This window comes from Rhinopithecus roxellana, chromosome 12 (assembly GCF_007565055.1).
Source record: "Rhinopithecus roxellana isolate Shanxi Qingling chromosome 12, ASM756505v1, whole genome shotgun sequence".
Taxonomy (NCBI): Eukaryota; Metazoa; Chordata; class Mammalia; order Primates; family Cercopithecidae; genus Rhinopithecus; species Rhinopithecus roxellana.
In genome coordinates this window covers 31995434-32057114 of record NC_044560.1, presented here as the reverse complement: position 1 = coordinate 32057114, position 61681 = coordinate 31995434, and the positions used below count along the sequence as shown (strand labels likewise).

Genomic DNA, 61681 nt, shown 5'->3' with positions numbered 1-61681 from the left:
AGCAGAAGTGTGTTCTGATTGACAGCAATTGGGTCAATACTATCCACACTTGCAGACATCCACTGAGGGTCTTAGAACACATCTCCTGCAGGTAAGCGAGGGCTACTATGTAATGTTTCTTTTTTTATTATAAAGCATTTTCCTTTTTTAATATAACAATTTGCCTCAGATACCACTTCAGGTACAAAGATATTAGGATATCTTTATAGCAGATAAGGAGCTAACTCATTCTTCCTAAGAGTTACAGTATCTTCCAGTATGTTCCATTATATGAGCATTTAAGATGTTAAAGTACTTTTGCACCAAAAATAATGCGTTTGTTTTTTTTTGTTTTTGTTTTTGTTTTTTGTTTTTTTTGAGATGGAGTTTTGCTCTTGTACCCCAGGCTGGCGTGCAATGGTGTGATCTTGGTTCACTGCAAACTCTGCCTCCCCGGTTCAAGCAATTCTCTTGCCTTAGCCTCCCAAGTAGCTGGGCTTACAAGTGTGTGCCACCACGCCCTGCTAATTTTTGTATTTTTAGTAGAGATGGGGTTTCACCATGTTGGCCAGGCTGGTCTCAAACTTCTGACCTCAAGTGATCCACCCACCTCAGCATCCCAAAGTGCTGGAATTACAGACGTGAACCACCACGCCTGGCCTATAAATATTATTTTACTTATATGAGTTTTTACTTCTGCTGGGACAAATTGCATGAGTAAACAAATATATGTGTATATAATTATATATGTGAATATACAACTTAATATATACACGTACATAAAATAACATACACAATTTAACATATACACAAATATAGGCTGTGTGCAGTGGCTCACTCCTGTAATCCTAGCACTTTGGGAGGCCAGGGCAGGGGACTGCTTGAACCCAGGAGTTTGAGAACAGTCTAGGCAACATAGTGAAACCCCATCTGTACAAAAAATACAAAAATTAGCTGGGTATGGTGGCATGAACCTGTAATCCCAGCTACTTGGGACGTCAAAGTGGGAGAATCGTTTGAGCCCAACAGGCGGACTTTGCAGTTAGCCAAGATCATGCCACTGTACTCCAGCCTGGGTGACACAGCGAGACTCCATCTCAAACAAAAAGTCAAAAAACAAGTGATGCTGGTGAGGCTGTGGAGAAAAGAGAATGCTTATACACTGTTGGTGAGAGCATAAAATAGTCCAGCCAGTGTGAAAAGCAGCCTGGAGATTTCTCAAAGAACTTAAAACAGAGCTACCATTTGACCCAGCAATCCCACTACTGTGATCTACCCAAAAGAAAAGAAATCATTCTACCAAAAAGACAAATGCACTTGTGTGTTTATCGCAGCACTCTTCACCATAGCAATGATATGGAATCAACCCAGGTGCCCATCAATGGTAGACTGGATAAAGAAAACGTGGTACATCAAGCTCATCCAATCCAGGCCCCATAGGCTGCACGTGGCCCAGGACAGCTTTGAATGCAGCCCCGCAATCCACCCTCATCCAAAATGCACAGCAATGATTGGACATGTTGGCTATGTTTTAAAGACCCTTCAAGTAGGAAGTTAAGGGTATAAATGAATGAACAGTGATACTGCAGCAGATAGGATAATAGTCCAAGTTTATTTATAAAATATATCCCATTCTGTCAAATGCTGCTAAAAAAAAGAAGGGTTCATCTAGAAGATGTTGAGGTTAGTTCATACATTTTCACTGACAGAACTTCAGTTATTTGAACTTTAGCAATCCCATGTGAATTATATTGTATTGTATTCCAAAAATCCCATGCTATCCACATCAATTTGGCTCCTGAGTTCAGATACTAAGAAATATTATGTTATCTAAATCTGATTTTTAAGTTTCAGAAAGTATAAAGTTTGATTTATCAGAATTGTTTTTTCCTAAATTCGTAATGTGACAAATATTTATTTTCAATGGGTTACTAGATTTGATTTGCGATTTATAATGCTGTATTTTCATAACTGTTTCTGGACAAATTGTTTTGGGTTCTTCTATAGGTTTTAACATCAGGATTACGACAAATTCATAAAAATAGATAATTTGCTATCTCAGTCTATGTCCTAGAAGAGTTTCCCAAGACATTTCATAGATTTCACTTATAAAAATCACTACCTTGGTGTCTTTTTTAGTGTAGCAATTTGACATTTAAAATATATTTTAAGAAAAACTGTATTTTGTTTATTTATTTTTGAGACAGAATTTCACTCTTGTTGCCCAGGATGGAGTGCAGTGGCGCAATCCCTGCTCACAGCAATCTCCGCCTCCCGGGTTCAAGCCTTTCTCCTGCCTCAGCCTCCCGAGTAGCCAGGATTACAGGCATGAGCCACCACACCTGGCTAATTTTTTTATTTTTGTAGAGATGGGGTTTCTCCATGTTGGTCAAGCTGGTCTCAAATCCCCGACCTCAGGTGATCCGCCCGCCTAGGCTTCACAAAATGCTGGGATTACATGTGTGAGCCTCCGTGCCTGGCCGGTCTCATTTTTTAAGTAAGTTTATTATGGAGAGAGGTCTATTAAGATTTTACACCTCTAGTTAATTCTGATGTTATCAACTTTTTAAAAACCACAGACATTTTCCAGATTTTCAGATATATTATAAAAATGTCTATAATACCAACTTTTAAGTTTGTTGTTTTTAAATTTTTTTTTTTTTTGGTAGAGATGAGGGGAGGGGGGGTCTCACTATGTTACCTAGACTGGTCTTGAACTCCTGGCCTCAAGCCATTCTCCTACCTCAGCCTCCCAAAGTGGTGGAATTACAGGCATGAGCCACTGCACCCAGACTTAAGTTTTTAAATTGAGATCAAATTCACACAGCATAATATTCACCCTTTTAAAGTGTATAGTTGAGTGACCTGTAGTATATAAACAAAATTGTACAATCTTTACCCATTCCACATTTTCATTACCCCAAATGATACAGCTCTTTTAAGTTTAAATATATAGTCATTTCAATTTCTCATATACAATATTGTTTGTCATCCTTATTTCACCTCTGGAATCACTAAAGTTTGTCTCCTTTTTATTCTCTTCCATCAAATATCAAATTTTGGATTTAGATCCAGTTTTTTTCTTTCAATTATTTCTGCCTTTTAAAATAATACTACCTCCTTCCTCCCACAATTCATTTCAGCTTGTTTTAGTTCCTTGGGTTCTATATTTTATTTATTCTTCCTAGAATACAATATATGCATGAACATTAGGTTATAAAACTTCCAATACAACTTTTACTGCCACTCGCAGGTTTTTCAATTGTTTTAATTTTCGCGTACATTTAAATAATGTATATATTAGGGATTTATTCCTTAATCCATGTTAATTAAGAGGGAATATTGAATTAATAATCAGATATTTGATGGCTATCCTATTGTACTGCTTCTTCTGGTCAAATAATGTGGCCAGTATGTTTTCTGCGTTTTGGGGGGAAATATTAGAAAAAATGTTATAATCTCTTCCTGCTTTTGACAGCTGTGCTTTCTACTACTCATCATATTTACAGGGTTTCAGATTGGTATGCTTTTATTTATGTATTCTGAGACACAGTCTCGCTTGGTCACCCAGTCTGGAGTGTGCAGTGGCACAATCTCAGCTCACTGTAACCTCTAACTACCAGGTTTGAGCAATCCTCCCACCTCAGCCTGCTGAGTAGCTAGGATTACAGGTGTGCAACACCATGCCTGGCTAATTTTTTTTGTATTTTTAGTAGAGACGGGGTTTCACCATGTTGGCCAGGCTGGTCTCGAACTCCTGACCTCAAGTGATCCACCCACCTTGGCCTCCCAAAGTGCTAGGATTACAGGTGTGAGCCACCGTGCCCGGCCTCAGACTGGTATTCTTTATGTAGCATAAAAGATGAACTCTGAGCAAAGACTATGTACACATACTTTTTCTCTTCCGTTTAAAATTCCATGCTAGGCCGGGCGCGGTGGCTCAAGCCTGTAATCCCAGCACTTTGGGAGGCCGAGACGGGCGGATCACGAGGTCAGGAGATCAAGACCATCCTGGCTAACATGGTGAAACCCCGTCTCTACTAAAAACACACACACAAAAAACTAGCCGGGCGACCTGGCGGGCGCCTGTAGTCCCAGCTACTCGGGAGGCTGAGGCAGGAGAATGGCGTGAACCCGGGAGGCGGAGCTTGCAGTGAGCTGAGATCCGGCCACTGCACTCCAGCCTGGGCGACAGAGCCAGACCCCGTCTCAAAAAAAAAAAAAAAAAAAAAAATTCCATGCTAAATAATAATGATGGCAAAAGTCTTCATTATACTCATTACAAGTGTTTCTCTTTTTCCACCATGAATTATAAATTTCCCAAAGGTAAACAACATGGTTAAAATCCTTTCCATAAATCCTAATGAACATACTTATGATAATGAATATATCACTGATAATAGTGGAAAACTTTTACTAAACCTATATTATGTGATAACAGTTTGAGGTACTTTACATTTATTAATCCATTGACTCTTCACAGCAATCCAATACATACAGCCTGATTATATATACCTAGACATAATTTTTTAAAACACCACTAACGGCCAGGTGCAGTGGCTCACACCTGTAATCCCAGCACTTTGGGAAGCCAAGGCGGGAGGATCATGAGGTCAGGAGTTCCAGAGCAGCCTGGTCAATATGGTGAAACCCTGTCTCTACTAATTGTACAAAAATTAGCTGGGCATGGTGGCGCATGCCTGTAATCCCAGCTACTCGGGAGGCTGAGGCAGAAGACTCACTTGAACTCGGGAGGCGGAGCCTGAGCAACAGAGTGAGACTCGGTCTCAAAAAAACAAAAAAAAAGAGAAGAAAAAAAACAAAAAAAATTAATACCTGGATTGATAAACAACACTTTCATAACAGTGTTACTTTCTAGTATGGCATTGGGATTAGGATTGATGTAAAGGAACAAAACAAGCTCACAAGGAGAAAATGTGGATAATTTTAGCAATTAAAATAAATGTTTTAAAAGTAAAAATGAGGCCGGGCGCGGTGGCTCAAGCCTGTAATCCCAGCACTTTGGGAGGCCGAGACGGGCGGATCATTAGGTCAGGAGATCGAGACCATCCTGGCTAACACAGTGAAACCCCATCTCTACTAAAAATACAAAAAAAATTAGCCGGGCGAGGTGGCAGGCGCCTATAGTCGCAGCTACTCGGGAGGCTGAGGCAGGAGAATGGTGTGAACCTGGCAGGCGGAGCTTCCAGTGAGCTGAGATCCGGCCACTGCACTCCAGCCTGGGCGACAGAGCTAGACTCTGTCTCAAAAAAAAAAAAAAAAGTAAAAATGAGCATCCAATGAGGTCAGCTTTTTTTTTTTTTTTTTTTTTTTTGAGGCAGAATCTCACTCTGTCCTCCAGGCTGGAGTGCAGAGGCACCATCTCAGCTCACTGCAACCTCCGCCTCCCAGGTTCGAGCGATTCTCCTGTCTCAGCCTCCCAGGTAGCTGGGATTACAGGCGCGTGCCACCAAGCCCAGCTAATTTTTTGTATTTTTAGTAGAGACGGGGTTTCACTGTGTTAGCCAGGATGGCCTCAATCTTCAGACCTTGTGATCTGCCCACCTCGGCCTTCCAAAGTGCTGGGATTACAGGCATGAGCCACTGCGCCCAGCCGAGGTCAGCTTTTATAGCTGCAAAAATTCAGAGGCAACCATAATGGGAATAGTCATTTTAAAGTCATTAAATATGTCATGAAAATAATAAAAATCTATATTTACAGAAATGGCACTTATGAAATCTTTGGCATGATAAAAGCAGTGAAAGGTACGGCATGCATATCATAATTACACCTCCTTAAAAAAGCACAGTATAGCATGATTTTCTCTACCAAACTGAGAGTAGCCATCTATAAGTATGATTACAATTAAGTTTGGCTTTTTAGCAAGGTTTTGTTTTGTGATTTTGGCTTGACAATTAAACATGTAAATTTGTAAAATAAAAAGGCTGGCCGCAGTGGCTCACGCCTGTAATCCCAGCACTTTTGGAGGCCGAGGCGGGTGGATCACCTGAGGTCGGGAGAGGGAGACCATCCCGGCTAACATGGTGAAACCCTGTCTCTACTAAAAATACAAAAAATTAGCTGGGTGTTGTGACACATGCCTGTAATCCCAACTACTTGAAAGGCTGAGGCAGAAGAATCGCTTGAACGTAGGAGGCAAAGGTTGTGATGAGCCGAGATTGCACCATTGCACTCCAGCCTAGGCAACAAGAGCGAAACTCCGTCTCAATAAAAAAGGAATAAAGCTGGGTGCAATTGCTTACGCCTATAATCCCAGCACTTTGGGAAGCCAAGGCAGGTGGATCACCTGAGGTCAGGAGTTCGAGACTATCCTGACCAACATGGAGAAACCCCATCTCTACTAAAAATACAAAATTAGCAGGACATGGTGGCACACGCCTGTGAGCCCAGCTACTCAGGAGGTTGAGGCAGGAGAACTCCTTGAAGCCGGGAGGCGGAGGTTGTAGCGAGCCAAGATTGCGCCACTGTACTCCAGCCTGGGCAACAGAGTGAAACTCCGTCTCAAAAAATATACATAATAATAATAAAATAAAACAAAAAGATTAACACCGACTTCAAAAAGTTAAACCTCCATAAGGAATTAAAAAATACTAAAGGTCACACAATTCAAATGGTGTGATACTGGTGCAAACACAAATACACAGATCAGAAAAGATTGCCCTAAAAACACAAGCAAATATAAACAAGAGTATAATGTGTCACCAAGAAAGTAGAACAAAACAATGAACCAAAGAATTACAGAACAGTTGGCATTGGTATGTGACTGGAGGAGAGAGGGAATGTCAATTTAGACTCCGAATTTATAACCTGGAGTGAAATACATTTGGATACAAAATTTAAATACAAAGTTTAAAAAAAACTGTGGAAGAGGGTAACTATCAGACATAATTTTTGGTTTAAAAAATGAGGAAGGTGACAGGGACTTTCATTTTTATTATTCATTAGTATGAATTCCCTGATGACGAATGAGATCCGAGCCACTACTAAATGCTTTCCCACATTCCTTACAGTTATAGGGCTTTTCACCAGTGTGAATTCTCAGATGTCGAGTAAGGTTTGAGCATTTATTAAAGGCCTTTCCGCATTCATTACATTCATATGGTTTTTCATCCGTATGAATTCTCTGATGCTGGAAAAGTTGTGAGTTCTGAGTAAAGGCCTTCCCACATTCAAGACATTCAAAGGGTTTCTCACCAGCGTGAATTCTCTGATGTTGACGAAGCTGTGAGCTCTGAGTAAAAGCCTTTCCGCATTCTTTACAGTCATAGGGTTTCTCACCAGTGTGAATTCTCTGATGATTAGTAAGTGCTGAGCCACTACTAAAGGCTTTGCCACATTCCTTGCACTCATAGGGTTTCTCACCAGTATGAATTCTCTGATGTTGAACAAGCTTTGAGCTCTGGGTAAAGGCTTTGCCACATTCCTTACATTCATAGGGTTTCTCACCTGTATGAATTCGCACATGCTGAAAAAGTTGTGAGCTCTTAGTAAAGGCTTTCCCACATACCTTACATGCATAAGGCTTTTCACCGGTGTGAATTCGCTGATGGTCAATAAGATTTGAGCAATAACTAAAGGCCTTCCCACATTCCTTACATTCATAGGGTTTCTTACCGGTATGGATTCTCTGATGTTGAGAAAGATATGAGCTACAACTGAAGGCCTTTCCACACTCCTTACATTCAAAGGGTTTTTCGCCAGTATGAATTTTCAGATGCCGAGTAACATGTGAACCACAACTAAAGAATTTCCCACACTCTTTGCATTCATAAGATTTTTCACCAATATGAATTCTCTGATGTTGAATAAATTGTGAGTTCTGACTAAAGGCCTTTCCACATTTCTTACATTCAAAGGGTCTGTCTTCATTATTCATTATTTGCTGGAGAGTAAGGAATGTCTGTTGAATAAATGTGGGCATGTATTCAGGAGTGAATATTTCTTGACTGAAATGCCCATTTGGATATCCCAGTTGTTTTGCAAGGCGGCTTCTATATTCCAAAACATCTCCAAAACTGGAGTACTCAAGGCCATGCTTTGTAAGTCCCATTATCTCCCTCTGGCATAATTCTATTTCATAAACTTCCTTCTTTAGAGATAATAACTTGGTTTCACACATTGATTCCAGATCTGAAAGAAAATAAAATGGTAAATGTTTTTTCCTATTTGTGAAAAGTTAAACTTTTATAATAGAAATGGAAAAATTAAAGAATAGTATCTACTAGGAAATGACACAGGGTTCACAAGGATATCTGTGTTATCTGGAAAAATGGACAAGAAAGACAAAGAAATTAGTAAGATAATGCAGGAAGCAGGGGAAGGTAACTATGCAAGTTACTATAATGATACTCAAATACGGATGTGGATCAGAATCACCTGGAAAGGCTGGTAAATATACAACGGTTGGGCTATTTTCCATATTAAAACATGACTAGCCATATATATGATATACAGATATCCATATAAGTATGCATGTGTGTATATAAGTGTATCATACAATATGTGTAACATGAAGTGGGTCATTTTCTAGCCTCCATTAAAGGTCTCCTGAGAGAAATAAATGTGTATGGGGAAGATTCCTTGGCTCTCAGGTATAATAAAGCCCCACACTGAGCTTCAAAAACACCTGGAATTTCCTGACAGGAGGTCTTTGTTATGCTAATAAGGTAGTTCATGGTGGGACCTTAGAAAGCTTCAGGGTGGGGTCTGATTACCAGAAACACTAGCTTGTGATTAGTTGGGATTTTCAGCTGCCTAATCTCTGAGGAGAGAGAGGCTAGACATTGAGTGGCCAGGGATTTATTCAATTGTGCCTGTGTAATAAAACCTCAAAAAAAATGCTGAGTAGTAAACTCAGTGGAGCTTTCTGGTTGGCAAACGCACTGATGTGATAGGAGCACGACAAACTGACTCCAAAGGGAGAAGGCATGGAATTTCTGTCCAGTTCCAGATCTTGCTCAAATATGTATCCTCTATAATAAAATTGTAGCTTTAAATACAGAGCTTTCCTGATTTCTATGAGTCACTCTAACAAATTATTGAACCTGAGACCTTGGAAACCCCTTAATTTATTGCTGTTAGCTGGCTGACCTGCAGATGGCCCGGGGACTCCCAAGACTTGCAGCTGGCATCTGAAGTGAGGACAGTACTATGGAAGACTATGAGGGCTGTACATTCTGAATAGTGTCAGAGGTGAACTGCAGCATACCCAGTTGGGGTGGAAACAGAATAAGCTCTTTAATAAAGGATACAGTGGATACAATTTGAATGTGGTGGCCGGGCATGGTGGCTCACGCCTGTAATCCCAGCACTTTGGGAGGCTGATGCAGGCAGATCACCTGAGGTCAGGAGCTCCAGACTAGCCTGGCCAGCATGGTGAAACCCCGTCTCTACTAAAAACACAAAAATTAGCCGGACATGGTAGCATGTGCCTGTAATCCCAGCTACTCGGGAGGCTGAGGCAGGAGAACCGCTTGAATCCAGGAGGCAGAGGCTGCAGTGAGCTGAGATCGCGCCACTGCACTACAGCTGGGTGACAGAGTGAGACTCCATTTCAAAATAAAAAAGAAACTGGTAACAGTGGGTTATTCACATGAGGGAAGAGCTAGATGTAAGTCTAATGTATTGAACTAATTTGATGTAAGTGTGTAAGTAGCAGATAGGGAAACTCAGAGTATTTTATGTGCTGGGGATTTAATGGAAATATTGTTTGCCTTGGAATTTTGAGATGCTGATCTTATGGGAGAGGAGACTTGCTCATGTACCACCACAGTGAATGAGAGAGAAGGCAGCTAAAGTTTAAGGAAGATGGAAAGAAATTAAGACACAGTACAACATACTGCCATAGAAAGATAACAGGAACCAGAAGCAGATTGATGAGAGCTGGCTGCCAATTCTGATACTTAATTGTTGTGTGCCACAAGCAATTATTTAACCTCTAAGCTACCATTTCTTCACCTGTAAAAGGACTCTTAACTCATGATTACTGGGGGGGTTACAGGAAAATGTATATACATGTTTTGGAGTAGTGTTCAGGTATTATTATGAAACAATTTCTTACTAAAAATGGGGATATTAGGCAAATTAAATGGTTTGAAGATATCAAAATGAAGCCTATTGGAGTATCTTAAAACAGGAAGAGGGAATTAATTCCAACACAATCTTTTTCCTCCTATCTCTATATGATCTTGCAATAACTTTTTTTTTTGAAACGGAGTCTCACTCTGTCACCAGGCTGGAGTGCAGTTGTGCGATCTCAGCTCACTGCAACCTCCAACTCCAGGGTTCAAGCAATTCCCGCCTCAACCTTCAAAGTAGCGGAGACTACAAGCGTGCACCACCACGCCCGTCTAATTTTTTGTATTTTAGGAGAGATGGGATTTCACCATGTTGGCCAGGATGGTCTTGATCTCCTGACCTTGTGATCCACACACCTCGGCCTGTGGTGGTGGTGTAATCCCAAAGTGCTGGGATTACAGGTGTGAGCCACCGTGCCCAGCAGATCTTGCAGTAACTTTTATCTAGTTAAGCTCCCAAGTAAAGTTTTGAAACTGCCCTCTTCTGTCTTCCACTGCCAATGTCATCTTCCAAAGCAGAATCAACTCTTTATCCAGACCAGTGAAGTAGCCTCCTCAACCAGTCTTCCCACCAAGCTCTCTCACCCTTTAATCTATTCAGGGAATAATATCATTCGGCTTAGGCTTCCACAGCTCAAAGTCCAAACTCCTTACAATCTCCTGCAAAGGCTGAATGCTGTGGTTCCTGCCTGTCTGTCCAAACCCTGACTCACACTCCACTCCTACTTGATCCTGGGGCCCACCAATGCAGGCTTTTAGTCTTTCAAACACACCAAGCTTTTCCCCATCAGAGCCTTCACAGGGGTTCTTCTCTCTGCCTGGAGTTTTCTTCTTTAGTAAAACATTAAACAAGACCTAGTGGCAAGCCTAGTACTACATTAACTCTGAAGCAGTAATGAGCATAAATATTTCAATATCCTACAATAACAGTAAAATAATATGAACGTATCTGTGATTTCTATTAATGTCAAAGTCACAGGAACGACGACTACTACTACTACTATGGTTTGTCCCATGCACCATGATAGGAAGAAATGTTGTATCTCAATTAGAGGTTATTAAATATAAAGATGGGCCAGGCGCGGTGGCTCAAGCCTGTAATCCCAGCACTTTGGGAGGCCGAGACGGGCGGATCACGAGGTCAGGAGATTGAGACCATCCTGGCTAACACGGTGAAACCCCGTCTCTACAAAAAAATACAAAAAACTAGCCGGGCGAGGTGGCAGGCGCCTGTAGTCCCAGCTACTTGGGAGGCTGAGGCAGGAGAATGGCGTGAACCCGGGAGGCGGAGCTTGCAGTGAGCTGAGATCCGGCCACTGCACTCCAGCCTGGGCAACAGAGCGAGACTCCGTCTCAAAAAATAAATAAATAAATAAATAAATAAATAAATATAAAGATGTATTTTTGGGCTGGGCGCAGTGGCTCATGCCTGTAATCCCAGAACTTCAGGAGGCCAAGGCAGGTGGATCACAAGGTCATGAGTTCAAGACCAGCCTGGCCAAGATGGTGAAACCCCCATCTCTACTAAAAATACAAAAAGTAGCCGGGTTCGGTGGCAGGCACCTGTAATCCCAGCTACTCAGAAGGCTGAGGCAGAAGAATCGCTTGAACCTGGGGCGTGGAGGTTGCAGTGAGCCGAGATCGCACCACTGCACTCAAGCCTGGGTGACAGAGTGAGACTCTGTCTCAAGATTAAAAAAAAAAAAAAAAAAAAGATGTATTTTTTTCTTCTCATCCAAATTCATGGACTCCCTGAATTCTACTTAAAGGAATCCAAAGTTAGGAACCCCTAGAGCAAGAATGATCCTTTACAAACATGATCATGTCACTCTGCTAAATCATTCAATGGATTTACACCTCATTTGGAATAAAATTCAAGCTCCACAGACCCAAAATCATCTACAGGTACATCCAATTCTCACCCTGACCTGCACTCAGCATGCAAATACTCATAAGCCTGCTACTTTGCTGATCTCCTCTTCCACAATTCCCACTTTGCTCATTCAATTTCAGCCACAATGGTGGCTGCCAAAAAGCTCTGAACTCGAGTACTTGGTTCTTCCTGTTCCCTTTGCCTGAATCTCTCCTAGCAGATATTTATATTACCTGTTCCCTCACTTCATTCAGTCTTTACTAAAAGAACACCTCATCAGAGGCCTTCTCTAGCCTCTCTTCATAGCACTTATATATCACCCACCACCTGACTTTTCATATACACACGGACATATGATAATATAGAAATATAATGTATTAATATATAATATGTATTGTTTATACTATACCAATATATTAGTTACATATAGATAAATACACATGATATATAATTCTAAAAGTATATTTATATATTATATAATATTAATGTCATGCTAATATTGTTTTCTACATATATACTTGACATTCATTTTATTTTCTGCTATGGTTTGAATGGCTCTCCTTCAAAATTCAGCTGTTGCCAATGTGACAGTATTAAGAGGTGGAGGCCGGACACAGTGGCTCAAGCCTTTAATCCTAGTACGTTGGTAGGCCCAGGTGGGTGGATCACTTGAACCCAGGAGTTAGAGACCAGGCTGGGCAACATGGCGAAACCCTGTCTCTACAAAAAATAAAAAAATTAGCCAGCCAGGCATGGTGATGTCTGCCTGTGATCCCAGCTACTCGGGAGGCTGAGGTGGGAGATCACCCGAGCCCGGGAGGTTGAGGCTGTGGTGAGCCATGATTGTGCTGTTGCACTCCAGCCTGGGTGACAGAGTGAGACCCTGTCTCAAAAAAAAAAAAAAAAAAAAAAATCCAAAAACAAAGAGGTGGGGCCTTTAACAGATGATCGGGCTTTGAGGACCCATCCCTCAAGAATGGGTTTGGGTGCTCTTATGAAGGGGCTTGACGGAAGGAGTTGGTTCTGTTGCCCCTACTGCCTTCTGCCACATGAAGATGCAAGAAGGCCCTCATCAGATGGCAGTGCCTTGATCTTAGAATTCTTAGCCTCCAGATCTACGAGAAAATAAATTTCTGTTCTTTATAAATTACTCAATTGTGGGGAAAAGAAAGAGAGATCAGCCTGTTACTGTGTCTATATAGAAGGAAGTAGACATAAGAGACTCTATTTAGTTCTGTATTTGAAATGCTGTTAATCTGTGACCCTAATCCCAACCTTGTCCTTGCAAGAAATATGCGCTGTGGTAACTCAAGGTTTAATGGATATTGGGCTGTGCAGGATGTGTCTTTGTTAAACAAGTACCTGAAGGCAGCTTGCTGGTTAAAAATCCTGCCCGTCCCTGGGCAATGGAACATCTCCGGGTAAAACCCATTGTGTGCTTTGTTTACTGAGCAAGGAGAAAACCGCCTTTAGGAATAAGGTGGGGCTTGCTGGAACAATGCTGCTTAAAGGCTTATGGAGATGTTCGCATATGCATCTCAAGGCACAGCATTTTCCTTTAAACTTATTCATGTTACAAGGATTTTTGTTCATATGTCTTACTGCTGATTTCCTCCCTACAATGATCCTATTGTCCAGCCACTCCCTTATCTTTTTGATGGTAAAGATAATTATCAATAAATACTAAGGAAACTCAGAGGTGCCGGTGTGGGTCCTCTGTAAGCTGCACGCCGGTCCCCTGGGCCCCGCTTTTCCTTCTCTATACTTTGTCTCTGTGTCTTATTCCTTTTCTCAAGTCTCTCGTTCCACCTAACGAGAAACACCCACAAGTGTGGAGGGGCAGGCCACCCCTTCATCTGGCGTCCAACGTGGAAGCTTTTCTCTAAGGTGAAGGTACGCTGGAGCGTGGTCATTGAGGACAAGTCGACGAGAGACTCCTGAGTACCTCTACAGTCAGCCTTGCGGTAAGCTTGTGCGCTCGGAAGAACCTAGGGTAACAATGGGGCAAACTAAAAGTAAATATGCCTCTTATCGCAGCTTTATAAAAATTCTCTTAAAAAGAGGGGGAGTTAAAGTGTCTACCAAAAATCTAATTACGCTCTTTCAAACAATAGAACAGTTTTGTCCATGGTTTCCAGAACAGGGAACTTTAGATCTAAAAGATTGGGAAAAAATTGGCAAAGAATGAAAACAAGCAAGTAGGGAAGGTAAAATCATCCCACTTACAGTATGGAATGACTGGGTCATTATTAAAGTAGCTTTAGAACCGTTGCAAACAGAAGAAGATAGCATTCCAGTTTCTGATGTCCCTAAAAGCTGTGCAGTAGATTGTGAAAAAGAGGCAGGGATAGAATCCTGGAAAGGAAAAGAAAGTTCACACTGTAAATGTGTAGCAGAGCCGGTAATGGCTCGGTCAACGCAAAATGTTGACGATAATCAATTACAGGAGGTAATATATCCTGAAACGTTAAAATTAGAGGAAAAAGATCCAGAATTAGCAGAGCCATCAGAGTCTAAACCACGATGGCCAACTCCTCTTACAACAGCTCAGATGCCTGCAACCTTACAACCTCAAATGCAGGTTAAACAAGTACAAACTCCAAAAGAAGATCAAATAGAAAAAGATAGAGTCTCTGCCATGGCAATGCCAATCCAAATACAGTGTCCACAATATCAGCAGGTAGAAAATAAGACCCAGCCACCAGTAGCCTATCAATACTGGCCGCCAGCCGAACTGCAGTATCGGCAGCCCCCAGAAAATCCTTTTGGACAGTTAGGAACATTTCCAGTGCCACAGGGCAGGGCGCCATATCCTCAGCCGCCCACCATGAGACTTAATCCTACAGCACCGCCTAGTACACAGGGTAGTGCAATACATAAAATTATTGATGAGGCAAGAAAACAGGGAGATATTGAGGCCTGGCAATTCCCAGTAATATTAGAAGCAAGACCACCTGGAGAAGGGGCCCAAGAGGGAGAGCCTCCCGTAGCTGAAGCCAGATATCAGTCCTTTTCTATAAAAATGCTAAAAGAGATGAAAGAGGGAGTAAAACAGTATGGACCCAACTCTCCTTACATGAGAACATTATTAGATTCCATTGCTCATGGACATACACTCATTCCTTATGATTGGGAGATTCTGGCAAAATCCTCACTTTCACCCTCTCAAGTTTTACAATTTAAGACTTGGTGGATTGATGGGGCACAAGTACAGGTCCGAAGAATTAGGACTGCCAATCCTCCAATTAACATAGATGCAGATCAACTATTAGGAATAGGTCAAAATTGGAGCACTGTTGACCAACAGGCAATAATGCCAAATGAGGCCATTGAGCAAATCAGGGCTATCTGCCTTAGGGCCTGGGAGAAAATCCAAGACCCAGGAACCGCCTGCCCCTCCTTTAATACAATAAGACAAGGCTCTAAAGAGCCCTACCCTGATTTTGTAGCAAGACTTCAAGATGCTGCTCAAAAGTCAATTACCGATGAGAATGCCCGCAAAGTCATAGTGGAGTTGATGGCATATGAAAATGCCAATCCGGATTGTCAATCAGACATTAAGCCATTAAAAGGAAGGGTTCCCACAGGATTAGATGTAATCTCAGAGTATGTTAAAGCCTGCGATGGAATTGGAGGAGCTATGCATAAAGCTATGCTTATGGCTCACGCAATCACAGGAGTTGCTTTAGGAGGACAAGTAAAAACATTTGGGGGAAAATGTTATAATTGTGGTCAAATTGGTCATCTAAAAAAGAATTGCGTAGTCACAAATAAACAAAATGTAACTACTCAAGCTACTACAACAACAGATAAAGAGCCACCTGGCCTATGTCCAAGATGTAAAAAGGGAAAACATTGGCGTATTCAATGTCGCTCTAAATTTGATAAAAATGGGCAACCACTGTCGGGAAACGAGAGGAGGGGCCAGCCTCAGGCCCCGCAACAAACTGGGGCGTTCCAAATTCAACCCTTTGTTCCTCAGGGTTTTCAGGAACAACAACCCCCACTGTCCCAAGTGTCTCAGGGAATACGCCAGTTATCACAATACAGCAATTATCCCCCGCCACAAGTGGCAGTGCAGCAGTAGATTTATGTGCTTTACAAGCAGTCTCTCTGCTTCCAGGGGAGCCTCCACAAAAAATCCCCACAGGGGTGTACGGCCCATTGCCTGAGGGGACTGTAGGACTAATCTTAGGAAGATCAAGTTTAAATCTAAAAGGAGTTCAAATTCATACTGGTGTGGTTGATTCAGACTATGAAGGCGAAATTCAATTGGTTATTAGTTCCTCAATTCCTTGGAGTGCCAGTCCAGGAGACAGGATCGCTCAATTATTACTCCTACCTTATATTAAAGTTGGAAACAGTAAAATAAAAAGAACAGGAGGGTTCGGAAGCACTGATCTGACAGGAAAGGCTGCATATTGGGCAAGTCTGGTCTCTGAGAGCAGACCTGTGTGTAAGGCCATTATTCAAGGAAAACAGTTTGAAGGGTTGGTAGACACAGGAGCAGATATCTCTATCATTGCTTTAAATCAGTGGCCAAAAAATTAGCCTGAACAAAAGGCTGTTACAAGACTTGTCGGCGTAGGCACAGCTTCAGAAGTATATGAAAGTACAATAATTTTACATTGTTTAGGGCCAGATAATCAAGAAAGTACTGTTCAGCCAATGATTACTTCAATTCCTGTTAATCTATGGGGTCGAGATTTGTTACAACAATGGGGTGCAGAAATCATGCCCGCTCCATTATACAGCCCCATGAGTCAAAAAATCATGACTAAGATGGGATATATACCAGGAAAGGGATTAGGAAAAAATGAACATGGCATTAAAGTCCCAATTGAGACTGAGAAAAATCAAGAAAGAAAAGGAATAGGATATCCTTTTTAGGGGCGGGCACTACAGAGCCTCCTAAACCCATTCCATTAACTTGGAAAACAGAAAAACCGGTTTGGGTAAATCAGTGGCCGCTACCAAAGCAAAAACTGGAGGCTTTACACTTATTAGCAAAGGAACAATTAGAGAAGGGACACATTGAGCCTTCATTCTCACCCTGGAATTCTCCTGTATTTGTAATTCAGAAAAAATCAGGCAAATGGCATATGTTAATGGACTTAAGAGCCGTAAATGCTGTAATTCAACCCATGGGGCCTCTCCAACCTGGATTGCCCTCTCCAGCCATGATCCCAAAAGACTGGCCTTTAATTACAATTGATCTTAAGGATTGCTTTTTTACCATTCCTCTGGCAGAGCAAGATTGTGAAAAATTTGCCTTTACTATCTTTACTATACCAGCCATAAATAATAAAGAACCAGCCACCAGGTTTCAGTGGAAAGTATTACCTCAGGGAATGCTTTTTTTTTTTTTTTTTTTTTTTTGAGACGGAGTCTCGCTCTGTGGCCCAGGCTGGAGTGCAGTGGCCGGATCTCAGCTCACTGCAAGCTCCGCCTCCTGGGTTTACCCCATTCTCCTGCCTCAGCCTCCCGAGTAGCTGAGACTACAGGCGCCCGCCACCTCGCCCGGCTAGTTTTTTGTATTGTTTAGTAGAGACGGGGTTTCACCATGTTAGCCAGGATGGTCTCAATCTCCTGACCTCGTGATCCGCCCGTCTCGGCCTCCCAAAGTGCTGGGATTACAGGCTTGAGCCACCGCGCCCGGCCGGGAATGCTTAATAGTCCAACTATTTGTCAAACTTTCGTAGGTCAAGTCCTTCAACCAGTTAGAGACAAATTTTCAGATTGTTATATCATTCACTATAGTGATGATATTTTATGTGCTGCAGAAACAAGAGACAAATTAATTGACTGTTACACATTTCTGCAAGCAGAGGTTGCCAACGCAGGACTAACAATAGCATCTGATAAGATCCAAACCTCTGATCCTTTTCATTATTTAGGGATACAGATAGAAAACAGAAAAATTAAGCCACAAAAAATAGAAATAAGAAAAGACACATTAAAAACATTAAATGATTTTCAAAAATTGTTAGGTGATATTAATTGGATTCGGCCAACTCTAGGCATTCCTACTTATGCCATGTCAAATTTGTTCTCTATCCTAAGAGGAGATCCAGACTTAAATAGTAAAAGAATATTAACCCCAGAGGCAACAAAAGAAATTAAATTAGTGGAAGAAAAATTCAGTCAGCACAAATAAGTAGAATAGATTCTTTAGTCCCACTCCAAATTTTGATTTTTGCCACTGCACATTCTCCAACAGGCATCATTGTTCAAAATACTGATCTTGTGGAGTGGTCATTCCTTCCTCACAGTACAATGAAGACTTTTACATTGTACTTGGATCAAATAGCTACATTAATTGGTCAGACAAGATTACGAATAATAAAATTGTGTGGAAATGACCCAGACAAAATAGTCGTTCTTTTAACCAAGGAACAAGTTAAACAAGCCTTTATCAATTCTGGTGTATGGCAAATTGGCCTTGCTGATTTTGTGGGAATTATTGATAATCATTGCCCAAAAACAAAAATCTTCCAGTTTTTAAAATTGACTACTTGGATCTTACCTAAAATTACCAGACATGAACCTTTAGAAAATGCTCTGACAGTATTTACTGATGGCTCCAGCAATGGAAAAGCGGCTTACACAGGGCCAAAGGAGCGAGTAATCAAAACTCAATATCAATCAGCTCAAAGGGCAGAGTTGGTTGCAGTCATCACAGTGTTAGAAGATTTTAATCAACCTGTTAATATTATATCAGATTCTGCATATGTAGTACAGGCTACAAGGGATGTTGAGACAGCTCTAATTAAATACACCATGGATGATCAGTTAAACCAGCTGTTCAATTTGTTACAACAAACTGTAAGAAAAAGGAATTTCCCATTTTATATTACTCATATTCGAGCACACACTAATTTACCAGGACCTTTAACTAAAGCAAATAAACAAGCTGACTTACTGGTATCCTCTGCATTCATAAAAGCACAAGAACTTCATGCTTTGACTCATGTAAATGCAGCAGGGTTAAAAAACAAATTTGATGTCACATGGAAACAGGCAAAAAATATTGTACAACATTGTACCCAGTGTCAAGTACTACACCTGCCCACCCAAGAAGCAGGAGTTAATCCCAGAGGTCTGTGTCCTAATGCATTATGGCAAATGGATGTTACCCATGTACCTTCATTTGGAAAATTATCATATGTTCATGTAACAGTTGATACTTATTCACATTTCATATGGGCAACATGCCAGACAGGAGAAAGTACTTCCCATGTTAAAAAACATTTATTATCTTGTTTTGCTGTGATGGGAGTTCCAGAAAAAATTAAAACTGACAATGGACCAGGTTATTGTAGTAAAGCTTTCCAAAAATTCTTAAATAAGTGGAATATTACACATACAACAGGAATTCCTTATAATTCCCAAGGACAGGCCATAGTTGAAAGAACTAATAGAACACTCAAAACTCAGTTAGTTAAACAAAAAGAAGGGGGAGACAGTAAGGAGTGTACCTCTCCTCAGATGCAGCTTAATCTAGCACTCTATACTTTGTCTCTGTGTCTTATTCCTTTTCTCAAGTCTCTCGTTCCACCTAATGAGAAACACCCACAAGTGTGGAGGGGCAGGCCACCCCTTCACTCAATGTGAGGTATTCTGTTGTAATAGCGCAAAATGGACTAAGACATTTTCTCTCTTACCCTCTAGAATGTAGGCTTCAGAAGTGCAGAACTTTAGAATGCCTTCATGAATACTATAGTCCCAGCCCTTGGACCAATGCTTGGTGCATAGTAGTGCTCAATAAGTACTCTTCTGGTTCTCCTACTTCATCCCAAATCTCTCCTGCTCTGCCACCTCTTCCTTTTTAATATAGGCACAGATCTTTTTTTTTTCTTGGCCCCATCAATATCTCTACACATGGCGACCGCAGTCACTTCCAAGGCTCCACCTATACTTCAATAGGGATTAATTCCACTTCTACATAGTTAGCCTTTGACTTTCTGCTAAACGTTTTATCTCATTTCTCTTTTATACTACTCTACTTTGTGGAAGTCATATATGTATATATTTTAGCACCACTTTTAGACCTTGAGTTCGTAAAGGTAACACAATTAGTAAACTGTAGCACCTGGAAGATTCCCTTACACAAACCAGGAAATTTAAAAAAGTTTGATAAAGGAAACATTGAAGACAGTCTGATAAAACAGGTCACTGACAGGCAGCTATAATGAAGACGAGTACTTGGGTAAGGTGTGTGTGTGCGTGTGCGTGTGTGTGTGTATTCACCTGTGTGTATACAGATGCAATTCCATCATTTTGGGGAGTGGTAGTAGAAAACACCTGCAGAAGTCTAAAAAATGCAGAACAGGGGCCAGGCGCAGTGGTTCATGCCTGTAATCCCAGCGCTTTGGGATGCTGAGGCGGGTGAATCAGGAATTTGAGACCAGCCTGGCCAATATAGTGAAACCCCATCTCTACTAAAAATACAAAAATTAGGTGGGCATGGTGGCGCGTGCCTGTAGTCCCAGCTACTCAGGAGGCTGAGGCAGAAGAATCGCTTGAACCTGACAGGCAGAGGCTGCAGTGACCCGAGATCGCGCCACTGCACTCCAGCCTGAGCAACAGAGCGAGACTCCATCTCAAAAAAATTAAAAAAAAAAAAAAGAAAGAAAAAAAAATGCAGAAGAGGAAGAAAAAGAATTAGCCAGGCATGGTGGCACATGCCTACAGTCCCAGCTACTTGGAAGGCTGAGGCAGGGAGACTGCCTAAGCCCAGAAGTTTGAGCCTACAATGAGTTATGATCATGTCACTGTACTCCAGCCTGGGTGACAGAGCCAGGCCCTTAAAAAAAAAAAAACAGAGACAGAGTAAAAGAAGCTAGCAAGCAGCTGAATCTAAAATATTGGTAAAAGAGGGTTTTCTTAGAGGAGAAGTGAAAGGTACCTTCTGCTTGAAATAAAGAGGAGGGTTGGAGAGGAGCAGTAGAAAGAGGTAAGTGAGGAAAAGGGCGAAACAGGTTATTTAATAACTATGCTAAAAGGACTTCATTTTCTACACTGGCCTAGTTTCTTGATGGGAGCTTCAGAGTTAACATCTCAAAGGTGCTGTTTCCTCCTGACCAGCTGAGTTCTGACCTGTCATGCCTTTCCCCTGTTCAGTCATTTCTCACTTACCTGAACACAGGCCTCTTGTAAGCTCTCTGCCAACCATCCAGGGCTCTTTCCCTTGTTCCAATAAGGAGATCACTTGAGGCTTAGGAGTATAAAGTCCTGCTCACAAGAAAAGATATGGAACATGGTTATGCTGTGGGTAAATGAGATCCAGTCCCTTGATGATCAAGGAAGAGATGCCACTACAGGAACAGCCAAAGAAAGATGAAGACGAAGCCTCAACCACAGCCCACTGGAGTTGCCCATTTCCCATTCTTCCTTTTCATTTCAGCTCAAACCATTTGTTTGGTAATAAAGAATAGAAATTCAGCTAGTAACTTGAAAAGCAGCTGAGAAATTCACTGTGGAAGAAGCAGACATTCCAGAGGAGAGCTGGGAATCACTGGTACAGGTGCCCTTACCCATTGAAACAAGATTGCTGTAGTTCTCCAACATCACATCTCTGTATAAGTCCCGCTGAACAGGGTCCAGGCAGTCCCACTCCTCCTGAGAGAAGTCTATGGACACATCACTGAACATCACTGATCCCTGAAACAATAAACATATGTCTTACTTGCGTAATTAAAAAAATATATCAGCGACTACTGTGCTTGTACTGTGGGGTAATACAAAATGAGTAATTATATTGATGTCACTGAGAACCTGTATCTTTAGATCTCAGAAACAGATGCAAGAGTAGGAAGTTTATATTAAATTCCTGACTCTGCCATTGAAAACGACTAGAAATGATGACTAATCAAGTAGCAACAAGCATCCCTAGTGTCTAGATTGTGGTTTCTTTTCTTTTCTCTTTTTTTTCTTTTTGAGACAGAATTTCGCTTTTGTCACCCAGGCTAGAGTGCAGTGGCACGATCTCAGCTCACTGCAACCGCCTCCTGGGTTCAAGCAATTCTCTTGCCTGAGCCTCCTAAGTGGTGGGGATTACAGGCACGCGCCACCACACCTGGCTAATTTTTGTATTTTAAGTAAAGACAGGGTTTCACCATGTTGGCCAGGCTGGTCTCAAACTCCTGATCTCAGGTGATCCACCCACCTTGGCCTCCCAAAGTGCTGGGATTATGGTGTGAGCCACTGCACCCAGCCTAGATTGTGGTTTCTAAGTATCATTTTCAAATAAAAGAAACCAAGGTTCTTTGGGAAAGAACTGATTTCATGAAATCCACAAGAGCAAATTTTATAAAATGCACAGGATGAGTCTGAACGTCTTGTTATACCAAAAAGCAAGAAAGCAACCAAAAACTATTAGGATCATGCTGATAAGACTAGGGGCCAACTTGAAGACACTCCCACTGGCCAACACTGTTACAACTTGCACATCAAATTCTTATAATTTTTTTTATAATAGGATTTATAAATTTAGGGTTTGAAAATCTTACAAAAGTTATCTTAAGCCATTAAATAATTCTATCTTGACAGTGACACTGCAAAACTAATAAAATGAAGATACTAGAAATATTACATTAAAGCACAGGGAGATAAGGCACACATTGGGGGAAATCTAGAGAAAATGTGGTATTTGGGTATTTAGATGTTTTATTTGTATTTTTGTTTCATTAGCAACTAATGCTGAGGCATCTATTTAATAAAATAGATGTGGGCCGGGTGCAGTGGCTCACCCCTCTAATCCCAGCACTTTGGGAGGCCGAGGTGGGCGGATCACCTGAGGTCAGGAGTTCGAGACCAGCCTGACCAACATGGAGAAACCCCATCTTTACTAAAAATACACAATTAGCTGGACGTGGTGGCGCATGTCTGTAATCCCAGCTACTTGGGAGGCTGAGGCAGGAGAATCGCTTGAACCTGGGAGGCAGAGGTTGTGGTGAGCAGAGATCACGCCACTGCACTCCAGTCTGGGCGACAAAAACGAAACTCCATCTCAAAAAAATAAATAAATAAAATTTAAAAATAAAATAAAATAGATGTGTATTTTATTCAATAAAAAGAAAGCTTCTTCCCCTCCTCAATGTAGAAATTGGAACAAAGATAGGCCAAACCCCTATTAAGACATTTCCCATGGGATTAAAAACAAATCCCAGGCCGGGCGCGGTAGCTCACGCCTGTAATCCCAGCACTTTTGGGAGGTCAAGGCGGGCGGATCACAAGGTCAGGAGTTCAACACCAGTTTGACCAACATGGTAAAACCCCGTCTCTACTAAAAATATAAAAATTAGCCGGGCATGGTGGCGTGAGCCTGTAGTCCCAGCTACTCAGGAGTCTGAGGTAGAATCACTTGAATCTGGGAGGTGGAGCTTGCAGTGAGCCAAGATAGCGCCACTGCACTCCAGCCTGGGCAACAGAGCAAGACTCTGGCTCAAAAAAATAAAAATAAAAATAATAAAAAATAAAAACAAAAACAAATAAACCAAAAAAAAAAAAAAAAAAAAAAAAAACAACCCAAACTGTAGAATGCTGTAAGGGGGGTTGGGGGCGGGCTTGCACTGTATGTAAGTGTGATTAGATAATAATCTTCCAAGGAAACTTTCCATTGCTTTTGATGAATTTCCCTATTTTCTGCAGAGAAATCAAGAGGATAAAAAAAAATAAGAGAATATAATAAAATAGCATTATAGAAGTGAATAATACGTGTTCACTTGTACTGGTTGCACATCAAATTATATGGAAAACTGCAATGGACTGACCATATTAAAAATGTTTAGTCCAGGGGCCGGGCGCGGTGGCTCAAGCCTGTAATCCCAGCACTTTGGGAGGCCGAGAAGGGCGGATCACGAGGTCAGGAGATCGAGACCATCCTGGCTAACACGGTGAAACCCCGTCTCTACTAAAAATAAAAAAAACTAGCCGGGCGAGGTGGCGGGCGCCTGTAGTCCCAGCTACTCGGGAGGCTGAGGCAGGAGAATCGCGTAAACCCCGGAGGCGGAGCTTGCAGTGAGCTGAGATCCGGCCACTGCACTCCAGCCCGGGCGACAGAGCAAGACTCCGTCTCAAAAAAAAAAAAAAAAAAAAAGAATAACAGAATTAAAATATCACTTATAAACCCTAATGAATGAATCTAAAAATTATCAATAACTGGTAATATTACAAAAAGAAAGAGAACCAGATACAATGTGTATCCTAATAAAATTATGCATCATGACCTTATTATTATTATTTTTTTGAGTATCCAAGGTATATTTTATTGGTATAAAACCAAAATAAGATGAGGTAATTCTCTGGTCTACCAGTTAGCTATATAGACCTAAGTGAAAAAAACATTTTTGACCGGGTGCGTTGGCTCACGCCTGTAATCCCAGCACTTTGGGAAGCCAAGGCAGGTGGATCATGAGGTCCGGAGTTCAAGACCAGTCTGGCCAACATGATGAAACCCCATCTCTACTAAAACTACAAAAAAATTTGCCGGGTATGGTGGCAGGCGCCTGTAATCCCAGCTCCTCGGGAGGCTGAGGCAGAGAATTGCTTGAACCTGTGAGGTGGAGGCTGCAGTGAGCTGAGATTGTGCCACTGCACTCTAGCCTGGGCAATAGAGCGAGACTCCATCTCAAAAAAAAAAAAAGAAAAAAACGTTTTTGAGGAAAAAAGGAAAATGTTTTACTTATACAAAAAATACTAATTAGTTTTGTCAATAATTTATCTGACCAAAACAAAAATAGTTAAGTTTATCAAATAAGCAAAAAGTCAGTAATACTAGTGTTACAACTTCTGAAAAAATTCATAAAATTGAAAAGCAGAGAAAAATTTCTCAGGCCATCAATTTTTCTCCCTTATTAAGGGAGAAAAAAGGTCTTCACGATTCTGCTAAAAGACATCACCTAACAATGCAAGGGGTAGTCAGGGAATGTCTTAAATCTCTGTCCTATTGATGAATCATCCCCTTTGGCTCGTCCTATGCAGGAAGACTATTTAAGGTCACGATATACAGCAGCTACATGACCTGGTATAACACAACTATAATCAGTTTGCTTGTGCCTGATGCAAAAGTTCTCAACTCTTGGTCTGTGTTATGTCCAAAGTTATCCTTCATCTAATACATTCTAAACTACCCCCATGTGATCTTAGAGCGTCAATCAAGGCTACAAAAAAGATATATGTAAAGTTATTTTACTTATTTTTATTTTTTTGAGATGTCGCCCAAGCTGGAGTACAGTGGTGTGATCTTGGCTCACTGCAATCTCTGCCTCCCAGGTTCAAGGATTCTCCTGCCTCAGCCTTTTGAGTAGCTGGGACTACAGGAATGCGCTACCATGCCTGGCTAATTTTTTGTGTCTTTAGTAGAGATGGGGTTTCACCATGTTGGCCAGCCTAGTCTCTAACTCCTGACCTCAGGTGATCTGCCCGCTTCCGCTTCCCAAAGTGCTGAGATTACAGGCGTGAGCCACTGCACCTGGCCTTTTACAAATTCTTTAATTATTTTTCTGGTGGTAGAATTTTTCTACAATATAGATATTACTGGATAAGACTTAAAAGGTTCTTCTGTGCTCTGATGGTGTGATCTAAATGACTTATGCATTGGCTGAACCTTTGTAAACATCCATTATCACTATCCTTAATTCTGAGATAAAGAAAACTTGATGATTCACAGAAATTCCTTACAATCCAAACTTCCTAGTCAACCTCAAATTGGACTTCTCTCCAGGATGTTCTTACAGAGTTGCAGAGATCTGTATCAGCCACCAAACCCATGATCCCCAAAGCTGTCTAAACCAGATTTTGCAACAATCTAACATTTGGAACTACCAGCACCACATTTCATCCTATCTTACTGGAGAATGCTACTCTGTAGAGATAATCTTGGCTTTTCTATATTCCCATCTAAGTAACTTACACCTTCAACTTATCAAATAATGGTCCAGACAGGATAAGTTCATTTTACGAATCTTTTCTTGTTTCCTTGAGATAATTCATCCCCTATCAGTCCTTGGGAAAGAGTTGAAAAAAAGAGATGCTCAGGTATTTATGGAATGAAAATATTAATGCTGGTTGATTTATAAAAATAAAAGGGATATTTAGACATGGTATAGAATTATCTAGCTAAGAAGAAATGGGAACCAGGATTCTGAAGGGGAACTCTGTTAGCCAGAAATGTCAGGATAAGGAAAGCAAATGCTCATGTCTTTTGAAAAAAAATAAAAAACAAAAACAAAAAACAAATGTCAGGAAGGCAAGAAAAAGCATCAACTCACCTCAGCCATGGCTTCCAGTATTGCAGACGGTTAGTTTTCCTTGAGGCTGTTCTCCTGAAAAAGGATAGTGTTCTGAGATTGCATGACTGGGGAAGTAAAACCCTCTAGAAACCACACTAGAGGCCAGATAAAACTACCTCCATACTTCTTGGTCTTAAGATATAACTCTAGTTAGTGGCAATATGGAACAAATCTTACTCCTTCCTCAACCCTACAAACCCCAGGCTTTAGCTGCAGCAAGATGGATCCTGGGTAACTAGATCCAAGGGAAGACAAGGACCCAGATTCATTCTCCCTCATGCAAACAATCTAAGTTCCTGCCTTAGCCAAGGGATTTGGGCCAGACCTTGTCCCACCTCAGTGATGTTGCTCTGAACCCACGATTGAGCTACTATGGCCTGCCCTGAGCTACTGACCTACTATGACCCAAGACTGAGCTACCATGACCTCCTTTGCGGCCCTCAGGTCCCATCATACAAATGATGCCTTTTGGTCAGGAACATAGTGCACTCAGATCAGAAAGACCAAAGACTTCCCTAATCAAGTCTTTTTGTTTCTCAACCCTAAAAAAGTCAACTTCCCTCACCACATGCACACACAACACCCGCACCCACCCCTAAACACAAAGGGATGCAGGAGGCACTAATTCTTCTAGCTCTGTTTTATTTAAATATATATGCTTGTAATCCCAGCTACTTGGAAGGCTGAGGCACAAGAATCCCTTAAACCCGGGAGGCAGAGGTTGCAGTGAGCCGAGATTGTGCCATTGCACTCCAACCTGGGTGACAGGGTGAGACTCTGACTTAAAAAAAAGGAAAAAAAAAAAAAGGCTGGGCCTGGTGGCTCATGCCTGTAATCTCAGCACTTTGGGAGGCTGAGGCAGGTGGATCACCTGAGGTCAGGAGTTGAAGACCAGCCTGACCAACATGGAGAAACCTGTTTCTACTAAAAAAAAAAAAAAAAACAAAATTAGCCAGGTGTGGTGGCACATGCCTGTAATCCCAGCTACTCGGGAGGCTGAGGCAGGAGAATCGCTTGAAGGTTGCAATGAGCCGAGATTGTGCCATTGCACTCCAGCCCATGGGCAACAAGAACGAAACTCTGTCTCAAAAAAAAAAAAAAAAAAAAAAAAAAGAAAGAAATTCAATATTTTGCTGTTGCCAAAAGGTGAGGCTGTTTTTAAAAATATCTGTGCTCAAAGGACTCCTTTTAAGAGTCTCCTGAAAGGTGATCCCATTAGCCAACGAATGAAAACTTACAGAATAAACAGAATACTTCTGCCACTCCTCCAGACTATGATAGTCTTTAACAGCTATCAGTCAATTTAGATAGCTGTGAAATGCTCTAAGTCTATAATAATATGTAAGAAAAAAATTGTTATAAAGTACAAAACTTGTTATAAAGTACAAAAAAGGTAGGTGGATAAAAGTTTTTTTTTTTTTTTACATATAATTAGAGAGTGATTATATATGTGTTTTTTTCTTATCTTGTTTTTTATAGTTCTAGTATTAGTGGCTTGTTTCCATCTACACAGGATAAAAAGAATAAACTCGGGAAGTTTGAAAAAGCCAGAGACCCATCACAACAGTGGCCTCACACAATATCCCAAGATAAAAAGGAGATTCACTGCAGTTAGTACCCATACACAAAACCAAGTATAGAAATGGGATACAATAAAATAACAAATTAGGCAAATGTTCCAAATGAGAGCTTATTGCATACTGTGGGCACCACGCCACCCAGGTGTTAAGGCAAGAGACCTAGGGAACAAGCTGTTTTAGTATAATAAAATATATAGAATAAACATAGTTGTACTAAAAATAAATTATAATTATATATAAATATTATTAATCATTAGTTTGTAGCATTACTCCTTATTCCAATAATAATCTCTGTGCTACAATTATAACCTAAAAAAACCCAGGCCATACAGAGATAGAAACTAAAAGGACACGGTACAGAGATAAAAACTAAAGGGACACGGTAAAAAATGACCCAAACAAAAACGTGAGCCCTCTGTTATGCCCAGACAGGGCCACTAGAGGGCTCCTTGGTCTAGCGGTAGCGCCAGTGCCTGGGTAGGCAGCCTTTACTTAACAGACCAAGAAAAGGAGTCTCCCTTTCCCTGGGGAGTTAAAAAACACTCTGCTGAACCACCTCTTGTAAAAGGCCTGACATCAGTCAGGCCCACCCACAGCCATCCACAGGCCTAACCGTCTCCTTGTGATGCTGTGCTTCAGCGGTCACACTCATGGTCTTCTTTCATGTTCTGCCCTGTAAACCTGGCTCCGCCTTCTAAATAACAGTAACAAAATTAGTAAAAGTACTAAAGTCTTTAAAATACATTTTAAAAAAAAATGATGTAAACTGTCCCCTCTCTCTCTCTGCCTCGGCTACCAAACAGGGAAGGGCCCCGTCCAGTGGACACACGACTCGCATGACCTTACCTATCATTGGAGATGAGTCTCACCCCATACCCTGCCCCTTTGCCTTATACACAATTAAGTAACAGCATGACCAGGCATTCGGGGCCACTACCAGTCTCCGCGTTTTGGTGGTAGCTGTCCCCCAGGCCCAGCTGTCTTGTGTTCTCTTTGTCTTGTGTCTTTATTTCTACAATCTCTCGTCCCCACACACAAAGTGAAAAACCCACAGGCTCTGTAGGGCTGGACCCTACACATACTCAATCTATTATCACCTAGGAAGTAAACATTCTCTTAACAATATTAAACCCCTAATAATTATATAGCGATATTAAAAAGGGAGATTTAAGCTTTTTTTAAAAAATGCCTGGCTGGGTGCAGCAGCTCATGCCTGTAATCCCAGCACTTTGGGAGGCTGAGGCGGGCAGATCACGAGGTCAACAGGTCAAGACCATCCTGGCCAATGTGGTGAAACTCTGCCTCTACTAAAAATACAAAAATTAGCTGGGTGTGGTGGTGGGCGCCTGTAATCCCAGCTACTTGGGAGGCTGAAGCAGGAGAATCAGGAGGAGGTTGCAGTGCGCCGAGATCACGCCACTACACTCCAGCGGGGCAACAGAGCAAGACTGTATTTCAAAAAAAGAATAAATAAAAATTTAAAATACCACTAGCCCAGGTCAATGTATCTTAATAACAGGGGGATGAGCTGTAGTAAAACTGCAGACCATGCAAAAATTTAAAGTACACATCTTGTCCAATAAATGAACTGACTTACAAAAATTAAAATCTATATTAAAAATAGAAACTTATATGTCTGATGAAGTATAAAAAGAGACTCAGTCTCATGATCAACAGCTTAGGAAAGTTGAATGCACATTACTAAGTGAAAGAAGCCAATTCAAAAAGACTACATGCTGTATGATTACAACATTCTGGAAAAGGCAAAACTATGGAGACAATAAAAAGATTAGGGCTGGGCGCGGTGGCTCAAGCCTGTAATCCCAGCACTTTGGGAGGCCGAGACGGGCGGATCACGAGGTCAGGAGATCGAGACCATCCTGGCTAACACGGTGAAACCCCGTCTCTACTAAAAAATACAAAAAACTAGCCGGGCGAGGTGGCGGGCGCCTGTAGTCCCAGCTACTCGGGAGGCTGAGGCAGGAGAATGGCGGGAACCCAGGAGGCCGAGCTTGCAGTGAGCTGAGATCCGGCCACTGCACTCCAGCCCGGGCGACAGAGCAAGACTCCGTCTCAAAAAAAAAAAAAAAAAAAAAAAAAAAAAAAAAAAGATTAGGAGCTGACAGGGAGGGAGGATCAGTCAGGGCACAGAGGCCTTTTAGAGCAATGGAATTAATATGGATGACATCATAATGGAGACACATGTCGTCATACATTTGTACAAACCCATGGATGTATAACACCAGGAGTGAACCCTAATGTAAACTATAGACTCTGAGTGATAATGATGTGTCCACATGGGTTCATGAGTTGTAATAAATGTACCACTCTGGTGGGGAATGTTGATGACGGGGGAGACCATACATGTGTGGGTGAAAGAGGCATATGGGAAATCTCTGTACTTTCTGCTCAATTTTACTGTGAACCTAGAAGCACCCTAAAAAATAAAGCACATTAAAACAAATAACAACAAAAAAGTAAGTCCTGTCACATGCTACATGTTTGAACCCTGAGGACATTATGCTGAGTCAGGGATTTAAGCAATGTATTTAAAATAACTGGTGGCTCAAAGAATAAATTGCAATGGAAGTTAAAAATATTTTATCAGGTCAGGGGATTGAGACTATCCTGGCCAACATGGTAAAACCCCATCTCTACTAAAATACAAAAAAAACAAATTAGCTGGGCGTGGTGGTATGCACCTGTAGTCCCAGCTACTTGGGAGGCTGAGGCAGGGGAATCACTTGAACCCAGAAGGCAGAGGCTGCAGTAAGCTGAGATCGTGCCATCACACTCCACCTGGTGAGAGAGCAAGACTCCTTCGCAAAAAAAAAAAAAAAAAAATTGGCTGGATGTGGTGGCTCACGCCTGTAATCACAGCACTTTGGGAGGCCGAGGCAGGTGGATCACGAGGTCAAGGAGATCGAGACCCCGTCTGTACTAAAAATACAAAAAATTAGCCGGGTGTGGTAGTGGTTGCCAGTAGTCCCAGCTACTCGGGAGGCTGAGGCAGGAGAATGGCATGAACCTGGGAGGCGGAGTTTGCAGCGAGCCGAGATGGCACCACTGCATTCCAGACTGGGAGAGAGAGTGAGACTCCGTTTCAAAAAAAAAAAAAAAAATTAAACTGAATGATAATAAAAAATAACACATCAAGTTAATTTATATTAAAGCATTTAACTAATTCATTATTATATTATATCCCATTACTACTTGGATTATTGTTGTGTGTCTACTGACTGACTAACTGCAGTGAATCCTCTTTCTATCTTGGGGTATTGTGACTGGAAAGAAGCCAGTCACAAAAACACAAATACTATTATATATGATTCCACTTACAGAGGTATCTAAGGTAGTCAAACTCATAGAAACAGAAAGTAGAACGGTGGCTGCCAGGTGCTGGGGAAAGAGGGAAATGGGACATTGTAGCTTAATAGTTATAATTCAGTTTGCAAGATGAAAAAGTTCTAAAGATCTGTTGTACAACAATATGAATGTACTTAACACTGGAATGTACATTTAAAAATTACTAGCTTGGTGTGGTGGTTCACACCTGTAATCCCAGCACTTTGGGAGGCCAAGGTGGGTGGATCACCTGAGGTCGGGAGTTTGGGACCAGCCTGACCAACATGGAGAAACCCCGTCTCTACTAAAAATATAAAATTACCTGGGCTTGGTGGCACAGGCCTGTAATCCCAGCTACTTGGGAGGCTGAGGCAGGAGATCACTTGAACCTGGGAGGCGGAGGCTGCAGTGAGCCGAGATCGCACCATTGCACTCCAGCCTAGGCAACAAGAGCAAAACTCCATCTCAAAAAAAAAAAAATATATGAAGATGGCTGGGCATAGTGGCTCATGCCTATAATCCCAGCACTTCGGGAGGCCAAGGCAGGCGATCATGAGGTCAAGAGTTCAAGATCAGTCTGACCAACATGGTAAAATCCTGTCTCTACTAAAAATACAAAGTAGCCAGGCGTGGTGGCACGCGCCTGTAATCCCAGCTACTCAGGAGACTGAGGCAAGAGAATAGCTTGAACCCAGGAGACAGAGGTTGCAGTGAGCTGAGATCATGCCCCTGCACTCCAGCTTGGGTGACAGAGTGAGACTCTGTCTCAAAAAAAAAAAAAAAAAAAAAGATTAAGATGGTAAATTTTATGTTGTGTTTTATACCACAATTAAAATGTAAACAAAATCACTAAAAAAAAAAAAAGCAAGCTGGGCATGGTGGCACGCTGTCTGTAGTCCTGGCTACCTGGGAGGCTGTGGTGGGAGAATCACTGGAGCTCGGGAGGTCGAGTTTGCAATGAGCTGTGACTGCGCCACTGCACTCCAACCTGGATAATAGAGTGACAGGCCCATCTCTTAATAAAAAAAAAAAAAAAAAAAAAAAAGGAAAAATTTACATATTCAATGAGGTATAAAAAGGGACCCAGTATAATGATCAGTGGCTCACATTCCAATGAGCTTATTTTGTGGAACCAAGTCCCAGGTACCAAACACTAATTAATTAATTGAGCCCTCAGCCTTTAAATTAAGTCTGTGGTTGGTTTAATTTTCCTCTTATCAGATATTGGCAATTTTTGTGTTACCTCATATTTTAAGTTTTGTTAGAGATTTATTAATTTCATTAATTCCCAAAAATAAGCTTTTGCCTCTTTTAATTTTCTTCATTGTACATTCATTTTGTATTTCAATATATGCTCGTTATGTACATCAAAACAGGTATACCTTAAATATATGCAATACAAAATAAACTAAAAATTTTATATTTAGGCTGTTATTATTTCCTAGATTTTAATTTTGGGGGTTTAACTTACCAGACTTTTCCTTAGCTTCTTGAGATGAATACATAAATCATTAATTTTTCAACATTCATTTATTTATTATTCTTTTTTTTTTGAGATGGAGTCTCACTCTGTCGCCCAGGCTGGAGTGCAGTGGCACAATCTTGGCTCACTGCAACCTCCGCCTCCCGGGTTGAAGCAATTCTCTGCCTCAGCCTCCTGAGCAGACGGGATTATAGGCACCTGCCACCATACCCGGCTGATTTTATATTTTTAGTAGAGATGGGGTTTCACCATATTGGCCAGGCTGGTCTTGAACTCCTGACCTCATGATCCACCTGCCTCAGCTTCCTAAAGTGCTGGGATTATAGGCGTGAGCCACGGCACCCAGCCAACATTCATTTTTTTCTAACATATGCATTTACAGCTATATATTTTCCTCATATTCAGCTTTAGAAACATAATTTTGATGTTATTTTTCACTATCACTCAGTTTAAAATATTTTAAATATCTACTGCAATTTATTCTTTGAGTCACCAGTTATTTATAAATACATTGCTTAAATCCCAAACATTGGGATATTTCTTTGTGTTTTTTAAATTTAGAAATGGGGTCTTGCTATATTGCCTAGGGTGGTCTCAAACTTCAGGGATCAAGCAATCCTCCTGCCTTGGTCTCCCAAAGTGCTGGGATTACAGGCATAAGTCACCACACGTGGCTGGGATATTTCTAATTATCTTCTCGTTATTGACTTCTAGCTTAACCTACTCTGGTCAGGAAAGTTACAGTATTATTTCATTCCTTTGAAATTTATTGAGACTCCCTTTGTGGTCCAGCATATGACCAATTTGGATAAATGTCTCATATTCATTTGAAAAGCATGTATATTATGTAGTTGTAAGGTACACTGTTCTATACATATCAATCAGGTCAAGTTTGTCAATCACACTGTTCAAATACCATATAGCTTTATTGGGTTTGTCACTTGTTCTATCAGCTATTGAGAAGAGTGCTAAAAACTTCCCACTAAGATTGTGACTTATCTACTACTTCTTTTAGTTATGTCAAATATATTTGAAGCCATTTTACGAAGGCATATAAATTCAGAACTGTTACATCTTACTGGTGAATTGATCTGTTTATTATTATTATTATTATTATTATTATTATTATTATTATTATTATTTTTTGAGGCAGAGTCTTGCTCTGTCGCCCAGGCTGGAGTGCAGTGGCCGGAACTCAGCTCACTGCAAGCTCCGCCTCCCAGGTTCACGCCATTCTCCTGCCTCAGCCTCCCGAGTAGCTGGGACTACAGGCGTCCGCCACCTCGCCCGGCTAGTTTTTTGCAGTTTTTTGTAGAGACGGGGTTTCACCGTGTTAGCCAGGATGGTCTCGATCTCCTGACCTCGTGATCCGCCCGTCTCGGCCTCCCAAAGTGCTGGGATTACAGGCTTGAGCCACCGCGCCCGGCCTGATCTGTTTATTATAAACTATTCCTCTTTATCTCTAGTAAAGCTTCTTGTTGTAAAATATATTCTTGTCATAAAGTCTGCACTGCAGTTTGGAATACGGATTGATACCACTATTTCAGAAAACTGTCAGTATCTACTAAAGTTGAACATATACATAACCTATGACCTAGCAATTTCTCTCCTAGAAATACACCCAAGAGAAATGCATTCATATGTGCACCAAAAGACACATACAAGAATGTTCCCGGCAGCATTTTTCATAGTACCCTCAATATGAAATCAAATGCCAATCAATAATAGAATGGATAAGTAAAATGTGTTATATTCAGGCGGGCACGGTGGCTCATGTCTGTAATCCCAGCACTCTGGGAGGCCGAGGCAGGCGGATCACCTGAGGTCAGGAGTTTGAGACTAGCCTGGCTAACATGGTGAAACCCCGTTTGTATTAAAAATACAAAAATGTTAGCTGGGTATGGTGGCATGTGCCTGTAATCCCAGCTACTCGAGAGGCTAAGGCAGGAGAATCACTTGAACCCGGGAGGCAGAGGTTGTGGTGAGCTGAGATGGCGCCATTGTACTCCAGCTTGGGGAACAAGAGCGAAACTGCCTCAAAAAAAAAAAAGAAAAGTGTTATATTCAACAATAATAATATGTTCACTATATTCATTATATCACCCATAACTAATGTGCAGCAACATGGATGAATTGTATATATTTATACTACACATTATTACAGAATGCATTCATATTACATATGAAATACAATATTGAGCAAAAGCAGCCAAGCATCATGTCTAAGTGAGATTGACAGTAGGAAAAAAAAGTGAAAAAAAAAGAAGCCAAGCAAAATTCAAGTATAGGTAAAATGAGTCTATGGCCATAGAAGACAAAAAATAATAGTTATCTTTGGGAGAAGTGGGTAGTGAGTGAACTGGACAAGACTTGGGCTTCTGTAGTCAGTAATGTTCTACTTCCTTGTCAGATTTGAGGTCTGGTTAAAGGAATATGCTCACTTTTATACAAGTCATCAGGTCATATACTTTGATTTTGTACTTTTCAGAATGTATGTTTTACATATCTATATCTATATATTTGAGACAGGGTCTTACTCTGTTGCCCCAGCTGGAAGACAGTAGTCCAATCGCGGCTCACTGCAGCCTCAACCTCCCTAGGTTCAAGCAATCCTCCCACCTTATCCCTGAGTACCTGGGACCATAGCAGCATGTAACCATGCCTGGCTAATTTTTGTACTTTTTGTAGAGATGGGATTTCACCATCTTGTCTGGGCTTGTCTCAAACTCCTGGGCTCAAGCGATCTGCCCAATGGGCCTCCCAAAGAGCTGGGATTATCATCATGACTGGCCCAGAATGTATGTTATACTTCTAAAACAACATGATATATCATGGTATCAGCAGTTTCATTAAAGATTAGAATACCAAATGACTATGTGTTAGAATACAAGATTACTATTATGTTTATAAACTGTCAGTAGGAATTTAATTTGTAAAACTATATTGTAGATCAGTCCAGCATTACCTAGGAAATTTGAAGATGCAAAATGTACTGTATGGCCCAGGAATTCCTTCATACACTTATATCCTAGGAAGGTTTGCATGTGTATATACTAGTACATGTGTAAAAACATTTTCACAGCAGCCCTGTCATACAGGAAATAACCAATGTCTGAACTGCAGCTATGTATAACAGCGAGGGTAAGGCTAACAAATATAATATTTTTTTTTTATTTTTTATTTTTTATTTTTGAGACGGAGTTTTGCTCTTGTTGCCCAGGCTGGAGTGCAATGGTGCAATCTCTGCTCACTGCAACCTCTGTCTCCTAGGTTCAAGTAATTCTGCCTCAGCCTCCTGAGTAGCTGGGATTACAGGCATGTGCCACCACGACTGGCTAAGTTTTTTGTATTTTTAGTGGAGACTGGGTTTCTGCATGTTGGTCAGGCTGGGCCCGAATTCCTAACCTCAGGTGATCTGCCCACCTTGGCCTCCCAAAGTGCTGGGATTACAAGCGTGAACCACTGCGCCTGGCCCAAATATAATATTTTACAAGAAAGCCAAGACTCAAAACAACATCATACAGCACAATTTCATTTATATAGTGTTAAAAAGGTAAAACTAAACTATATTGTTTAGAGATAAGCAGATATGTGGTAAAAACAAAACAAAACTTTTTTTAAAAAGTCAAGAATAACGAGTACCAAAGTCAGGATAAGTGTTACCTAAAGAGGGAGGTAGGGTAAGTTTACTCTGGTGGAAGGACTAGCGGGCCCTTCTGGAGTGCTGAAGCAAGCTTTTGAGCAGAGGGTCTCTTTATAATTACTTCTTAAACTATATGTCTGTATTTTAACTAGTTTTCTGTATTATGTAATACGAAGGGATTAAACAAAGAAAACCAAATATAGGCCAGGAGCAGTGGTTCACACCTGTAAACCCAGCACTTTGGGAGGTCTCACCTGAGTTCAGGAGTTCAAGAACAGCCTGGCCAACATGGTGAAACCCCGTTTCTACAAAAATATAAAAATTAGCCAGGCGGCCGGGCGCGGTGGCTCAAGCCTGTAATCCCAGCACTTTGGGAGGCCGAGACGGGCGGATCACGAGGTCAGGAGATCGAGACCATCCTGGCTAACACGGTGAAACCCCGTCTCTACTAAAAATACAAAAACTAGCCGGGCGAGGTGGCGGGCGCCTGTAGTCCCAGCTACTCAGGAGGCTGAGGCAGGAGAATGGCGTAAACCCGGGAGGCGGAGCTTGCAGTGAGCTGAGATCTGGCCACTGCACTCCAGTCCGGGCGACAGAGCGAGACTCCGCCTCAAAAAAAAAAAAAAAAAAAAAAAAAAAAAAAAAAAAAAAAAAAAAAATTAGCCAGGCATGATGGCAGATGCCTGTAATCACAGCTACTCAGGAGGCTGAGGCGGGAGAATCACTTGAACTCAGGAGGCGGGGGTTGCAGTGAGCTGAGATCTAGCTATATTGCACTCCAGCCTGGGTGAGCTGAGATCGCGCCATTGCACTCCAGCCTCGGCAACAGAGCAAAACTCCGTCTCAAGACAAAAAAAAAAAAAAAAAAAGAAAAGAAAAGAAAACCAAATATAAGAACCATACATATTTTTAGTGAAAATACAAGATATGAAATGGTAAATGTCATAAGATTCCAATCTTGAAAGTAATGTATGTGTGCATAGGAAACTCACTAGAAAGAAATAGACCAAAATATTACTGGGTTATTTCTGGATAGTAGATTTACTTTTGCTGTCTGTATCCCCCTATTTTCCAAATTATTTGGAATTGTGTGGGTGTTTGTGAGACAGAGGAGGGGGGAGTGTGTGTGTGTGTTTAAAAAAACAAAACTTTAGCACACTGGGAAAAGTGTTCTATTTTCTAACTTAATAAGTGAACATTTTGTAGAAACAAGTAACAGACTACTGGGCTCTCTGCATCCACCCCAAGGCTTCTCATCATTTTCTTGAATAGAAACTTGTAAGAACCAGGTCACTTGCTGAGTCTGTGTTAACCACGACTATCCAGAGAAGAGAAGCAAAAAGGAAACCCAATGCACCTTGTATTTGGTTTGGTCAACAGTCATTCTTCCTCTGGGTAACTCTCTGAGGACAGCAGAGCTGAAGAAGAAAGGAATCATGAGATGCCAGGCCTTTCTTGTGGCTCAGACTGAGCAGATCAGAGGTCATTCTGGATCTACAGCTACTATCTATGAAGAGAAGAAGGGATGGGGGAGGTCAGAGAAGTGTAGGCAGCCCGGCACGGTGGCTCAAGCCAGTAATCTCAGCACTTTGGGAGTCGTGGCAGGTGGATCACCTGAGGTGGGGAGTTCGAGACCAGCCTGACCAACACAGAGAAACCCCGTCTCTACTAAAAACACAAAATTAGCAGGGCGTGGTGGCGCATGCCTGTAATCCCAGCTACTCGGGAGGCTGAGGCAGGAGAATCGCTTGAACGGGGAGACGGAGGTTGCGGTGAGCCGAGACTGCATCATTGCACTACAGCCTGGGCAACAACAGCAAAACTCCATCTTAAAACAAAACAAAACCAGAGAAGTGTAGGATGTCCTGAGCATTCTTGGTATCAGATGGGTGATGTCTCTCCTCTCCATGAGAATCTGTCCTGACCTCACAGGGAGAGCTGGCGTCACAAAGACAGTCACAAGCACCCCATACCCAATGCTGCAGTCACCTAGCCACCATGGGGACCCACATACACCTCCACAGGCACACCTCACCCAAACAATAACACTATATATGGTCACACAATCATTGTCCCACATCTACCTTGAGGATACACAGTCACACTCGCACGTTTATAGACCCCTCAAACATAGCACCATTCAAAACCAGAGTGCCACAGATAGTCACAATATCACACTCACTACTGAGCCACACAGTTACAGTTCCCCCCTCCCCAGGACCCCTACTAAGCACTACACACAATCACACATTCTAAATAACACAATGACCATTAGGACGCACATACTGTCACCCCGGCACTATTACACGCACTTTCCAACCCAGACACAGTGCTACATAAAGTTACATGGTCACACTCTCACACTCTCACGTTGTCACTCAGTAAGGCATCCAGTACACTTAAGCGCTGCTAACAGTCATACAAACACAATTACACACGCACCCCGCAGAGTAACACACAGTCACAGCCTCATCAGATTGTCTCCACACACCCTCCACAATGTCACGCAAAGTTACACAGACACACACAATCAGTCCCAACACGGGACACAGTCACACCTACACACACAGCCTTACATTGTTACAATTACACAACCACAACGAGTATATAAAATCACACCGGCCCACACAGCAAGGCACAGTCACATAAGGTAACACTCACACACGTTAAGTCCACGCCTCGCGCCTGCCTGCCCCCTACACCCTCCATCAGCCCGACCAACTCATACATGTCTGACACTCCAAACCAGCCTGGTCAGTCCCTTCAAACTCCCAGGCACGCACCTGCGTGTCCCAGCCGAGCCCGCAAGACCCAGGCCGCTCACCGCGCACTTCCCCTACCCTTGAGGCCGAGGGTCCAGCAGGCAAATGAAACGGCTGCCTTGGACTCGCGGGGACCTCTGGGAAATACAGTCCGGAGTAGGACCGCGCCGAGAAGATGGCGCCCGGTCCTTCGGGTTCGTGCCGCTGCACAGTTCGGGGACATCCCTGCTCCCCACTCCGAACAGCTACTCTGCGTCTCTGTGATCCAGACACAGGCTCAGAGTGAAACTGCCATAGAACGCAGGCCCTGCACTCTGAAGACAATCTTCCTCCATGGTACTGGCCAACCCCAGGGAGTTCCCTGAGAAACAGGAAAAGGTCGCCAGTTTCGGGCAAGAAGTTGATTAGAGCCGCAAGGATTTCTGGGAACTGTAGTCTAGAGCCAGAAGGGGTGAGACTCTGGGGCAAGTAGAAGGAGGTCCCTTAAATGACTTTCTCCCCCAAGCGGACCCACAATGCAGAGCGCACCCAGGACCCCGGACTCTACTAGGCGTTATAACCCTCTCCGAGAATGCTAGACTGATTAAATCGTCATTTTTGCCTTCGTCCGTGGATGAGCCACATACTGTGTGATTGCATTTATATGAAATATTTAAATTAAGCAAATCTACGGAAAAGGAGTAAGTTAGAGTTTTTTAGGACTAGCAGGATTAGGGGAACTGTGAGTGGTAATAGCTAAAAGGTTCTTTTTTGGGGTAATGCAAAGCTTCCTGAATTAGATAATGATGTTTGCACAACTCTGAATACTCTAAGAATGACTGAATGCTACACCATAAACGAGCTAATGATATGATTTGTAAATTATATTTGTGTGCATGTCTTTTAAAAAATCAACTTTACTGAAGCATAATTTAGATACAACAAAATGCCCTCATTTTAAGTGAACCGTTCGATAAGTTTCAACAAATGTTGAAATCCTTGTCACCGCCATCATAATCAGGATAGAGGACATTTTTTAAAATTAAAAAAATTTAAGCTTTTTAGTTAAATTTATGTGGGTATATAGTAGGTGTATATATTTATGGGGTACATGAGATTTTTGATTGTTTCGTACAGGCATGCAATGCGTACGAATCATATCATGTAAAATGGGGTGTCTATCCCCTCAAGCATTTATCCTTTGTGTTACTGGATATTTAATTTTTTAAATTTTTTAATTTTTTGAGTTGGAGTCTAGCTTTGACACCGAGGTTAGAGTCGCAGTGGCGCGATCTCGGCTCACTGCAAGCTCCGCCTCCCAGGTTCAAATGATTCTCCTGCCTCAGCCTTCCGAGTAGCTGGTGTTACAGGCGTCCGCCACGATGCCCGGCTAATTTTTGTATTTTTAGTAGAGACAGGGTTTCACTGTGTTGGCCAGGCTGGTATAGAACTCCCGACCTCGAACTTCTGACCTCGTGATCCACCCACCTCGGCCTCCCAAAGTGCTGGGATTACAAGCGTGAGCCACCGCGCCCAGTGCATACAGAATATTTTTATTCACCGCCCTCCGCCCCCCACATTATTAAGTCAAATCCCACCTCCCCATCCCTATATCAGGCATCTATTGACTATTCTAAGGAATGAGCAGTAGTATCAAATTATGTTTTTAATTTGCATTTCCTGATGTCAATGAACTTAGCATACTTTAATATACTTATTTGCCATTCTTTTATCTTCTTTTGTGACATCTATTGAAAATATTCGGCCGGGCGCAGTGGCTCAGGCCTGTAATCCCAGCACTTTGGGAGGCTGAGGCGGGCAGATCACCTGAGTTCGGGAGTTTGAGATCAGCCTGACCAACCTGGAGAAACACTGTCTCTACTAAAAATACAAAATTGGCTGGGCGTGGCGGTACGTGCCTGTAATCCCTGCAGGAGAATCACTTGAACCCAGGAGGCAGAGGTTGCTGTAAGCCAAGATCACACTGTTGCACTTCAGCCATGGCAACAAGAGCAAAACTCTATCTCAAAAAATAATAATAATAATAAATATTTTCTTATTTTAAAATTGGTTGTCTTATTAGTGAGTTGTAACAATTCTTTATATGTTTGGGTAAAAGTCATTTGCCAAATATACATATTGCAAATTGCAAATATTCTCTCCCTGCCTGGGGCTTACCTTCTCAGTTTTTGGGTTTTTTTTTTTCTTTTTTTTTTTTTTTTTTTGAGACAGGGTGTTGCTCTGTTGCCTAGTCTGGAGTGCAGTGGCGTGAACACAGCTCACCACGGCCTTGACCTCCTGGGTTTAGTCGATCCTCCTGAGTAGCTGGGACCGCAGGTGTGCACCACCACACCCAACTAATTTTCTTGTGTTTTGTGGAGATGGGGGTCTTGCTGTGTTATTACAGATGTGAGCCACTGTGTCCAAACCTCAGTTTCTTCATGATGTCTTTCAAAAAGTAGTTTTTACTTTTGATGAAATCCAATTTCTCATCTTTAAAATGTGCTTCATGCTTTCTGGTCTTTCTAAGAATCTTTGTCTCCCCTAGTGTTGTAAAGAACTTCTCCTTATTCTAAATGTTGTGTAGTTTTAGTTTTTATTTTTGGTCCATCAGCCACTTGAAGTTAGTTTTTGTGTATGTGAGGTAATGTTCAAAGTTATTATTTTCCAGATGGAAATTCAGTGGTTCTAACATCACATGTTAACAAAACTATCATTTTTCTCTTGAATGACCTCAACATCTAAAGTAGGCAGGATAATGCTCCTCCCAAAATACCCACATGCCAGTTCCTGGGACTTGTGAATATACTATGTTACATGGCAAGGGGAATTAAATTAACAGGTAGAATTAAAGTTGCTACTTAGCTGACCTTAACATAAGGGGATTATACTGGATTGTCTGGTTAGACCCAATGTAATCACATGGGGTCTGAAATGAGGAAGAAGGCATAAAAGTCAATGTCGGAATTGTGTGCTGTGAGAAAGACACGACCAGCCATTATTGGGTGTAAAGATGAAAGGAGCCGGCCAGGCACGGTGGCTCAAGCCTGTAATCCCAGCACTTTGGGAGGCCAAGACGGGCAGATCAGAAGCTCAGGAGATCGAGAGCATCCTGGCTAACCCGGTGAAACCCCGTCTCTACTTAAAAATACAATACAGGTGGGCGCCTGTAGTCCCAGCTACTTGGGAGGCTGAGGCAGGAGAATGGTGTAAACCTGGGAGGCGGAGCCTGCAGTGAGCTGAGATCCGGCCACTGCACTCCAGCCTGGGTGACAGAGCGAGACTCCGTCTCAAAAAAAAAGATGAAAGGAGCCCATGAGCTGAAGAATGCAGGCAGCTTCTCCAACTTGGAAAAATGAAAAAAACAGATTCTCCAGAGCCTCCAGAAAGGAATGCAGCTTGCAAAGTTTTGATTTTAGAGCAGAAAAATCTCATTTTAAAAAATTTTTAATTTGTTTTAAATTTTTATTTATTTATTTATTTATTTGAGACGGGGTCTCCCTCCATTGCCCAAGTCAGAGTGCAGTGGTGCGATCTCGGCTCACTACAACCCCTGCCTCCTGGGTTCAAGTGATTCTCCTGCCTCAGCCTCCCTAGTAGCTGAGATTACAGGCAACCACCACCACACCTGGCTAATTTTTTTTTTTTTTTAAGTAGAGACAGGGTTTCACCATGTTGGCCAGGCTGGTCTTGAACTCCTGACCTCAAGTGATCTGCCTGCCTTGGCCTCCCAAAATGCTGGAATTACAGGTGTGAGCCATCGCACCCAGCCTGTTTTTTTTTTTTTTAAGAGACAAGGTCTTGCTCTGTCACCCAGGCTGGAATGCAGAGGTATGATCATGGCTCACTGCAGCGTCAAACTCCTGGACTTAAGCATCCTTCTGCCTAGGCCTTCTGAGTAGCTGGGACTATCGGTGTGCACCACCACACCTGGCTAATTGAAAAAAGAAAAAATTATAGAGAGCGGGTTTAGCTATGTTGCCCAGTCTACTCAAACTCCTGGCCTCAAGTAATCCTCCCACCGTGGCCTCCCAAAGTGCTGGGATTACAGGCATGAGCCACCACAACAGCTGCGTCATCCCAACCCCTCTCTGGGCCTGATCATATAAAGAGGGCTTGCATTCCTCAGACAAAAAGTTTCTTTTCTTTTTCAACACTATGCGAAGTGAGATAAGCCAGACCAAAAGGACAAATATTGTATGAATCCACTTATATGAGGTGCCTAGAATGGGTGTATTCATAGAGATAGAAAGTAGAATTGAAGTTACATATAACCTCATGAGGTTATTATATGAGGTATGTGATAAAGCCTCTATACTTAAAACAGTGTGCTATTTGTGTGTGGTCAGACAGACCAAGGGAGGAGGATGGGAAATATAGAAGTAAACATCCACAGCCAGGCGCGGTGGCTCACGCCTGTAATCCCAGCACTTTGGGAGGCCAAGGCGGGTGCATCACCTGAGGTCAGGAGTTCAAGACCAACTTGGCTAACATGATGAAACTCCGTCTCTACTAAAAATACAAAAAATTCGCTGGGTGTGGTGGCACGCGCCTGTCATCCCAGCTACTCAGGAGGCTGAAGCAGGAGAATCGCTTGAACCTGGGAGGCGGAGGTTGGAGTGAGCCAAGATCGAGCCACTGCACTCCAGCCTGGAGCAAAACTCCGTCAAAGAAAGAGAGAGAGGGAGGGAGGAAGGTCCACATAGATGCTTAGCAGCTCAAATAAAGGTAGCAGCTCAAATCACCACAGTCACATCATAAAGTTTTATGCAGCCGGTATACACACAGCAGAAAAAAAAAAGAGGAAGCTCTCTGCAGAATGACATTAACTCTAGAATATATAAAAAAAATGGAAAGTATAGAACATACAGTTTGTATATATGTATATATATACACATATAATTTGTTTAAAAAAGAAAAGGAAATCAGATTAGATATAAGTATTTGTTTTTATGCACTAAAAAAAGAAAAGATAGGAAAAAAGAAGTATTGGAAACGTGAACCAGAAACAATACCTATAGTGGTAACCTATAGTGATTGGGGTGGCGGGGGGAGTGAGACTTGATATGTCTTTTTATACAGTTGCATAGGAAAAACAAACTGGTTTTAAAAAATATACTCTCACAACACTCAATACTTCCAGAATGTTTCATTTCTAACACAAAATATGTGGAGTTTTTCTGACACCCCTTCTCCAACCCTCCCTACCTGGGTGTCCTACAATTGAATTCAAGTCTGACACTAACCTGAGTTAGCACAGACCTTACAGGTTAATTGCTCAGTCCCACAAGACTGCCCACCTCTTCAGATGCCAATGACAACTACTAAGTCACCTGATTACCAACAACTGTCCAGTTTGCCTGAAAATTAGAGGTTCTCATCATCCCCTTCTTGGATTTGATTCTACCAAACTTTTAAGGGAGAACAAATTCCAATATTTCTCAAACTAATCCAAAAAAATTGAAAGGGAAGAAATTTTTCCAAACTGATTCTGTGAGGCCAGCACCGCCCTCATACTAAAACCAGACAAGGACAGAAGAAAGAAAACTACAGGCCAAGATCTCTGATAAACACAGATGCAAAAATCCTCAACAAAATACTAGCAAACCAAATCCGATAGCACATCAAAAAGATTATACATGATGATCAAGTGGGATTTATCCCAGGGAAGCAAAGATGGTTTAACATATGCAAATTAATACATGCAATACATCACGTTAACAGAATGAAGGACAAAAATCATATGGTCATCTCAATAGAAACAGAAAAAGCATTTGACAAAATTCAACATCTCTTTGCAATTAAAAAAAAAAAAAAAAAAAAAAAACAACTCCCTGGCCAGGCACGGTGGCTCACGCCTGTAATCCCAGCTCTTTGGAGTCTCACTCTGTCACCAGGCTGGAGTGCTGTGGCTCGATCTCAGCTCCCTGCAACCTCCACCTCCCGGGTTCAAGTGATTCTACTGCCTCAGCCTCCAAAGTAGCTGGGACTACAGGCATGTGCCACCACACCCAGCTAATTTTTGTATTTTCAGTAGAGACAGGGTTTCACCATGTTGGCTAGGATGGTCTTGATCTCCCCACTGAGGTGATCCACCTGCCTCGGTCTCCCAAAGCGTTGGGATTACAGGCGTGAACCAAGCCAAGACTATTATTATTTTTATTGTTGCTGCCTGCTATAGCCATGCTTGAGGTAGCTAGGGTGGATGCTGATGGAGATTAAGGGGATTAAAATATCTATACCCCCCAAAGCCTCCTACCAGCCATTTCAAAGGGGATGCTTAGACTTCTAATCCCTCTTCTATGGTATCTCCTAGGAGAGGATTGTACTAACCCAACTTCTAACCTATTTCCTAATGTGTTTTCAACTATTAAAAATTGTACCTCCCTTCCTGCAGGATACTACCTATTGTGACATAACTCCCTCTTGCCTAGTGGTTTCACCCAGGAGTGAACTTGGATCCCAGTCCACCCTCCTCCTGAGTGGTGCCTCCAAAAAATAGATTGTACGATCCTAATGCCTCCAGTTATCTTCCTTATTTCTCTCAGGATCCCTGGCTTCCTTGTTCCCCCCATGGTTTCTTCTAGTGAATCATTGTTTTCTGCAGTGTGCCGTAACCAAGGGGTAACTTAACTATTATAAATATAACAGCCGGACGCGGTGGCTCACGCCTAATCCCAGCACTTTGGGAGGCCGAGGTGGGTGGATCATTTGAGGTCAGGAGTTCGAGACCAGCCTGACCAACACGGTGAAACCGCGTCTCTACTACAAACACACAAAAAATTAGCTGGGTGTAGTGGCGCTTCCCTGTAATCCCAGCTACTCGGGAGGCGGAGGCAGGAGAATCGCTTGAACCTGTGAGGCAGAGGTTGCAGTGAGCCGACATGTCGCCAGTGCACTCCAGCCTAGGCAAGACTCCGTATTAAAAAAATTAAATAAATACATAAATAAATAAAGCTCCAGATCCTATCTTCAGGAACTTTTTCTTCTTGGGTATAAGCGTGGCCAAACTATGGTAACGGTCTTGCATTCTACGTGAAAATCCTTGCCTTACTCTAGTCAACCCTGCAGGAGGCGGACTCCTCTACTGTACGGAATCGATAAGCATCCAAGATGGCGGCCCACACGAATAAACACCATAGGGCGCTGTTATATTCTCTGCCCGATAGCGCCGATTACGGAAACTGCACGACGTCTCTAAAGATGTGTCTGCGCCCTGTTGACTGTGGGCGGAAATTGCTTCCAAGTTAATTTAGAGCATGCGCAATATCAACAGTCCACAAGGGGAAGTGCTAGAAGTCGGACCGGAAGTGGAAGTCGTCCGCGAAGGCTATTTCGCCGCTGTTGTCAGGAGTCTTCACGTTTTATTGCCAAGAGGTCTCTGTGATGATTTTGGTTGGTAGAGATTAGGAATTCTGTGAAGTCAGTAATAGAAGAGTTGTCTGTGGAATTAGTGATACTGGTTTCCGGACTCGGTGATGGGGGTCTGTGACGTCTGTTGATGGTTGTCTGTGACAGGGATTTCTCGGGTCATTGATGAGGCTCTTTGGGATGAGTGATTGGGGTTTAGGAGTCAGTGATGGGAGTCTGTGGTCAGTGACTGAGAGCCTGTAGGGTCAGCTGTGGTGATCGGTGAGGACTGTGATCAGCTTGCTTTCTGACTTGAGTTAAAAGTTCAGTTCTTTCAGTTTCAGCCTGTAATATAAAGATGAACAAGTTTTGATGTGTAGCAGTTTCCTATTGTTCACATCTAAGTGTTTAAAATTTTTTTCCAGTAATTGTTTTTCTTTGACCCATGAGTCATTTAGAAGTGCGCTTTATGTTTCAATTAGAGTCTGTGGGTGATGCTTCAGTCGAACAATTGCTTTATGGCCTAGTTCTTCCTCATTTTTCATAAATGTCACATCTATTACATGAAAACTGTAATATGTTCTCTAATTTGTATTGTTGTAGATATTAATCCCATGTTATATATATTATGTATCTCCTCACAGATTATTTTGTTGAGGAAGGTAAACTACTCACACTGGAAAAGTTATTTGTCCACTTGTCCTTTCTTCTTTCTGTCAGTTTCTGCTTTAGATATTTAAAACTATATTATTGGCACCAGTTGAGTGTACTGCTAATAATAGATATGACTGGCCGGGCGTGGTGGCTCACGCCTGTAATCCCAGCACTTTGGGTGGCGAGGTGGGCAGATCACCTGAGGTTAGGAGTTCGAGACCACCCTGGCCAGCTTGGTAAAACCCCACCTCTACCAAAAATACAAAAATTAGCCCGGTGTGTGGTGGGCGCCTGTAATCCCAACTACTGGGGAGGCTGAGACAGGAGAATCATTTGAACCTGGGAGGCGGAGGTTGCAGTGAGCCAAGATCATGCACTGCAGCTGGGGCGACAAGAGTGAAACTCCATCTCAAAAAAATAAAAATAATAGATATGACTAAACAGCTCAAAAGACATTATAGCAATTCAAGCCTTAACCAATAATTTATAAAAGAAATTTGCCTAAATGCTTTCCAGCAGTGGATGTTGTTTTTTTTTTTTTTTTTTTTGAGACAGAGTCTTGCTCTGTCACCCGGGCTGGAGTGCAATGCTGTGATCTCCGCTCACTGCAACCTCTGCCTCCCGGGTTCAAGCTATTCTCCTGTCTTAGCCTTGAGTAGCCTTCAGTAGCTGGGATTATAAGCGCTCGCCATCAAGCCTGGCTAATTTTTGTATTTTTAGTAGAGATGGGGTTTCGCCATGTTGGCCAGGCTAGTCTTGAACTCCTGGCCTCAAGTGATCCACCCGCCTTGGCCTCCCAAAGTGCTGGGATTACAAGTGTGAGCCATCGCGCCTGGTCTGTTAACTTTTTTAAAGCTTTTATGATTTTAAGGAAAATTTCTCTCTAATTGTTCTGATGCGTTTTTCTTTTTTTTTTTTTTTTTTTTTTTTTTTTTGAGACGGAGTTTCGCTCTGTCGCCCAGGCTGGAGTGCGGTGGCCGGATCTCAGCTCACTGCAAGCTCCGCCTCCCGGGTTCACGCCATTCTCCTGCCTCAGCCTCCTGAGTAGCTGGGACTACAGGCGCCCGCCACCTCGCCCGGCTAGTTTTTTTGTAGTTTTTAGTAGAGACGGGGTTTCACCGTGTTAGCCAGGATGGTCTCGATCTCCTGACCTCGCGATCCGCCCGTCTCGGCCTCCCAAAGTGCTAGGATTACAGGCTTGAGCCACCGCGCCCGGCCTGATGCGTTTTTCTTTTAGTTAAGTTGGTATCTTTTGGTAATTGCCATTTGCTTCCTTTTCTCTGAATTTTCATACCTTTTCCAGTTTCTTTTTTTTTTTTTTTTTTTTGGGCCTTTTTTGCTTAGTGATTGCTAGAGTTAACATTACAAGCAACCTATCGTCATATATCGAAAAAATGTTTTATATATCTTTATGTCAAATTGAATGGTTTATTTTAACATATAATTAGGAAACATATAATCAGAAATATCTGTTTTTTTTCTGTTATAGCTTCGGGTTTCCTGTCACGTGTAATAAGATCCCTATCATCCCACCACAATGCTATACAAATGTATAGTCTGAAAATTATTTTAACATCCTTAGGGGTTTTTAAAAATGCATGTATTTAAATGTTTAGTGCTGCTGGAATTTGTCCACTTAATAGTGTGAGGTGGGTTGGGCGCGGTGGCTCACGCCTGTAATCCCAGCCCTTTGGGAGGCTGAGGCAGGCGGATCACAAGGTCAGGAGATCAAGATCATCCTGGCCAACATGGTGAAACCCTGTCTCTACTAAAAATACAAAAAAATTTAGCTGAGCATGGTGGCATGCACCTAGTCCCAGCTACTCAGGAGACTGAAGAAGGAAATTGCTTGAACTCCAGAAGCGGAGGTTGCAGTGAGCTGAGGTCATGTCACTGCACTCCAGCCTGGCCACAGAGCGAGACTCCATCTTTTTTTTGTCTTTTTTTTTTTTTTTCCTTTTTGTGGAGAACGGGGTCTCGCTGTATTACCCAGGCAGGTCTCGAACTCCTGGGCTCAAGTTATCCTCCCGCCTCTGCCTCCCTGAGAGCTGGGATTACAGGCGTGAGCCACCGCGCCCGGCGACTCCATCTTAAAAAAAAAAAAAAGAAAAAGAAATAGTGTGAGGTGGAGATCTAGTTTGTTTTATTCCAGGTGCATGGCTAATTGCGTGCATCAATTAGGGATATGTATACAATGAATGCTGTGTGCACTCTCAATCACATATCATTTTGATTTCATATATAGATCAATATTGTCTGATATATTTATTATCTTGTTTTGATTACATGGTTTTCTGTATTAAGTTTTAATATAGTACATGGTAATTGCCGATATTTATTGCATGATTCTTGCATGGCAGGGAGGCATTGAGTACTTTAAAAGCATCACCTCATTTAATCTTAGTAACTGTGACACAGGCATTTTCATCCTTATTTCTGAAACAAAATCTGAGTAACTTCTTTATATTCTCATTGGTGAAAAGTGGTACAGCTGCAGTTCAAATCCACAGTAACGTTACTGTAAATTTCATGGCTTTTCCCATGTTTCAGCACTGTTCTCCACAGTTCTGAAAGTGTGGTTCTTGTACCAGCAGCATCAGCATTTCCTGGGCACTTATTAGAAAATAAAATTCTTAGGTCCTACCTTAGACCCATCGAAGGGGTGAAGCTGAGAATTTTAAACTATGTTTTAACAAGCCCTCCAGGTGACTTGAATGCACACGTATGTTTGGGAACGACTGCTCTGGTTTCTAGCACAGGGACCTGCACCTTGATGTATCCAGGAAGTGTTTATGTGGTGAATGTTGAATGACTATGTGGATGTTGTTTTTCTAGGTTCTTGGGTGTCTCTGGGGAGTCCCTGAGCCAGACCTTCCTCCACACTGCAGCCCACCTCTTCAGAGCAGCTCTGCTGAGTTCACAGATGACCAGTAAACTTCAGGCACCCTAGAGAAAAAGGGTTGAGATCCAGTGTGGCGATGCCAGCTAGTTGGACCTCACCCCAGAAATCCTCAGCCCTGACTCCAGAGGATCAGGGCAGCTCCTGTGAGGTGAGAAGGAGTCCCAGGGGGTGGAATTTCAGTCCAAGAGTAGAAAGCTCTGATCTGTCCCCAGAGCCTTAGGGCGGAGGCAGATAGGCCTTAGGAACCAGCTGGACTCTAGACTTGGTGCTCCTGAAAGAAAACTTGATCTTCCTGTCAAGAATGAACAACACATGGGTAGTGTCTCTATCTCTGAAGGCTACCTGTATAACAGTGGAGAGGTGGACTGTCAAGGAAAACTGTTGTTTATTTTGTCATCACACTATATTGATGTTTTGGCTGCAAATAGAATTCCTCGTTATGAGTGACTTTTGTTTGAGATTTTGAAAGCATTTTTTCATTTCTTCCTAAACCACCTCCTCAAACACAAATGTTTTCTCTATTTTCTTTGTCAAACTTGTTTTTCAGATGTTGCTTCTCCATTTCTTTTCTCTACCATTTTCTATTTATTTCCTGCTATCCATCCTGGGTAACTTTGACACCTTTTGCCTTCCAGCCCTTCTGTTAGCTTCTCATTACCGCTATCCACATTTTAACATAATGTTTTCAGTTTTTAAAACTCTAGTTTGCTTCCTTTTTTTTTTTTTTTTAAAGCGGAGTTTTGCTCTTGTTGCCCAGGCTGGAGTACAGTGGCACGATCTCAGCTCACTGCAACCTCCGCCTCCTGAGTTCAAGAGATTCTTCTGCCTCAGCTTCTCGAGTAGCTAGGACTACAGGCATGCACCACCTCGTCTGGCTAATTTTGTATTTTTAGTGGAGACAGGGTTTCTCCATGTTGATCGGGCTGGTCTCGACCTCATGATCTCAGGTGATCCGCCTGCCTCAGCCTGCCAAAGTGCTGGGATTACAGGCATGAGCCACCACACCTAACCCTGTTTGCATGATGTTATATAATATTCACTCATGATTGAATCTTAGGCATAGATGTAACTATTACTCTGGGAGGCGGAGGTTGCGGTGAGCCAAGATTGCACCATTGCGCTCCAGCCTGGGCAACAAAAGCAAAACTCTGTCTCAAAAAAAAAAAAAAAAAGAAGAAGAATTAGTGTCATTTTTACACAAACTCTTCCAGAAAATAAAAGAGGAAGACCACTTCCAAACTAACTTTGTACAGCCAGTATTACTGTGACATCAAAACCAAAGCACACAAAAAAAGAACACTATAGACCAGTATCTTTCATAATTTTAGATGCAAATATCCTCAGCAAGATATCAGCATACTGAATCCAGCAATGAATAAAAAGAATCATGTACTACAATAAACTGAAATTCACGGGGGGACCCTCTGTATCATTTTGTAATTCCCTGTGAATCTATCATTATTTCAAAATAAAAAGTTTAAAAAAATACTCCTAAAGAAAGATTATTCCAAAACATTTGGAATATTTTGGAATAGTTATGACTGGAAGATCGTTGACAAGACCCACTGCACAATTCACATGAGCGAATGTGAATTACAGTTGACCTTTGAACCACATGGGTTTGAACTATGTGGGCCCATTTGTAACACAGATTTTTTTTTTTTTTTTTCAGTAAAATTACACTGAGTGTGCCTCCCTTTCCTGCCCTCCCTTCCACCTTCACCTCTTCCCCTTTTGCCATGCAAAACAGCAAGGCCAAACTCTCCTCTTCCTCCTCTTCCTCTGCCTCCTTAACCTGAAGACAATAAGGGCAAAGACCTTCGTGATGATTCACTTCCACTTAATAAATAATAAATATATGTTCTCTTCCTTTTGATTTTCTTTAAAGCATTTTCCTTTCTCTAGCTGACTTTTATTATTAAAATACAAAATATAATACATATACAAAATACCGTGTTAGCCAGGCTGGTCTCGAACGCCTGACCTCGTTGATCCACCCGCCTTGGCCTCCCAAAGTGATGGGATTACAGGCATGAGCCACTGGGCCCGGCCAAGACAGCCTGTTTCAATGGCCAGTTTTGAAAAATGAGTAATTGACTGACTGTAGAACAGAACAAATAGCTGGAATAGATTTCTGTGTTCCACAAATTATGTAAAACTAGATTTTTTTTTTTTGAGACAGTCTTGCTCTATCACCCAGGCTGGAGTGCTGTGGCATGATCTCAGCTCACTGCAAACTCCACCTCCTGGGTTCAAGCGATTCTCCCACCTCAGCCTCCCAAGTAGCTGGGACTACAGGCACGTGCCACCAGCCTGGCTAATTTTTTGTATTTTTAATAGAGATGGCGTTTCACCATGTTGGTCAGGCTGGTCTCGAATGCCAAACCTCAGGTGATCCACCCACCTTGAACTCCCAAAGTGCTGGGATTACAGGCATGAGCCACCATGTCCAGCCCCCTCTGACATTCTTGCTTGGATTACAAGCGTGAGCCACTGCACCTGGCTAAAACTGGATACTTAATATGTGACCTATGTAAAATATAATTTCTTAGAAATTTCGTATTACTCAGGTGTATACGTTTGTCAGAAGTTCAAATGGCACAATAAAGATTGTTGCATTTCATTGTGTTGTACTAAATTTTACCTTATCAGGTTAACAAATGTTACACCCCAGTTAATGATTTGCATTTTGTGGTGCCTAAGAGAAGTGTAGTGATGACTACAATTTACACTGAAATACATAAAAAAAAAGTAAGATGGATCAATGCGTGATGAAGCAAGTAGAGTAAGGTGTTAAATGTAGAGCTAAGTAGTAGATGTATAGGTTTTTAATGTACAATTCTTTCTAATTTTCTTTTCTTTTTTTTTTTTTTTGAGACGGAGTCTTGCTCTGACACCCAGGCTGGAGTGCAGTGGCCAGATCTCAGCTCACTGCAAGCTCCGCCTCCCGGGTTCACGCCATTCTCCTGCCTCAGCCTCCCGAGTAGCTGGGACTACAGACGCCCACCAGGTCGCCCGGCTATTTTTTTGTATTTTTAAGTAGAGACGAGGTTTCACCGTATTAGCCAGGATGGTCTCAATCTCCTGACCTCGTGATCCGCCCGTCTCGGCCTCCCAAAGTGCTGGAATTACAGGCTTGAGCCACCGCGCCCGGCCCTAATTTTCTGAATGTTTAAAATTTTTCATAATAAGCTATTAGGGAAATGGGAGGCAGGTTATTTAAAAAGGAAGTAAATTGGCCAGGCACAGTGGCTCATGCTTGTAATCCCAGCACTTTGGGAAGCCGAGGTGGGAGGATCACAAGGTCAGAAGATCAAGACCAGTCTGGCCAACATGGTGAAACCCAGTCTCTACTAAAAATACAAAAATTAGCCGGGTATGGTGGCACATGCCTGTAATCCCAGCGCCTTGGGAGACTGATGCAGGAGAATTGCTTGAACCTGGGAGGCAGAGGTTGCAGTGAGCCAAGATCACTCCATTGCACTCCAGCCTGGGCAAAAAGAGCAAAACTCCATGTCAAGGGAAAAAAATAAAAGGCCAGGCACAGTGGCTCCCGCCTATAATCTCAGCACTTTGGGAGGTGGAGGTGGGCGGATCACGAGGTCACAAGGTCAGGAGATCGAGACCATCCTGGCCAACATGGTGAAACCCCATCTTTACTAAAAATAACAAAAATTAGCTGGGCATGGTGTTGCGCGCCTGTAATTCCAGCTACTCGGGAGTCTGATGCAGGAGAATCACTTGAACCTGGGAGGCGGAGGTTGCAGTGAGCCAAGATTGCACCACTGCACTCCAGCCTGGGTGACAGAGCAAGACTGTGTCTCAAAAAAAAAAAAAAAAAGGAAATAAATTAAAAACAAAACCCACATTCCATAATCCCAGAATCTAGTCACTCCACTCTGCAAAGCTGACTATGCACATTGAACAGGAATGTGCCCTTACAGGGATCAGTGTCCTTCAGGGATGTGGCTATCAATTTCAGCAGAGAGGAATGGCAGCACCTCGACCTTTCTCAGAGAAACCTGTACCGGGATGTGATGCTGGAGACCTACAGCCACCTGCTCTCAGTAGGTAAGCATAGTCACCTTGGTATCTGAAAGGAGGCCTCACTGAGAGTGTTTTCATTCTCAGTTGATGAATGCTGTTGGCATCTTGAATAGGTGATGGTTTTGTCCTTTTTTCCTCCAGGGTTCTCGGTTTGTTTAGGGCACTCAGAATATTACTCTTCTCAGAGATATCTGGTTACTTTCCTAAAGAACAAACTGTCATCGAACAATAAGACTGTATTGGCTGGGCTCTGAAACATAATTAGCTGGACCCAGACCTTTATCATTTCCCATGAACAGGGTATCAAGTTCCTAAACCAGAGGTGGTCATGTTGGAGCAAGGAAAGGAACCATGGGCACTGCAGGGTGACAGGCCACGTCAGAGCTGCCCAGGTAAGTGAAGTGAGGTGAGTGTGACTCATATTAGATGGGAGACAGGAGGAAATCTCAGCTGTCTTGAAAAACACTGGAACCTGTGAAGTGCTGTTACGACCACTCTTCAGGAAGGTTCTGAATTTTTTGTATTTCTTGATGCATCTCAGATCACTAAATGCCTTCTACCTGGATGACCTTCCTTGTTGATTATAAGTCATGTGCCAGTCAGCCTCATTAAAGATATATCTTCATTATGTTCTTTTTCTGTAACATTCTTTTTTTCCCTACCTTCCATATTATCCTAGAGTCTCTTGTTTACATCCAGGCATTCCCGGATCTGCTTTCTTTCAAAATTACTCTGTGTCACACACTCCCACTCCTGCTACACCCCTTTTATTTCTGTCTTTCTCACTGTAAGAGGCCTCAGAACTTTATCTCTGGGCCAGGTGTGGTTGCTCATGCCTGAAATCCCAGCACTTTGGGAGGCCTTGGTGGATGTATCTCTTGAGGTCAGGAGTTTGAAACCAGCCTGGACAGCATGACAAAACCCCGTCTCTACTAAAAATACAAAAATTAGCTGGGTGTGGGCCGGGCGCGGTGGCTCAAACCTGTAATCCCAGCACTTTGGGAGGCCGAGACGGGCGGATCACGAGGTCAGGAGATCGAGACCATCCTGGCTAACACGGTGAAACCCCGTCTCTACTAAAAAATACAAAAAACTAGCCAGGCGAGGTGGCGGGCGCCTGTAGTCCCAGCTACTCGGGAGGCTGAGGCAGGAGAATGGCATGAATCCGGGAGGCAGAGCTTGCAGTGAGCTGAGATCCGGCCACTGCACTCCAGCCTGGGCAACAGAGCGAGACTCCATCTCAAAAAAAAAAAAAAAAAAAAAAAATTAGCTGGGTGTGGTGGTGCATGCCTGCAATCCCAGTTACTTGGGAGGCTGAGGTACAAGAATCACTTGAATCCGGGAAGTGGAGGTTGCAGTGAGCCAACATCATGCCACTGCACTCCAGCCTGGGTGACAAAGCAAGACTCAGTCTAAAAAAGAAAAAAAAAAAAAGAACTTTATTTCCAATCAGGCTTTCTAACTATTTTCGCTGTAGGAATGGCCATGAGATTTCTCATATCTTCCCAGTCTTTCAGGCCTTTCATCCAGCTGACGACTTGGGAATCATTGTCACTTAATCTTTGGGAATACCTCTCTGCTGTGTTTGACATGATATGATTAATCACCCTTTCTCACATTTCCGTCTGATGTTGCTTGAGCGATTCCACACTGTTAGGGTCTCTCTGCCTGGTTGGCTTTTTTTGTTCATTTGTTTGTTTGAGATGGAGTCTCACTCTGTCACCCAGGCTGCAGTGCAGTGGCGCAATCTTGGCTCACTGCAATCTCCACCTCCCAGGTTCAAATGATTCTCTTGCCTCAGCCTCCCAAGTAGCTGGGATTACAGGTGCGTGCCACCATGCCTGGCTAATTTTTGTATTTTTATTTTTATGTATTTATTTTTGAGATGGAGTTTCAGTCTTGTTGCCCAGACTGGAGTGCAATGGTGTGATCTCAGCTCACCGCAACCTCTGCCTCCCGGGTTCAAGCAATTCTCCTGCCTCAGCCTCCCGAGTAGCTGGGATTATAGGCATGAGCCACCATGCCCAGCTAACATTGTATTTTTAGTAGAGACAGGGTTTCTCCGTTTTGGTCAGGCTGGTCTCGAACTCCCAACCTCAGGTGATCTGCCCACCTCAACTTCCCAAAGTGCTGGGATTACAGGCGTGAGCCACCGTGCCTGGGCTTATTTGTTTTTGTCATGCTTTATTTTTATATTTTACCCGATGAGGTCTGAGTTTAATCATTGTCTTTAGTTTAGGACACACTATGACCATGAAAGTGGGTAAAGATTCTCTCTTATTTTTGTGATAAAATCTCCTATTCTCTCTTTCCCCGCACCCATCTCCCTTCCCACCAGAAGCCACTGTTTTGTATAATGGAAGCATTTTTTAATTCGAGCATGTTGTAAAATTTAAAGTGAATTAGGGGTATGGATCATTAATTTATATAAATCTTATTATGCTATATATCATGTTTTTTGCCTTACTTTTTCCATGTCTATTCATGGTGTTATCTGTTCATCTAGTTTATTTCTTTTAACTGCTGAATTATTCCCCAGAATGTTTCATATAAGTAGTGTCACACCCTCCTCATCCAATTACCCACCCTTACCCTTTTCTCTGTGTTCAATCTGGATGAGCCATTTTTAACTTCCGCTCTAGCCTCTGCTAGCTGCTCTATGAGCAAAAAGTGACTTATTATCCCTTGAAAAGGGGCATTTGGATTCCAAACCTTTTTTCCAGGGAATCTCTGGGAAAAAAAAGACTTCTTTCCACAATGCAAGGGAAGATGATGACAGAGATGATGTGCGATTGTATTTCATTCTAGAATAACTGTGACAGATTGATAACCAGATACAGTATTATCAGAAAAGAAAATAAATATCTAGGCCGGGCGCGGTGGCTCACGCCTGTAATCCCAGCACTTTAGGAGGCCGAGACAGGCGGATCATGAGGTCAGGAGATCGAGACCATCATGGCTAACACTGTGAAATCCCGTCTCTACTAAAAATACAAAAAATTAGCCAGGCGCGGTGGCAGGCGCCTGTAGTCCCAGCTACATGGGAGGCTGAGGCAGGAGAATGGCGTGAACCCAGAAGGCGGAGCTTGTAGTGAGTGGAAATCGGGCCACTGCACTCCAGCCTGGGTGACAAAGCGAGACTCTGTCTCAAAAAAAAGAAAAGAAATATCTAAGTGATGTTGCTTTAATCAAGAAAATATTGCCGGGCACGGTGGCTCAAGCCTGTAATCCCAGCACTTTGGGAGGCCGAGACGGGCGGATCACGAGGTCAGGAGATCGAGACCATCCTGGCTAACACGGTGAAACCCCGTCTCTACTAAAAATACAAAAAACTAGCCGGGCGAGGTGGCGGGCGCCTGTAGTCCCAGCTACTCCGGAGGCTGAGGCAGGAGAATGGTGTAAACTCGGGAAGCGGAGCTTGCAGTGAGCTGAGATCCGGCCACTGCACTCCAGCCCGGGCGACAGAGCAAGACTCCATCTCAAAAAAAAAAAAAAAAAAAAGAAAATATTAACTACAAATAGGCATTATGAATATAAGGCTATCAGAAGAACAATTCATGTGAACCCAAACATATTACATCCCTGTAAAAACACTATCAATGTGACTCATTTGGAAATGGCTTGAAGCATAATTTAGATTTACACATTCATTATAGAAATGATGCCTCTAAGAATGTTAAGAAGAGTACTAAATATGGTAAAATGTCTTTCTATACTTACTGTGAATGTACTCCAACAGGAGAGAAATTATGGGACCATAATCAACATAGAAAAATCATTGGTTATAAACCAGCCTTCTCTCAAGATCAAAAAATTTATCCTAGGGAAAAATCCTATGGATGTGCCGAATTTGGAAAGAGCTTCACCTGGAACTCACAGTTCAAGGTACATCTGAAAGTTCCTACAGGAGAAAAACTCTATGTATGTATTGAATGCGGGAGGGCTTTTGTACAGAAGCCAGAATTCAGTACACATCAGAAAACCCATATGAGAGAGAAGCCCCATAAGTGCAATGAATGTGGAAAATCCTTTTTTCAAGTATCATCTCTTTTCAGGCATCAGAGAATTCATACCAGAGAAAAACTATATGAATGTAGTGAATGTGGGAAAGGCTTCCCTTATAACTCAGATCTCAGTATACACGAGAAAATTCATACTGGAGAGAGACACCATGAATGCACTGACTGTGGCAAAGCATTCACACAAAAGTCCACACTCAAGATGCATCAGAAAATCCACACAGGCGACAGATCCTATATCTGTATTAAATGTGGACAGGCCTTCATCCAGAAAACACAATTGATTGCACACCGAAGAATTCATACTGGAGAAAAACCATATGAGTGCAGTAACTGTGGCAAATCCTTCATTTCCAAGTCACAACTTCAGGTACATCAACGCGTTCACACGAGAGTGAAGCCCTATATATGTACCGAATATGGGAAGGTCTTCAGCAATAATTCCAACCTCATTACACATGAAAAAGTTCAAAGTAGACAGAAATCTTCCATATGTACTGAGTGTGGGAAGGCCTTTACCTACAGGTCAGAGTTGATTATTCATCAGAGAATTCACACTGGAGAGAAACCGTATGAATGCAGTGACTGTGGAAAAGCCTTCACTCAGAAGTCAACACTCACAGTGCATCAGAGAATTCATACAGGAGAAAAATCATATGTATGCATGAAATGTGGACTGGCCTTCATCCGGAAGGCACACTTGGTTACACATCAAATAATTCATACTGGAGAGAAACCTTATAAATGTGGTCACTGTGGGAAATTGTTTACTTCCAAGTCACAACTCCATGTTCATAAACGAATTCACACAGGAGAAAAACCCTATATGTGCAATAAATGTGGGAAGGCATTCACCAACCGGTCAAATCTCATTACACATCAGAAAACTCATACAGGAGAGAAATCTTATATATGTTCCAAGTGTGGAAAGGCCTTCACCCAGAGGTCAGACTTGATTACACATCAGAGAATCCATACTGGGGAGAAGCCTTATGAATGCAATACTTGTGGAAAAGCCTTCACTCAGAAGTCAAATCTTAATATACACCAGAAAATTCATACTGGAGAGAGACAGTATGAATGCCACGAATGTGGGAAAGCCTTCAACCAGAAGTCAATACTCATTGTTCATCAGAAAATTCATACAGGAGAGAAACCCTATGTATGCACTGAGTGTGGAAGAGCTTTCATCCGCAAGTCAAACTTTATTACTCATCAAAGAATTCATACCGGAGAGAAGCCTTATGAATGCAGTGATTGTGGGAAATCCTTTACCTCCAAGTCTCAGCTCCTGGTGCATCAGCCAGTTCACACAGGAGAGAAACCCTATGTGTGTGCCGAGTGTGGGAAGGCCTTTAGTGGCAGGTCAAATCTCAGTAAGCACCAGAAAACTCATACCGGAGAAAAGCCCTACATTTGTTCTGAATGTGGGAAGACCTTTCGACAGAAGTCAGAGTTGATTACACATTATAGAATTCATACTGGAGAGAAACCGTACGAGTGCAGTGACTGTGGGAAGTCTTTCACTAAAAAATCACAGCTCCAAGTGCATCAAAGAATTCACACCGGAGAGAAGCCTTACGTGTGTGCTGAGTGTGGGAAGGCCTTCAGCAACAGGTCAAATTTGAATAAACATCAGACAACACACACTGGAGACAAACCCTACAAGTGTGGCATCTGTGGGAAAGGCTTCGTTCAGAAATCAGTGTTCAGCGTCCATCAGAGCAGCCACACTTGAGAGAAACAGTGTGAGAAAACCCTACTGAGGGTTGGGTCTGATTGTACCCACTGTTGCGTGCATGCAGCAGAGAAATATGTATATTATTGTAAATAGAAACAGCCACATCAGAATGTCACACATGGCTGTTCTGGAGAGGGCCTCTGAGAAGGCACTGAATGAGGCGAGGGACCCTTCCTGCATTGTCACCATCCCCAGCAAACCTTGGGGCATTATTCATACTGACAAGGAACCAAGTCAGTTTGGTGAAGAGGAAAAGCCTTCTCATGAAAACGACAATAGAACACTGTTACCAAATTCTTCATAAGAAAGATCATATTAGGGGAATGATAATCCTATTTACTGTGGATTAGGCATAATTTGAATGGTAAGACAGTTTGAATGGTAAGACAATATATATGATAGTGATGAATCCTTCTGTAAGTTGTTCCAGAACACACTGTCTAGCAGGATTGTGGGTGTTTTCTCATTCTTCTTTTGAATCCAACACAGTTGTGCATGTCCAGTTCCCCATTGAGTATTTCTATCAAGCAAGAGATACCGCAATAAGACAAACTCCCTATCTATTCAGACACAGACCTCAGAGTGTATGTTGAGTCCCCACTGTCATAGAAAAAGACTTGCAGCCCCCTTCATTATCTACCAGGACTGTCTCTGAGCCCCACAGGTCCTCAGCACATTGTGTTTGATACCTAGCACAGTGTTTTTTCTCTTTCTTTCTTTTTTTTTTTTTTTTGAGACAGAGTCTCACCCTGTCGGCAAGCTGGAGTGCAGTGGCGCTATCTTGGCTCACTGCAACCTCCGTCTCCCGGGCTCAAGCAGTTCTCTTGCTTCAATCTCCCGAGTAGCTGGGATTGCACGTGCCACCACACCCAGCTAACTTTTGTATTTTTAGTAGAGACAGGGGTTTCACCATGCTGGCCAGGCTGATCTCGAACTCCTGACCTCATGATCTGCCCGCCTCGGCCTCCCAAAGTGCTGGGGTTACAGACATGAGCCACTGCGCCCAGCCCAGCTTAGTGTTTTGTTTTGTTTTGTTTTGTTTTTTTTTGAGGCGGAGTCTCGCTCTGTCACCCGGACTGGAGTGCAGTGGCTGGATCTCAGCTCACTGCAAGCTCCGCCTCCCGGGTTCCCGCCATTCTCCTGCCTCAGCCTCCCGAGTAGCTGGGACTACAGGCGCCCGCCACCTCACCCGGCTAGTTTTTGTATTTTTAGTAGAGACGGGGTTTCACCGTGTTAGCCAGGATGGTCTCGATCTCCTGACCTCGTGATCCACCCGTCTCGGCCTCCCAAAGTGCTGGGATTACAGGCTTGAGCCACCACACCCGGCCTCAGCATAGTGTTTTGTACACTCCCACCACCCTCCAGAAAGCCTCTGAGGTTAGAATTTGCAGGTCATCTGGGACAACTTAAATTCTTCTTCTGCTATTACAATTCTTCCCACTGAGTTGCCTGCCTCTTTTTTTTTTTTTAATTTACTTGTCGCTGAGTTGAAGCTCAGCATTTTACTTTCCATAATGATGTGACTTTCGTAAGTTGGTAACTCATGAAATCAATCTTACATTATATGAGATATGAGATAAATCATAAATCATATGAAATCGATAACTCAGGCCAGGCGTGGTGGCTCACTCCTGTAATCCCAGCACTTTGGGAGGCCGAGGCAGGTGGATCACCTGAGATTGGGAGTTCAAGACCAGCCTGACCAACATGGAGAAACCCCATCTCTACTAAAAATACAAAATTAGCCAGGCATGGTGGCGCATGCCTGTAATCCCAGCTACTCGGGAGGCTGAGGCAGGAGAACTGCTTGAACCCAGGAGGCGGAGGTTGTGGTGAGCTGAGATCGTGCCATTGCACTCCAGCCTGGGCAAAAAGAGCAAAACTCCATCTCAAAAAAAAAAAAAAAAAAGAACTCGATAACTCATGAAAACT

At 42.5% G+C, this 61681-nt stretch overlaps 2 protein-coding genes across 4 annotated transcripts; one reads left to right on the top strand and one right to left on the bottom strand.

Moving 5' to 3' along the window:
* Window positions 1-6674: 6674 nt before the first annotated feature.
* Window positions 6675-40076, bottom strand: ZNF383 (zinc finger protein 383). Of its 2 annotated transcripts, none has more exons than XM_010385657.2 (6): window positions 39079-40076; window positions 37653-37802; window positions 26224-26277; window positions 21487-21613; window positions 21089-21184; window positions 6675-8131 (listed from the first exon to the last, which is right to left on the bottom strand). In XM_010385657.2, the coding sequence occupies exons 3-6, from the start codon at window positions 26230-26232 to the stop codon at window positions 6936-6938; spliced, it is 1428 nt and encodes a 475-aa protein (XP_010383959.1). In that variant the 5' UTR covers window positions 26233-26277; window positions 37653-37802; window positions 39079-40076; the 3' UTR covers window positions 6675-6935. The 2 variants fall into 2 exon arrangements, with proteins under 2 accessions (XP_010383959.1, XP_010383960.1); XM_010385658.2 differs by having other exon boundaries at window positions 39136-40076.
* Window positions 40077-46320: 6244 nt separating this feature from the next.
* On the top strand, window positions 46321-60158 carry ZNF585B (zinc finger protein 585B). Of its 2 annotated transcripts, none has more exons than XM_030942995.1 (5): window positions 46321-46413; window positions 49876-50090; window positions 53887-54013; window positions 54289-54381; window positions 57729-60158. In XM_030942995.1, exons 2-5 carry the CDS (start codon window positions 50019-50021, stop codon window positions 59744-59746), a joined length of 2310 nt encoding a protein of 769 aa, XP_030798855.1. In that variant the 5' UTR covers window positions 46321-46413; window positions 49876-50018; the 3' UTR covers window positions 59747-60158. The 2 variants fall into 2 exon arrangements, with proteins under 2 accessions (XP_030798855.1, XP_030798856.1); XM_030942996.1 differs by having other exon boundaries at window positions 46326-46431.
* The last annotated feature ends 1523 nt before the right edge of the window (window positions 60159-61681 follow it).

Excerpts from the sequence above, each read along its gene's own strand:
- ZNF585B (XM_030942995.1), top strand. The coding sequence starts at position 50,019 with ATGCCAGCTAGTTGGACCTCACCCCAGAAATCCTCAGCCCTGACTCCA. Across the intron at positions 50,091-53,886 it reads ATCAGGGCAGCTCCTGTGAG|GGATCAGTGTCCTTCAGGGA; the intron begins GTGAGAAGGAGT and ends GTGCCCTTACAG. Across the intron at positions 54,014-54,288 it reads CAGCCACCTGCTCTCAGTAG|GGTATCAAGTTCCTAAACCA; the intron begins GTAAGCATAGTC and ends TCCCATGAACAG.
- ZNF383 (XM_010385657.2), bottom strand. Across the intron at positions 21,185-21,486 it reads CAGCAATCTTGTTTCAATGG|GACTTTATACTCCTAAGCCT; the intron begins GTAAGGGCACCT and ends TCTTGTGAGCAG. Across the intron at positions 8,132-21,088 it reads TACAAGAGGCCTGTGTTCAG|ATCTGGAATCAATGTGTGAA; the intron begins GTAAGTGAGAAA and ends ATTTTCTTTCAG.